The sequence below is a fragment of the Rhodamnia argentea genome, chromosome 4 (assembly GCF_020921035.1).
Source record: "Rhodamnia argentea isolate NSW1041297 chromosome 4, ASM2092103v1, whole genome shotgun sequence".
NCBI lineage: Eukaryota > Viridiplantae > Streptophyta > Magnoliopsida > Myrtales > Myrtaceae > Rhodamnia > Rhodamnia argentea.
Genome location: NC_063153.1, coordinates 23956052 through 24028140, shown reverse-complemented (window position 1 = coordinate 24028140; position 72089 = coordinate 23956052). Strand labels below are relative to the sequence as shown.

The 72089-nt window shown below is 39.1% G+C and overlaps 3 protein-coding genes and 1 pseudogene across 7 annotated transcripts; 1 reads left to right on the top strand and 3 right to left on the bottom strand.

Annotated features, from left to right (window-relative positions):
• Window positions 1–12809: 12809 nt before the first annotated feature.
• On the bottom strand, window positions 12810–41968 carry LOC115728148 (VIN3-like protein 1). 3 transcript variants are annotated; one of them, XM_048277314.1, is made up of 7 exons: window positions 41808–41968; window positions 40659–40757; window positions 36563–37208; window positions 35070–35380; window positions 34147–34953; window positions 13311–13680; window positions 12810–13195 (listed from the first exon to the last, which is right to left on the bottom strand). In XM_048277314.1, the coding sequence occupies exons 2-7, from the start codon at window positions 40687–40689 to the stop codon at window positions 13000–13002; spliced, it is 2361 nt and encodes a 786-aa protein (XP_048133271.1). In that variant the 5' UTR covers window positions 40690–40757; window positions 41808–41968; the 3' UTR covers window positions 12810–12999. The 3 variants fall into 3 exon arrangements, with proteins under 3 accessions (XP_048133271.1, XP_048133273.1, XP_048133272.1); XM_048277316.1 differs by lacking the exon at window positions 41808–41968 and adding an exon at window positions 38839–38948; XM_048277315.1 differs by lacking the exons at window positions 12810–13195; window positions 13311–13680 and adding an exon at window positions 33306–33661 and having other exon boundaries at window positions 33777–34953.
• Window positions 18090–20765, bottom strand: LOC115732881 (strigolactone esterase D14-like). Its single transcript, XM_048277317.1, has 2 exons — window positions 20294–20765; window positions 18090–18886 (listed from the first exon to the last, which is right to left on the bottom strand). Exons 1-2 carry the CDS (start codon window positions 20677–20679, stop codon window positions 18448–18450), a joined length of 825 nt encoding a protein of 274 aa, XP_048133274.1. The 5' UTR covers window positions 20680–20765; the 3' UTR covers window positions 18090–18447.
• An 8513-nt stretch (window positions 41969–50481) lies between the features above and the next one.
• Window positions 50482–53338, bottom strand: LOC115728147. 3 transcript variants are annotated; one of them, XM_030658481.2, is made up of 2 exons: window positions 52794–53338; window positions 50482–50771 (listed from the first exon to the last, which is right to left on the bottom strand). In XM_030658481.2, the coding sequence occupies exon 1, from the start codon at window positions 53263–53265 to the stop codon at window positions 52795–52797; it is 471 nt and encodes a 156-aa protein (XP_030514341.1). In that variant the 5' UTR covers window positions 53266–53338; the 3' UTR covers window positions 50482–50771; window position 52794. The 3 variants fall into 3 exon arrangements, with proteins under 3 accessions (XP_030514341.1, XP_030514343.1, XP_030514342.1); XM_030658483.2 differs by lacking the exon at window positions 50482–50771 and adding an exon at window positions 51401–51432; XM_030658482.2 differs by lacking the exon at window positions 50482–50771 and adding an exon at window positions 51992–52375 and having other exon boundaries at window positions 52788–53338.
• A 12680-nt stretch (window positions 53339–66018) lies between these two features.
• Window positions 66019–70778, top strand: LOC115728146 (annotated as a pseudogene).
• The last annotated feature ends 1311 nt before the right edge of the window (window positions 70779–72089 follow it).

Below are 72089 nucleotides of genomic sequence, written 5' to 3'. Positions count from 1 at the left end.
AAATCTACATTCTCTTCTTTTTTCCAAGTACCATTGGACGATATTCTAAATCGGATGAAATTTTTCAGGCCCACTTTTCATTTATGGTCATGTGTAATCAGAAGCACCTTTTTAATGGTGATAATTACGTGAAGATACCAATTGGAAATGGGCCCTTTTCAATTGCTTAAAGCCGAGGGATAATCATTTTTCACAAAAAATAAAATAAAAAAGGATAATCATTGCTTGGATAAAATTAAAGACGTAAAAAAGGAGAAAATCTCGCAGCCAAGCATGCGTGCGAGTGATTAGCGTGCGCTAAACGATGCTAAAAGGAAGACAACCACAATCTGTTGCCTTCGGTTGGGAACATTTATTGAGGTTGACTGTGAGGTTGACTCCAGTGCGCACATTGAGGTCCACAAATTAGTATGCTGAATATCATCCACATAAAGATAATCGAGTTGAATCATCTAGAACTCAATTGCAAACAAAAGTGAATTAAGTAATGCTTATGACATCATAAGCACCGTTGGATTATCATCAGACGAACCCATTATCGTTTTATTTCCATTATTCCATGTGCACATAAGGACAATATCATACTAATGTTATGTCGAATGAATCTGCATTAACCCGTGCTCTAAGAGTGCTTGTTAAATATGTCCCCATCAAGATAAACCTCAAATGTTAAGTCTTTGTTATTTGACTACTCGATTAAGTGTCATAATTGTACGCGCAGCAAAATTTTTTAACGAGTAAGTTACTCCGTCGAGGATTGCCAAGCTCTTGTATTGAGAACCCCGTTTATTTACATGTTGAATAATAAGTAAAACCTGGTACTCATGAGATTTCCCTAACAAGCTCTTGCATTAGATGAGATGCGATGACAAAGCAAAGACCCGGTGGGTAGTCCGAACACGAACCAGTTGCTTTTTCCGGATACAATTGTACTTATGCCTTTTGCATTGCACAAACAAAGATGTTCATTACTTAAGTCACTAAGCCAACTTCATGGAATTTAGCGTTTTTTCTCGCTCACTGTTATATTAGTATCTCGATCTCTTAAGGAAGGTGATTAGAGATGCTAATAATATCTTTTGTAGGGAGATATGTCAAAGGAACAAGTCAGGTCGGCTCAAAAATTGTCCTTACTCATTTTCATGTAACACAAATCGTGAGGGTGGAGACTATATGAATATAAAGAGCTTGTCGGATTACAAGCGGCACGTGGAAATTGACTAATGGGGAGTGGAGCCCATATACAAAGAAAGGAATAACACTTGCTTGACTAATGGGGAGTGGAGCCCATATACAAAGAAAGGAATAACACTTGCTCTGATACCATATTAAAAAATCCAACCCAAACACATAAGCTGATAGATAGAGGGAAATTATATGAATATAAAGAGCATACAAGACCCATTCATAATCAATGTGGGACAACAACAACTTCAATAAATATAATCAATCCATATAGCAACCGAACTTATCAAACACGAATTAAAAAATGGCTTCATAACCCATTTCGATAGGTCTACCTATGGGTACAAAAGTAAAATTTTAGTCTAGGATTAATCTAAGACCACCGACAATCATTCACCGAACCAGACATGCATGATACCTTAGGTGTGTCCGTTACGTATGCTATTGGATTCGGGTCGGACATTATGCTTAAAAGATTGTTGGATTTGGAATCGCCTCAATGCCTTGTCTTGTGCGATTATTATTTTTATTTAATTTTAAGAAAAAACAAAGAAGGCAAGATTGATATCTGGCTCAACAATAATTGCTAAGTTTTTGTCGATAACTTTTCATGTCTTGCCGAAGGTAGGCAGTGTTGGGCAGACCCAGATGCCATTGTCGGCAACTAGAACTTGAGAGAAAGAGAGAAAAACAGAAACAAAAAGAAAGAAATCTTGCCAACATATCATCCTCATTTGACATTTGTACAGTAATCACTTCCATTTGTCATATTGTCAGGGCATCTGATACCTACGAAATTTGGGACCACTCACTCATCCTTATGAAACGGCCCGAGTGGTGCCTAGCTATTCGTATGGTTAATCACTTACTCATGCACAACGAACGGAACATTACTAAGAGATCTAAAATAAGCCCGCACAAGATAATCCGACGTCGTGCATGGAAACCGCATTTCATGGTCTGAAACAGCATAAAGCAAAGACATCCATTAAAACCCAATTAGCAGAACATTCTATTAAGCCTGAGTAGCAATTACCTGATCTCCTGGCATTGATTAATTTGCCGATTTTAGTAGATTAATGTAAGACACCTAGCTAGCACTAATCTAGAAATTAAATTTTTAAAAAGAAAAAGTCATGGGGGTCATGTGGACATAAAAAGGACCACTTTGTCCTTTTGCAAAGCGCATGACATTTAAGGCCCCCCCAAGATACGTCCAAGATCTGCCTTTTTCCGCTCTACATTTAATAGATCAAATTGGGTAGGCCCGAGAGGTAGTTAGGCCGGGGCCCACCACGTTCGTCCCCCACCATAAAGTCGTAATTATAAAAAGAAGGTAGAGAATCACGTCAGCCCATACGCAACTACCGGAGAAAAGAGCATGTATTAATTGCATAAATAGATAATGATGCACGTACGTACCTACTACCAGACACGACCGGTTCGGTGGAACCGCCGGTTCCGGTTCAGGAACCGGCGGTTCCGGTTCCACGAAAAGGTGGAACCGGAACTGGCCGTGTATAATTCCGGTTCCGGGCCGGTTCCGGTTTCGCTTCGGAACCGCCGGTTCATTCCGATTCCTTTTTAATAATAATTTTTAAAATAATAAATAATAAAATAAATTATAAATTATAAAATACAATTAAATTGTACATTGTAATAAAATATGGGCAAAAAAAAAAAAAAAGAAGGAATGGGCTTGAACTTAATGAATTATCATTAAGCGCCTACATATCTTCTTGGGGGATAGAAGAATCAAAGTCCATGTAGTTCTTTTACCTTTGAGAACCCCAACTTACCTCATCGTCAATTGTCGCTACCCGTTGTGGTACCCGTGGCGGTGGTATCTCCAACATCATCGCTAAAAAATTCGTGTTCACGATCTAACTCTTGGTGTCGATATTTCGCCCTCGTCCAATCACCGACACAAGCTTGAGCTTCCACAGAGTCTGGGCTTAATCTTGAACGGCGAGCGTCCAAAATTAATCCTCCAGCACCAAATGCTTGTTCAACCGCAACCGTTGAAGAAGGGGTTGCTAATATTTGACGAGCGATGAGGACGAGAACTGGATACTCGATTTGGTGACTCTTCCACCACTTCAGGATTTCGAAATCCGTACTATGTTACGCATCACGAAACTCAAATTGAGTGGTTAAATATTTTTCTAATTCGGAAAATACTACCCGTTGCCCCTTTTTGTTTTTTTTTTTGCCTACTCTTAAGCATATTATACCCTCTACTAAGTGAACTACCACCTTCGCTACGTGAGGCAGTAGATTGTAAAGATCCAGAATCACTTAAATCATATCTACTACAAAATTCTCCATATAATGTTACTATAGATTCTTTAACATGTCCTAATATATTTGAAATATCTATTGAATCTTCCAAATGTAAACAATCATGATAATACACATTCAAATAATCTTGTAAACCTTCTAATTTAATACGTGGATAAAAAACAATACCAACTAAATAGACAAGAGGAATTTGCAAATAATAATGCAACCATTTTTCTCGCATTACTAAAATAGTTCGACCTAATTCGGTATCATTTTCATATTCACTAAAAACACTACCAATATTAACACACTCTATTAAAAATAAATGCGTTGTAGGATAATAAATACCAGATAAAGTCTTAGTAGCATCATTAAAAATTTTCAAAATATCTAAAATTTTCTTGCAAACGTCCCAATGTTGAGGAAGTAAAGTAATTTCGGGAATATTTTGTGAAATAAACATACATAATAAATCTTTATATTCAAAAGTTTGCTGCAGCAACTCGTGCGTAGAATTCCAACGAGTCGGAATATCTTTTGGAAATCTTGTTGCCCTTCTCCCATTTTGTTTACAAAATTTTCCCCATGATTTCATACATTGGGGACGACTCCATAAAAATTTAATTGCACTTTTTATTGGGGCGGTAGAAGTGTCAAGAGTTTGTAAACCATCTTGTACACATAAATTTAAAACATGACAAGCACATCTAATGTGAAAAAATTGTCCGCCAAAAGTGGGTTTGCAAATATTTTCTAATTCGGGAATAGAAGCGGTATTTGCGGCGGCATTATCAAAACCAATTGAAAATACTTTATTTATTAAATTATATTCTTCTAAAACTTGCCTAATTATTCTATAAATATTATGAGCCGAATGGCTTTCATCAAAAACTCGGAATGCAATAAGTCTTTTTTGAATCATCCAATTGTCATCTATCCAATGACACGTGACACCCATATAAGAATGAATTTGCCAAGGATCACTCCAAATATCGCTACCTATATGCACACGTCCATTGAATTCCGCAAAAAATTTTGCTAAAGATTTTTTTCCTTTTTTATAAAGATGAAAAACTTCGCGTTTAAGAGTATTTTTTGGAATAGTTGGCGCTTGCGGAACCAACGCAGTATTTATCAAATATTTCATATTAAAATTTTCACCAGTATTAAACGGAGCATGATCAAGGGCAACATATTCACCTAATGTTTGTTTATAAAGTGCTTCAGTGAAACGAAATAAAGGATGATGATTAGAAGTGGCGTATCCGGAAATTTGTTGTTGCGTATTGTCGATCCCCGCTTGCGTTGGATGTTTTTTCGTCAAATGCCGACGGAATGTTCCGTAGCCGTCTCCTTTCGTAAATTTATATGTTTGCGAACAATATTTACATTTTACATTATACTTACCTTCGACTTCATCACATACCTTGTCGAAGTGTAGCCACAAGTCCGATGTATTATCTCGGCCCTTCCGTTCCGGCTCATTTGCTGTTGACGTTTCTTTGACACCGGTGGGAGGATGAAGACTTTCTTGTGTTGGGATGTGCTCGACGTTCGGAATCGGGACATAGTTGATATTATCGTCGTCGTCTTCCCAACTTGCATACTCACGAGGATCATATTCAGGAATGGGATACTCGGAATCTCCCATAGTCATCTTGCCATTGTCGGCATTTCTGCTTCCACTTGCCATTTTTGAGAGAATTGATCGGAAATCCGATTGAGAGAATTGAGTCGGGATTGAGAGAATTGGGAGAATTTGTGCGATTTGAGAGGATTTCAGAGAGAATTCGAGAGATTGTTCGGAGAATTTGTGACAAAAATGAAAGGGGAAGCATATGTATTTATAGGCAAGAATTATTTTTAATTCTTTTTTTTAATTATAAAGCAACGGCCCAAAGAAGGGGGGAGGGGGAGGGGGGGTAGTGCGGGCTCAGGGGCGAAGAGCCCAACGGCTCTCCGCCCCTGGGCCCTCTCTTTTTTTTTTTATATTTTTATTTTTGCGGTTCCGAACCGGCCCAGAACCGCCGGTTCCGGGCCGGTTCCCACGATTTCGGAACCGTGGGCACGGTCAACGGGCCGGTTCCGGGCCCACGAGCTCAAATGGCCCCCTCTACCTACTACCAACTAAATTGAAAAAAAAAAATACACCAAGTTAGCTTTAATCTTGCAAATAATCAAATAATGCGGAAATTAGGAATATTCATGCTAGGCAAGGGACGCTATCGAAATCAGCACGGACCTTGTCTCCTAAAAAGGGGATATTCGGGCCACCAACGCCGTCTTTCATGGGAACATGTATTACAGAATGTTTCGAACTTATCCATCCGAATATCGAAATTTTCAATTTTACGAAATGATATTATTGCCGCTGTCCTCTTTCTCAAAAGCAAAATTTCCCATCCATCGGATTAAAGAAAATCAGAAATTTGGCGACGGAATGGAAAGATAAAACGAGCCAAAATTGAAACCTACCACAAAAGAGCCAAATATGGGAGAGCTCGATTTAGATTTATTATGTTGTTTGGCACTTACGAATTAATGTGGTACTCGTATTTATCCCTATCAAACGTCCGACTAACTGAGTGACGCAACTTGAATAATTTTAGATCTATGGTTGGCAACTATCTTGATATTGGGTGTATATTTATAATCGTCGGTGCTTACAAATCAAGCACATGTGCTTTTATTTTTTTTTTTTTATGACGGGGTATATACTGTTAATATTCTTATGTGTGTACGTCACCAAGCAAAAGTTCGCTACACAAACAAAAATTCAAGGTGCCCTAAGCTATGACCTTATTGGTGCAACTAAAAGGGTCTACGAACAAGGGGATAGTATTTTATGGAACGGTCATGCCACGCCACCTAATGGTTGGTGATGTAGTGTAACCGGCAAATCATCTTTGTCCGCATACTATAGATCACATCCTACTTGGCTTCATGAGTCATGAGTTTTGTATATCACTTTTTACTGACCTGGCACCGAGTTGAAGTATCAATTAAAACGTATACTCCATCGATTAAAGGCTTTGCGGAGCAAATTTCCTTCAATTTGGAATGGAGAAAAACATGATTTCTTATGGAAAGGAAGGGATTACATCGATTTCTGGCCAAAAGATCGATGACCAAATAAGAGGGCAACGCTTCTTGGAATTTGGGTAAGCCCCATTCGATGCATCTACAGTGAATGGTGATTAGAATGTTTTTGAAATCATAATTTGGCCCCAACCATTTCTTTTCTTTGCCTTTGTTGCCTTCAATATCTCCGATGAGGCTTTGTTAAGCTAAGCCATTCATTTAGGGTAAAGAGAGAGAGAGAGGCACCATGCGGTGATAAAATGGTACACTTAACCCGCACTCTTAACAAAGGTCAAAAGTGGAGGTACAAATAGTATTAAATCATTCGACAGGTTTTTATGTGCTCCCAATTACAACGATCCTATCAACTAAAGTTGCGAAATTCAATTCCGGAGCAGGGATGCCGTGTTTCACAATTCGAAAATAATTTACGTGAAAACTAGTCATGGGCTGAACACTGAAACACGCCTAAATCTGTTCATCAAGAACCATAGTCATCTACCAAACTTGAATTCTTGCTCTTCGTAACACATGAAAAGAGAGAAATATTGATGATTCGATCCAGTAATAATTAACTTCGCATCTTTTCAGGAATTCCGTATATATTCCCATGCCCTTGTGACGTACTCAATGTCCCCATCCATATAACACTATAAAATTCCCAATCATCAAAATTATCAACTTTACTAATTAAAGTAGTCGTTGTGACAAGCTTAGTCAAACGCAAATCTCATCATCCAAGCAACATACGAATCTTCACCAGCAACAACAATGTCACGTGACATCAACGACCGGAGAAAAAGTTGTAATTTGGAACTTTGCGACTTTGTCCACTCGTGGAAAGCAAGGATGCCCAACACTGCCTAGTTTGATTAATATTTGTAATTTAAAATAAGAAAAACAAAAATTAATCAAGTCGTTCTTAGACAAGTCAGCCGGCGGGCCCCACTGAATATACAGAGGGACGGCGGCGTAAACTATCACTGGTGTCCTTCGTAGAAGTCACAGGGGTCACGCATTAATATGAAGTGGAAAATCCAAAACGGAAGGCGAATATTAATCGTACCTCCGTTTTGCGAAAAATAAATAATTTTAAATAATATTTTCCTGTCCAGGATCGGCATTATGTTAAATCCATCTTTGGACAATAAGGAAAGAAGAAATTTAGCCTCCAATCATAGGCACATGGGTAAGGATGCTAACATTACGGATGTGGAATTTGACTCTTACGCGCTACATCGGACCTAATTATTAATTTTGGTCGGGGTTAGATTTTCCCTTTTAATCCAGAGTTGAGAGTAAACGGATCATCTCGGATCCTGCATAGTGCATGGTATTTCCGATCGACACGACACAAACGACACTTGATACATAGTTGGGACAAAGAGGTGAAATCTAGTTCGGTATGAAGGACCAATCCGCCCCCGAAAGGGGTCGAGAAGCTGATTAAGGCATGCAAAGCAATGAACGTGCCCATCGTGACTTGTGGACCTAAACCACGACGAGGTTACTTTGATGTCACACCGACCTTAGCAATTATGTCACCTGTTGTATAATGTTGTCATCCCCATTGATTTTGGTTGGAATTTGTTCCATGATCGCAGCACAAAGCAGGCTATTATACTTTTCGCGTGCTTGGCAACGGATCCAATTTTGTGCTCGAAATTACATATTGCATTCCATAAAGTAATTTGCTCATTTAAAAAGAAATTATAAATGTTTTTGAAATTACAAATTAGATACATAAATTCATATTGAATCGGATCGGGTACAAATAGTGATACCTTAGTAGTTATTTTCCTATGTGGGAACTTATTTTCACATGGATAACTCGATAAAAATCAATTCTAACTAGTTACTCTCGCAGGTTCAACTTACTATTTTATGGATGTCCCTATCTATGTGGGGGAGTTGCTAACTACTACTCACATTAAAAAAATTTATAGGTCAAAAGTCACATCTCTTAAATCAGAATTACAAAACAAAATGGAAAAGTCTTTTGTCAAGAAAATTGCTCTAAAGATGGAGGTTAAGGGATTTCCAATTCAAAAACTGGATGTCCATCTATTCAAATCCAATCAACCGCGAGCAAATTGCTCTAGATCATCATCATCGACACGGTTCAAAAAGGTCTGGAATTACCGATTCATATATCTCATTCCTTGTTGTATCGAATTAGTATTGAGGTGTGGTTCATACTCCCAATCAATAAGAAGGTATGAGGGTTTGAGTTTGGATACATGAATAGCTATTGTGCTGCTTATATATGATCAATTTCTCTTGTAATTGATAGTTATAACATAATAGTGGGAGGTACTAAGTATAGTGGAATCTCTGCTAGATATAGCCCTACTTTAAGGGCGAGCTAGAATAAAATCTCGTGTCTTGATTTCTTTTTCTCTTCTATACTCTTTATTTCGTTTTGTTTGTGCGCGTAATCCTAACAATTCAACCATTACCTTAACCACACTACATGAGGGTACTAGCTGAGAAAGTTCGATTAGAGAGGTTATAGGAATGGTATGATCTTCGAACACATCAATGAAACTTTTTCAAGATGGTATTTGTCAAACTGTTTACGGCAAGCGATAAACATTGAGTCAAGGTGCAGATTGCCTCACTTGTTTTCTAGATGGGTTGAAAGAATGGAGATAGGTAATGCGAAGATTATCTCACCTACGCCTTGAATATTTATCGTTCATTTTTCCAACAAAACTTGGCCTAATTCTCTATTAAACAAAAACCACAAGGACTATTCCGAACTTTTTTTTTTGTCTAAAAAAATCCCAAAACTTGAGGTACAATCCCAAATTTGAAAAAATCCCAAACTTTTGTCTTAAAAATTCACCAAATTTCAGTATATTCTCAAATCTACCCCCATGATCCAGTTCCAACTTGACGTGGCACTTCCATGCCGATAAAAAATCAACATCAGCGAAGTAATGGGGCGACATGGCACTTGATTGAATTTCTTATTGACGTGGATGTCAAGTTGGACTGGATCACGAGAGTAGATTTTATAATATATTGCAATTTGGTGATTTTTTTTTTTTAGATAAAATTTGGAGTAGATTTGGACCCGAACTTAAAGTTTGAGATTTTTTTCTGAGCCAAAAAGAAGTTTATGGCAGATTTGGGATTGGACCTAAAATTTATGATTTTTTCTAAGACAAAAAAATGTGAGACATATTTGGGACTGGAGTTTGAGGTTTTTCCCAAGATATAAAAAGAAAAAAAAAACAGTTCGGGAGAGATTTGGGACTGGACCTAAAGTTTGGGGCTTTTTAGGGAATTAGGTCGACAAAACTTGGACAAAAGACTTGATTTTCAAATTTTTTTTATCAATTATTTGTGAAGTTTTCGAGGAATTTGTTTTATTGTGTAATCTAAAGATGGCGTTTTGGCCCATTTGGGTCTTGGAAGGTAATCCAAATTTCTCCTTTCCTTAAGCAAGAACCAAAAAAATCTAATTCAAGTAGCCATATATAAAAATTATCAAAATTATGTAAGTAATCTGTCATAATCGGTAGAAAACAATAATAGCGGAGTTATACTATGTATACACTTACTTTGTAATAGAGGATCCATCAGTTGAAAATTTTTAACATGACAAAAATGTACAAAATGGATCGAGCTATTGTGCGTATCATCGGACGAGCCATCGTTTTGTGTCATTTTAGCTTCGAACGGAGTCTCAAAGTACATCAAGCTTTTTTATGCTCGAACTTGGACTACGATCGGCAATTCCAAATCCGTCCCGATTCTGTCTCGAGCGAAAGGAGGACGATCACCAAAGACCCGGCCGGATCCGATGAATCTAGTTAAGAGTCAAATGGAGGGATTTGCTTCGTTTTTGTAAACGTGTTTGTTGTGCATCTCTTTATGGGGGCGAGCTAGCAACTTTGCTGGGACGGGTGATCTTTCCTTTTCTCTTCATAACGATGTAGGTCATATCGAATGAATTGTGCTGGATTTATATTTCATGTGGTCGTCGCCGTCGAATAATAAATTTTTTTAGCAATTTAAATGCCAAAAGAGGGGGGAATGTATTGTCGTCCTTGGTGGGTCGCAGTACAGAAATTCCATAAAGGTCTGGGGTCCAGCATGTCTGCTCATTTAAACGACGGTTCCTACCTTTCTCGATAAGTACATGAATAAACAATGGGAAATACTTCCGTGATAGTATTGTTAGGAATGATACAATCTCAGCCATAGATCCACATACAATCACGCGTGTTTTGCATAAAACACTCATTGATTGGGAAATCGTGTGGTTAAAAATAACCGACGGTCTTGTCGGTATGTCATGCTAGCAATTTTTTATAAATATGCGTATGGAGCGATATCTTACAACAATAGAATTCTGGAAGATTCATTTCACTTTCTGGAAGTAGATGCATTCTTCTCTTTTCATTTATCGCTCCAATTTTTTTTTTAAGCTCATACAATTCAAGCGCATGTGAACGTAGAGATTAGGCTACCTTTTACCGCTCTAAACCTTAAATTCTCATACGTTCTTCATTCAAGTAGGGCTGGTGATTTGCACAACCTTGAACGCAACACATGACAAGAAAAGAACCGAACCACGAGGAAGAAAACAATCAATATGACAAAACATGATGCGGATAATTGGTAAGTCGACACGAGTTTTCATCGCCAAGTTAATTGTTTAGCTCATTTGAATCATGGCACGATGATGCGAATCCTCGGTCCTATAGTATGGCTACTTCCATGGACAAGGACATTACTTGTATGATGGAGCATCATTCCGTTTCTCGATTTGTTTTTCTCAATAGAAAAAGAGATTACTGATCGGAACCCAACGAGTCCCATTCATATCAACTCATCGGCTGATTTTCATTTCTTATCATCTTTTGCTCAAGGTTCTAATTTTTGTGGTTTCGTTATTTACCAAAATGCCCCTCGTGCCACGATTGGCGATTTTTGCTGTCATTTAGATAGCAATAGATAAGTGATAGTCACTAAAAAAGACATTTAAGCTCTGTTTGTTTCGCCAAAAGAGAAAGATTTGAAAAACTATATTCCTAAAAATGATCATTTGTATTGCTTGTAAAAATGAATGCACGAAAATAGTTTTTGTCATTCACGAAAAATATTTGGATATAAATTGGTGTCGATAATGAAAATTTTTTTCAAGCCATTAATTTCAAGAAAATATTTGTTTAAATTCATTTATTTTTCGCAGAACAAATGGAGTCATAATTGCAACTTCGACAAGACTAAAAATCGTAAAATGTCTTTGGACTTTTACGACTCATGCGATATCGTATTTCCGGGATTTTCTTTTTAATGCAATCGAGTCTTTGAAATTATATGTTTGTCTATTCATGTTGTTCCTTCTTTTATTAAAAAAAAAAAAAGGAGAAAAAACCAACGAAAATGGCGACATCCCCGTTAAGTGCCGCCCCGTCTCTTGGTGTGACTTTGATGTCATGTGTGTCGAATAAGAAGAGGTTGTGTGTAAATCATAGTTTATATTTCTAAAAGGAAACTTGACTAAATTTTTCGTTGAAATATTAGATATTGGTCATTTTCGATTTGGATTCATGTGTCCTGCTATGAAGGACCATTTTACTGTGTTACCCGCTAGATAGATATCGTGTTCACGGAATAATATTCACTTTCAAGATATCTTGTGGTAAATTGGTAAACGCGCGAGACTCAAAATCTCTCTCGTGCTCAAGAGCGCCGAGGTTTCAAAACATAATATTGAGAATAATCATTGAATTGAATAAGTTACGGCAGTGGATCACGAAATACCCTGCACCCACCTTCTCAATATATGCTTCAACAGGGAATTGTTTATCTTGGTTGTCATAAAGACAACTGGGTGAGATATTTTATGTCCTTTTTCATCTTCATAGCAAGGTTGTCCAAGAAAATTGATTTGCGGGCTCGTCAAGCAGATGATGTCGAAAATCAGCGCATGCAGATCGGAGAACAACCGTGATCGCTCCGCAACATGCCTTCAACAAAATCTCGTCATTGTAAAATAAAAGCTTCCACCTACCATCTTCGATTTGCAATGTTGGAAACACGTATCATGAAGTTTCTGAAGATTTGAAGCGAATAAAGATTGAAATTCCTACGAGTCGATGAATGAGTACTCTGCATCATGAGTGCCGTTCTATACTCTTGTCATAGTTTGCATCATCAGATAGCTGGTTAGTGCTCATCATTCCTCATCTCCTCAGCTTCTCGAACACCAAATGAATTCACCCCACAAGCTAAAATTTTGGAACAACTTTTAAAGACAGTCATTAATCATTAAAGGAAGAAGGAGAATGAGATCACATCCTCAATTAAAAAGGGGGAAAAAAATAGGAGAAGGAGATAAGAGCCTAATCAACTGAATTCTTGAGCCATTCATGTCACCTTTTCCATATGAAAAGGCAACCAATAACTGTACCCCTAACAATTTCCCTAAAGCTAACTTTTAGGGCTTCGAATGCAAATGAACCGAATGTACGAAAATGCCTTCTCCAGTGCAAGCAGCCACTTCCCGGCAAGAATGGTCAGAAATATCTGCAGAATCAGCCACCACAATCTTGTTGGCAGCATGCTTCTCCTAGAATACGGATGAATTTGCTTCAAACTGAGGTTTAGAGGGGCGGAAAAAAAATGCCTGTACGAAGTATGTGAGACGGATAAGACAATTTATTATCGGTAATAAAAGATTAAAGGGCACGACCGAGAGCGAGCCTGCCTTCAAACGTCGCACCAAATTTTAATGCCATAACCTATTGCAGAACCCGTTCCTCGGCCTTTCGCTAGATACCGCGTCTGAGAAGGTGTCAACCAACTGTCCTGCTAAGCTACTTCGGTCATCACTCAGAGCCTGAACAAAGGTGTTAACCACTCTCCGTTCCTGCTCCGTGGATCTTAGGCTGAACCACGTTAAAAATTTCAGCCTGAATTCTTGATTAATGTGACCCCGGCATTCAAGTTCCCTGATGGTCTTGACGCAATCCTCAAAGTTATCGTCCACGCTTCCCGAAGCACTAGAGATATTGCTAGGAGACCCATTTATCAGAGTACTATCGCAATCGTGCAACTCTTCTTTCATGCTCAAAGCTCTTTTTCTGCACAGCTCGACCTGAGAATCTGCACCTGGTGCTTCAAACACCCATTTTGTTGAAATAGAAAGTTTCAAACACCCATTCTCCATCAAGAGTTTTGCCAAAATGAAAATTTTCCCTAGGGATATGCCATGAAGCGTGGACCGATTGGCCACCACCACTCTCGCTGCCGTTGCCAACCCTTGTCACCATAGTGGTTGTAGCTTGTAAGGACCTTTCGCACCCATAACATCTAGAGATTTTCGTACATAGGCGCATGAGCACTATATCTTCCTTGCATAATTCTTGTTCATAGTGAAGCCAAAGTTTCCATCATATGCATATGACGAAGTATTGTCTGTTTGGCCAGGGGTATGACCTCGTTTCCCAGTCGCAAATTCTCTCTTTCAATCATAGGTTTTGCACTACGTTTTTCAGCTGGGATTAGGAAGGACGAGAAAGGGTTTTAAAAATTTAAACATGGTTGAATGGTTGAATGGAGGGAAACAGATGGAGCGAAAGTATTGAGAAGAATTAGAAGAGATTAAGAGAGATAGGCCCGATCAATTCTATGTACAATTTAAACCCATTCGAAAATTTTGAAGGTGTAAGATTTTGTAAGATCATTACTAATTGGTCTAAAAATTTAATTGGGACCACTCCCCCTCACACTTGATTGGTCCTTTTTGCCTGGTACTAGGCATGGAAATATTTAATTGGAAGGCAATGAGATCCGAAAAGATTTGAACTCAAGAACCTCCAACTTTTATATCATGTTAGATTTTGTCGGGCCACTAGCAACCGTTTTAAAAAATTAACTTGTTAGATGAAGGCGTAATTTACTATTTAATTATTAGATCGGGATTTTATTTGTTACTAAAAGATTTATTCTTCTTAATGCGTTTTTTCCCTTTTATTCCTGACTTCCCAAGAACCTTAGACTCAGTCCCTTCAAATGCTCTCTCCTCTTTTACCTCATAATTTATCTCTTATTTTCTTTACTAGTTTCTCCATCCAAACTGAGTGTTAGCTACTAAATTCACGTCATTCTAATAACTTGTCAACCACGGTCAACTTAGTCTTAAAATTCGAGTCATTCTAATAACTTGTCAACCACGGTCAATTTAGTCTTAAACCTCTTAACGATTTTTAATATAATCCATCTTAACAATTTTGGCTGAGTTCTGATAGTCTTACGTGGCACATTCGATGTTAACATTAATGACTTTTCTTATTTATGTTTTTCAAATTTTCTTGGTCGCCAAATTTGCAAGAGGACATCGCCGACCTTGCCCAGCTATGACACACTCGCGTATGGCTGGTGACCCTCGTTGAGACTTGGGGACCTTGTGGGCCTGGAATTAGATGAAGGAAAATAAAAGAAAAAGGAAAGAAAAAAATTAATTCAGAATTACTTTTAAAAATTTACAAAAATCATCCACATCATCATTGACTGTCCTCTGGCTGTGTGTTTGATCATACAATAAGTGGTTCATCCCATCTTCTAATGATTGGTTATAGTTAGCCTAATCACGACCTTATATATTTTCCTAGATCAGTTATAAGACGTGTGTTTGCACAAACTTCAATGTTGATTGCATAAGAATGAGCATTGGTCATGTGCAACTTTATGTGATTATTTGATAATGTGATTTTCTCGGTGGGGCGTGCATAATTGAAAAACCAACTGGACAAGAATCGGTGGACTCGTATTGACCCAATCCGATGAAGTGGAGAGTGATTGTTGAGGCCAAAGAGAGAGACCTTGGACAAGGAACTATTGCAGACAAACATTTATGATGTTAATTGATGGCACGACTGACATAAGCTTAATATGACCAAAAGTGCAGCCGATATGTCGGTTTGAGCGTTCTGCTTGCTATGGCGCGAAAATGGGCATTTGTGATGTTTAAGAGATAGATTGTGTGAATTAGTCTAAATGTATAGTCACTTCGTATCATGTTACTCATACACACATCATTTATTTACATGTCATGATTCATAGTGCGTGTACATGTTATCACATGACTAATTGTTAGTTAAGGTCATGGATTGTTTCAAGCTAAGTAAATTATTAGATCGATCATTAGACTTGATCATGACCTTGGCTCGCCTAGGCTGTGCCACAAGGTCCTAAAGAATCTTTGGGCAATGACTAATAGTTATAGGGCGAGCCCAGTTGGACCCATGATAGGCCAGCGCCATCACAAAATGTACTATACAATTGTTTTTTTTTAATGGATGAGCCTAGGCTTAAATTTTAGTTAGGTCAGGGGATTCATTGATAACCTCTATTGATCTTCCTGCCTTGTCTGGAGGTTTATTGGGAACGAGAAAGATCTAAGTAGCATCAATATCGACACGTGATACGCGACATGACACGACACGATACACTAACACGTCATTTATAAAAAAAATAGAGAATTCCGACACATTATATTTTAAATATATATTTTTACACATACATGGTCACTTGTCATTTTTATGGTTATTTCGATCAAATTAATTTGATTTGAATTCATAAATAAATAAACTAAATAAAATTCCTAGAATGAAATTACACTAAAAACATTAATCAACCATTGGTTAATATCATTCATTGCTTCGAATTGGCAAATTCAATTGCATTCTATTCCAATAATCGATAAAACTTGGAGAGATTAAAAAAAACAATCAACATTCCACCATTAAATTTAACATTTAACAATAAATTGAAAATAAAAAATAATCCACAAGATAGATAACGCAAGGTGAGTAGGGTCGTTATGCGATAGCCAGAGGGTGAGAGAGGCCAAGAGATGAGAGACGGCGATTAGGGTTTGGGCAATTAGGGCCAAGCTGATTAGGGTGGAGGATTTTAAAATGTTAGGTTTGGATAAATTTACATTTTAACCTTAAAATGTAGGGGTGAACAAATAGGATCACACAAACTAAAAATCGCCTAGACCGGATCAGACCGGTGGTCCCGTTCCCCGTTCTAGATGGGTCCAGTCCGATTTTCGATTCTTAATATTGGAACCAGTGGTCGGGCAGTCCGGTTTCCGGTTCCAGGGACATAGGACCGGACCGGTCAAATTTTAAAACAAGAGGCTTGCAACTTGGCACAGGATATGTCTTGAGCACTCAAAAGAAAACACAGTACTTAAAAAATTAGGGTTTCGTCTTCTAATTGATGACGATCGACCCCTTTCGCTTGCCTCCATTTTCATATTGTTTCCTTCGTATCTTTGTGCGTTAGAGCTTTCCCGTCTTATATATTACTGTATTGCTCCGTTTCCCGCATTTTGGGGGAGGGTTGTTCTTTGATTTCGGTTCTACCCGATCGATATGAAAGGGGAAAACACGGTGCTAGTTCCGCGTCGCTTCTTCAACCTCGCTTTGAGACCGCTCGCCATGGATCCGGAAACTAGAGCTTATCAGAATGAGGCCAAGGTACAAGGGGGAATGTGCAATTGCCATCGCGGTTTCAATTTCAATCCTGTAATGTTTAATCTAGAGCTATTATTATTATTATTATTATTATTATTATTATTATTATTGTTGTTGTTGTTGTTGTTGTTGTTGTTGTTGTTGTTGCTGCTCTCTATTCTGGGCACGTGCAGAAATTTGTTGTGTTATTGATTCATTGAAACCGACCGGTCCAATCATCGGTTCCGAAAAATGAGAATCGGGACCACTGGTCGGTTCCCGATTCTTGAGGGGAACCGGATTAAACCTGGAATTGATCATCCCTATTAAAATATTTTAATTTTTTAATATTAACCCCTTGCCTATTGGAATGGCGTATTGAAATTTTTTAAAATAGTGTCCGTGCTTCCTAGAGAGAGATGACAAATTCCCACGAACATCATGGTAGCATTATGGAAGCATACTGACTTTTGTTATTATTGATACTCTACCCTAAAATATTTTATGCATAACATTTGCTTTTTTTTCTTGCCATTATTAAGTATGTTAAAAAATTTGGTCGTGACAACACATTCTCTCTCCACGTCACCATATACACAAGAATCGAAGCAATTTAGACTTTGCTTATTTTGTAAAAAATAAATAATTTAAAAATTATTTCTTTACAATGGTTGCTTGTAATGGTAAAAATAATTAATCAATAAGAAATATTTTTATTATCAATAATAATTTATATCTCAATATTTTCTTTGACGGTAGATTTGTTTTCGTAAACGACCCAAGCAATGTTTTTAAGTAATTTTTTTTTCAAAACATTCATTCTTTGTAAAACAAAAGGCCTTAACTTTTTTTGGTGAAGTTTTAGTTTTATTTTATTTTATTTTTTTGGTGGTCGGGGTGAGGTTTTAGTTTGAGAGAGTACAAAATGCGAAAGATTCTTCGAAACAAAGGGTGCAAAACAGAATTAGCGTGGAACACGAGGAGTTGATTGGTGAAAATTTTCCGAGATTTTCCCGAGTTTGACCGGCGTGTAAAGCAGACGTTGTCGCTTTTGTTAGTCCTGTCTAAATACTTTTCATTCGGACAAGACGACGAAGACTTTTAAGGTGAATCGGGTCCCGCAGCAGCTCCGTCCGTCTGCGGTGGAAAGTGTTTCGCGACCTTTTTGCAACCACCCTTTTTCGAAAATTCTCTGCTCGAATCAAATGAAAAATCCAGTCAAACATCTCAAGCCCAGACGATTTTAATGCAACCCTAACCCGAAATCAAAATACAACCATAATGCCTAATCTAATGAGACAAACCACATGCGAAGCAAAAAAAAAAAAAAAAGGTCTAAACACAAGACGGTTGTTCTAGTCCAGCCTAGGGCATAATCATATGATTAAACATCTAAGATCTTAATCACCTTCTAATCGTACTCGAACCCTAGGACTCCACCCAACACATCGATGAACTGCTGATGCGCGGTGAGCTGAGGGACATGACTGTCCGCCACGATCATCTCGACGGTCGATTCCCCCTGGATCTTGTCGTGCATGTATTGGGCAACCGAGCTCGGCACGACGGCGTCATTCGTGGTTTGGATTATGGTGCACGGAGTCGTCACTCTCCCGAGGACCTCCCTGTGGTCACACAGGAAGACCGTTCTAGCTAAGGGAAGCGCGACTTCGGGCCTCATCCCTCCTAGGCACTTCGCGAATGCCTCGACTGAGGGGGGATCACACGGACCCACCACCAGAGAAGCAAAGTTGGGTGCCCAACCGTGGTAGTCGGACTCTACGCTGGATAGGATCCGATCGATCTGCGCAGCCTCAAACCCACCCTCGTAGCCGTTCGTGTTTAAATACCTACGGAGGTAACCACAATAAGAAACCGCAAGAAAATGCTCTTCATAATCCAATTTGTTTAGGATAATTACAAATTGAAGAGGGCAAAAAAAAACATTATTAAAGTAAATAAAACAGATAAACAAGACGGAAAATCGAGGATCATCGAAGGATTCTTTTGTGTCCTGCTCATCTCGCTCGTGATGGATCCTCAACATTTAAGCACACCGAACAACAGCTTTTTGAATCAAGTACGAAAAGCCTTTATGGCAGATGGCTATCCACTTCCGTCTAGTTAAAAGTTGGTTCACGCCATTCAAAGATCAATATTAAATGTTTAGGGTGTGTTCGAGAAATCAAAAAGTAAAAATAAAAATTCGATCATATCTCACGACCCAAACGGAACCGAGCCAAAATGATATGAATTATTTACCATGAAATTAAATATCATGACAATTCACTAGTCTCTCAATCAACAATAATATTTTGGCTACATGTCGTTCAAGTGTCAGATCAGAACAAAACTTCAAAGATCCCTTTATCCAAGTCTCGCAAAATATCTAAGAAACACGATGAAATATTTTCCCAAGAGATTCAAAAGAATAGGAGTAGAATTAGACACCATAACCGCGAGAGAAACTGATTTTCATATACATCAAAGCCTACTATCGCAAATTCAGCGAACCACAGATGTTCTTAAAGAAGCATGTAATGAATCAACAAGTACTTCACTTTTTTTTTTTTTTGTGTCAGAAAACAAGTGCTTAATTAACAAGCTCTTGTTTTTGTTCCTTCTAGCGGCGGTGAGGTGATGTTACTCCGCCATATGTTATCTAAGAGCAAAGGTCGGATGTTATTTGAAACAAATCCAAGTGATGGAATCGGTATCAAAACGAGCCTGATCGAACTGCATACGCACTGTATTTAACACTCCCTTATTAGTCAGGAGGGCGACAAAAATTTTTCGATCTAGCAATAAGCACAGAACACTTGAGGATGGAGAAATACCATTGATTTGTCTATCAATATCCATCCTATAGTCCTAACCAAGATTATCTTTCGCTTAATTCCTGCTTTTTAGCGGGTAAGCCATTGCTAGAACTTTGTCATGGTGAAGAGAGTACTTTGAAACCATTACGCTTCCTCCTCCACATGCTTATTATAAACAAATTTAGGAAATCAAACTTCACTCCTGAGAATTAACAAGTAAAGGGGACCAAAGTGGCGAGTCATTTCAGAGTTTAGTCAGCTTCTCCTAGCATTCAACATGGATTCATTAATCAATAGAGAACCAAAACAATATTTGTAATGGGCGGGGAAAGTCTTTCTTACTTCAAATTTCTTTTAGCACATATTAGAGATGCCGTTTTGATTATTTAACATTAATAAAACACACCGAGCAAGAACAATTGCTAGCTCCTAACTTACCTAGGGGAAGCACCAACGAGTATGAGCCGCTTGAAGAGGTCGGGCCTCTTCACAGAGGCAATGCAACCGATCATGCCGGACATGGAGTGGCCGACGAAGACTGTGGACTCGAGGCCAACCTCGTCCAGGAGGGCGATCAGATCATCGGCGAAAGCATCGTAGGAGGAGTGCTTCGCAGGGTCGAACAGACCTTCTTGTTCCTTGACAGCTCCCGAGAAACCCCAGTCGAAGACGAGGACCCTGAAATACCGGGACAAGGGAGGGAGGATCTTGTTCCACACGGTCTGGTCTCCTCCGAAGCCGTGAGCGAGAACCACCATCTCGGCGCCTGAGCCGGTGAGCTTCGCGTTCAGGGAGGTCGAGAGGCCCTTCTCTAGCATCACCATTTTTCGCAGGAGGAAGATGAACAAGAAGAACAAGGACAAGAAACTAGAGAGAGGTGGGGACGAGTTATGCTGTGCAGGGGAAATGGCGTGGTTAGGGCACTATTTATAGGGGAAAAAAGGAGAAAAAAATTTGCAATAATTGAGTATGACTAGTTAATGTTCAAATCATAAAATTTAGATTCGAGTCCGTCGCTCCATGAGAAGAGCCTTACCCAATGAAACCATGTGGTTCGATATGGGAAAGGCTAAAATGGACAATACCTCAATGAGTTAATTCAGGATGTCACATCCGATTAAAAAAAAATTAAGAATGTCACAATATGGCGTTAGAGTGGTACCTAACAAATCGGGCGAAAGTTGATAGGCCTATAACATCCCAGTCCAACGAGAGCAAAGAGTGGTTGCTGTGATTAGAGTGCCTGGATAAGGAGCGGCTTTTGGTAGGTTTATAGATGGCAAATGGGTAAAAAATGAACCGAATTGTGCACTGAATATGGATAGAGCGATTCTTGAATATATTTGTGAAAACTGAAATTAATTCACAGAAACGTTTTTTGAGTAATGGCATTGTTAAGCGTGCTTAGGTAGGAGAGTACTTCGAAGATGGGTGACATCCTGGGAATGTATCCACGTTTACACCAAAGGACAAAACCGCGATGCTCGGCATGGGACGAGCCAAAGCGGGCAATATCTCGGCGAGCCATTAGCGATTTTTGGAAGGTTCAGTTGTCTCGAAAAGTGTGCAAATCTCGTTTAAAGAGAGAAAAAAAAATGAAAAATTTGTTCAACCGGTAATCGAGTTGGCCGTCAATTTCTATATAATGGTATAAAAATACAGGGTCATTTTTTTTTCTCCAACTTCTTTCCTTATAGAGCTACTTTTTTTTTTTTTTTGAGAAAAAAACATCATTTGTTGCTTCACCAACAGAGAATACTTGAGAGTACACTCAAGGTGGAAACAGCAACAACAGAGAATGCTAGACGCCCAATTCAAAAGGACGAACTTTTTTTTCCCCTCCATAGGTTGCAATCCAATCATATGAGTGAAGTTCACAACCCGCAACTTACACCAATCAAGTACATGACGAGGAGAAAACAGCCCTTAAAAAATATGAAGACTGAATCATGAAGTAACTTCGACAAGCTTGAAATCGAATAGCTCGCTTCTTTAACTATTTATTTAAAGTTCGTATTCTTACTTGATAAACGAATGTAATGAGATTTATACTTTTGTCATTACTCTCCTCACAATTGTGACTATCCTATTTTTATATGTCTACATTATGAATATGTAATGAATTTGTGAAGTTCTTGAGAAAGGGAAAGGAATGAAAGCTACATCCATTTGAGTGGAGACTTCCAAGGGATATCTGTTCGACTGTTTCTACATGTCCTTTTTGACGGTTAAAGAAAGCACAATCGAGCGCTTTCTAATGGTATTCGGTCCAATGTATCTACTTTTTGCATTAAAGACAAGCCAATAAAGTTGGTCTCTCTTACAACGCTTTCAAAATCAATAATTTGAACGACTAGGGCCCCAGTGCTCACTTTGCTTCCAGTCTTTCATCAACTCATTAAAAGAAGTATTCTTCATGAGATATCTTTCGGAGGATATAAGATTGTAATTTAAACAAATTAATAAAATGCTCGCCCAACAGAACAACTCCACTCCACCGGTAGCTTCCCCCGATCAAAATGGTCTAGACTCCTAACTTTCGATTTTTTCTTCTATTTTATTTTTTTGAAAGTATATAATACTATTTGCAGACACTTTAAATTTTTTAATAACTTAAGGCTCCGTCTGTTTCACGAAAAATAAATAATTTAGAATGTTTTTTTTTAAATTGATCGCTTGTATCGCTATAAATTAATAGTCAATAGATAATATTTTTATCGTCCGCAACAAATTATGTCTAAACATTTTCGTGGTCAATGAAAACATTTTTCGTTCGTTTTATTTTTTTAGGCAATATAAACGATCATTTTTAAGAAAATATTTTCGAAATCGTTTATTTTTTGCGAAACAAACGGAGCCAAAATAAAAAAAAATCTACATTCTCTTCTTTTTTCCAAGTACCATTGGACGATATTCTAAATCGGATGAAATTTTGCAGGCCCACTTTTCGTTTAAGGTCATGTGTAATCAGAAGCACCTTTTTAATGGTGATAATTACGTGAAGATACCGATTGGAAATGGGCCCTTTTCAATTGCTTAAAGCCAAGGGATAATCATTTTTCACAAAAAATAAAATAAAAGAGGATAATCATTGCGTGGATAAAATAAAAGACGTAAAAAAGGAGACAATCTCGCAGCCAAGCTTGCGTGCGAGTGATTAGGGTGCGCTAAACGATGCTAAAAGGAAGACAACCACAATTTGTTGCCTCCGGTTGGGAACATTTAGTGAGGTTGACTCTAGCGCGCACATTGAGGTCCACAAATTAGTATGCTGAATATCATCCACATAAAGATAATCGAGTTGAATCATCTAGAACTCAATTGCAAACAAAAGTGAATTAAGTAATGCTTATGACATCATAAGCACCCTTGGATTATCATCAGACGGACCCATTATTGTTTTATTTCCATTATTCAATGTGCACATAAGGACAAAATCATACTAATGTCATGTCGAATGAGCCAGCATTAACCCGTGCTATATGAGTGCTTGTTAAATATGTCCCCATCAAGATAAAACTCAAATGTTAAGTCTTTGTTATTTGACTACTTGATCAAGTGTCATAATTGCACATGCAGCAAAATTTTTAACGAGTAAGTTATTCCGTCGAGGATTGCCATGCTCTTGCGTTGAGAACCCCGTTTATTTACATGTTGAATAATAAGCAAACAAGCCATAAATTAGTAAAACCCATTACTCATGAGATTTCCCTAACAAGCTCTTGCATTAGATGAGATGCGATGACAAAGCAAAGACCTGGTGGGTAGTCCGAACACGAACCGGTTGCGTTTTCCGGATGCAATTGTACTTATGCCTTACGCATTGCACAAACAACGATATTCATTACTTAAGTCACTAAGCCAACTTCATGGAATTTAGCGTGCCGTTTATTAGGCAAGAAGCAGAACATACTTCCATACATATGCAACAAGTTTAGTCTTGTCCTTCAATATTTGTTATTTTTCTCTCTCGCCGTTATATTAGTATCTCGATCTCTTAAGGAAGGTGATTAGAGATGCTAATAATATCATTTGTAGGGAGATATGTCAAACGGACGAGTGAGGTCGGCTTGAAAATTGTCCTTACTTATTTTCATGTAAGGCAACGGCACATGGAAATTGACTAATGGGAGGTGGAGCCCACATACTAGGAAAGGAATAACACTTGCTCTAATATCATGTTAGAAAATCTAACTCAAAAGTTTAAACTAATAAGTGGAGAGAAACCACATAAATATAAAGAGCATATAAGACCCATTCACAATCAATGTGGGATAACAACAACAACTTCAATAAATATAATCAATCCATGCAGCAACTAAACTCATCAAACATGAATTAAAAAATGGCATCATAACCCATTTTGACAGGTTTACCTATGGCTACAAAAGTAAAATTTTAGTCCGGGATTAATCTAAGACCACTGACAATTATTTGCCAAACAACACATGCATGATATTCAGCTCCTGTTGCGACTACTACTGCTGTTTTCTTGATCTACCCTTTTTGACAGGTCTACTTGTGGCTACAAAACTAAAATTTTAGTCTCGGATTAATCTAAGACCACCGACAATCATTCATCGAACCAGACATGCATGATACCTTAGTTGTGTCCGTTACGTACGCTATTGGGTTCGGGTCGGACATTATGCTTAAAAGATTGTTGGATTTGGAATCGCCTCAATGCCTTGTCTTGTGCGATTATTATTTTTATTTAATTAAAAAAAAAAACACAAAGAAGGCAAGATCGATATCTGGCTCAACAATAATTGCTAAGTTTTTGTCAATAACTTTTCTTGTCTTGCCGAAGGTAGGCTGTGTTGGGCAGACCCAGATGCCATTGTCGGCAACTAGAACTTGAGAGAAAGAGAGAAAAACAAAAACAAAAAGACAGAAATCTTGCCAACATATCATCGTCATTTGACATTTGTACAGTAACCACTTCTATTCATCATATTGTCAGGGCATCTGATACCTACAAAATTTGAGACCACTCACTTGTCAATTTATGAAACAGCCCGAACGGCGCCTAGCTATTCGTATGGTTAATCACTTACTCATGCACAACGAATGGAATATTACTTAGAGATCTAAAATGAACCCGCATAAGATAATCCGACGCCGTGCATGAGAATCGCATTTCGCCGTCAGAAACAGCATAAAGCAAAGATATCCATCAAAACCCAATTAGCAAAACGTTCCATTAAGCCTGAGTAGTAATTACCTGATCTCCTAGCATTGATTAATTTTCCGATTTTAGTAGATTAATATAAGACACCTAGCTAGCACTAATCTAGAAATTAAATTTTTAAAAAGAAAAAGTCATGGGGATCATGTGGACATGAAAAGGACCACTTTGTCCTTTTGCAAAGCGCCATGACATTAAGGCCCCCGCCAAGATACGTCCAAGATCTACCTTTTTCCGCTCTACATTTAATAGATCAAATTGGGTAGGCCCGAGAGGTAGTTGGGCTGGGGCCCACCACGTTCGTCCCCCACCATAAAGTCGTAATTATAAAAAGAAGGTAGAAAATCACGTCAGCCATACGCAACTGCCAGAGCAAAGAGCATGCATCAATTGCATAAGTAGATAATGATGTACATACGTACCTACTACGAACTAAATTAAAAAAAAAAATGCACCAAGTTAGCTTTAATCTTGCAAATAATCAAATAATGCGAAAATTAGGAATATTCATGCTTGGAAAGGGACGCTATCGAAATCAGCACGGACCTTGTCTCCTAAAAAGGAGATATTCAGGCCACCGCCACCGTCTTTCGTAGGAACATGTATTACGGAATATTTCGAACTTATCCATTTGAATATTGAAATTTTTGATTTTACGAAAAGATATTATTGCCACTGTCCTCTTTCTCAAAAGCAAATCTTCTGCCTTATCAGCAAATTTTCCCGTCCAACAGATTAAAGAAAATCAGAAATTCGGCGACGGAATGGAAAGAAAAAACGAGCCAAAATTGAAACCCACCACAAAAGAGCCAAATACGGGATAGCTCGATTTAGATTTATTATGTTGTTTAGCAATTACGAATTAATGTCGTACTCGTATTTAGCCCTATCAAATGTCCAACTAACCGAGTGACGTGACTTGAATAATTTTAGATCTATGGATGGCAACTATCATGATATTGGGTGTATATTTATAATCGCCAGTGCTTGCAAATCAAGCACACATGCTTTTATTAATTTTTTTTTCATGACAGGTATATACCATTAATATTCTTATGTGTGTAAATCACCAACCAAAATTTCGCTACACAAACAAAAATTCAAGTGCCCTAAGCTATGACCTTATCGGTGCAACTAAAAGGGTCCACGAACAGGGGGAAAGTATTTTATGGGATGGTCACGCCATGCCACCTAATGGTTGGTGATGTAGTGTAATCAGCAAATTGTCTTTATTCGCATACTATAGATCACATCCTACTCGGCTTCATGAGTCATGAGTTTTGTATCTCACTTTTGACTGGCCCGATATCGAGTTGAAGTATCAATTAAAATGTATACTCCATCGATTAAAGGCTTTGCGGACTTCAATTTGGAATGGAGAAAAACACGAATTCTTATTGAAAGGAAGGGATTACATCGATTTCCAGCCAAAAGATCGACGTCCAAATATAAGGGCAACACTTCTTGGTATTTGGGTAAGCCCCATTCGATGCATCTACCGTGAATGGTGATTAGAATGTTTTTGAAATCATAATTTGGCCCCAACCATTTCTTTTCTTTGCCTTTGTCGCCTTCAATATCTCCGATGAGGCTTTGTTAAGCTAAGCCATTCATTTAGGGTAGAGAGAGAGAGAGAGAGGCGCCATGCAGTGATAAAATGGTACACTTAACCCGCACTCTCAACAAAGGTTGAAAGCGGAGGTACAAACAGTATTAAATCATCCAATAGGTTTTTATGTGCTCCCAATTACAACGATCCTATCAACTAAAGTTGCGAAATTCAATTCCAGAGCAAGGATGCTGTGTTTCGCAATTCAAAAATAATTTACGTGAAAACTAGTCATGGGTTGAACTCCAAAACAAGCCTAAATATGTTCATCAAGAACCATAGTTATCTACCAAGTTTGAATTCTTACTCTTCGTAACACATGAAAAGAGAGAAAAATTGATGATTCAATCTAGTAATAATTAACGTCACATCTTTTCAGAAATTCCAAATATATTCCCATACCCTTGTGAGTACTCAATGTCCCCATCAATATAACGCTATAAAATTCCCAAGCATCAAAATTATCAACTTTACTAATTAAAGTAATTGTTGTGACAAGCTTAGTCAAAAGAAAATCTCATCATCCAAGGAACATACGAATCTTCACCAGCAACAACAATGTCACGTGACATCAACGACCGGAGAAAAAGCTGTAATTTGGAACTTTGCGACTTTGTCCACTCGTGGAAAGCAAGGATGCCCAACACTGCCTAGTTTGATTAATATTTGTAATTTAAAATAAGAAAAACAAAAATTAATCAAGTCGTTCTTAGACAAATTAGCCGGCGGGCCCCACTGAATATAATATATATAGAGGGACGGCGGCGTAAACTATCGCTAGTGTCCTTCGTGGAAGTCACAGGGGTCACGCATCAATATGAAGTGGAAAGTCCAAAATGGAAGGCGAATATTAACCGCACCTCCGTTTTGCAAAAAATAAATAATTTTAAATAATATTTTCCTGTCTGGGATCGGCATTATGTTAAATCCATCTTTGGACAATAAGGAAAGAAGAAATTTAGCTACCAATCATAGGCACATGGGTAAGGACGCTAACATTACGGATGCGGGATTCAACTCTTGCGTACTGCAACAGATCGAGTCATGAATTTTGATCGGGGTTAGATTTGCCCTTTTAATCCCGAGTTGAGAATAAACAGATCATCTCGGATCCTGCATAGTGCATAGTATTTCCGATTGACACGACACGAACGACACTTGATACATAGTTGGAACAAAAAGGTTAAATCTAGCCCGGTATGAAGAACCAATCCGCCCGAAAGGGGTCGAGAAGATGATTAAGGCATGCAAAGCAATGAACGTGCCCACCATGACGTGCAGACCTAAACCACGACGAGGTCACTTTGACGTCACGCTGACCTCAGCAATTACATCACCTGTTGTCTAATGTTGTCATCCACATTGATTTTGGTTGGAATTTGTTCCATGATCGTAGCACAAAGCAGGCTATTATACTTTTCGCGTGCTTGGCAACGGATCCAATTTTGTGCTCGAAATTACATATTGCAGTCCATAAAGTAATTTGCTCATTTAAAAAGAAATTATTAGAAATGTTTTCGAAATTACAAATTAGATACGTAAATACATATTGAATCGGATCGAGTACAAATAGCGATACCTTAGTAGTTATTTTCCTACGTGAGAACTTATTTTCACATGGATAACTCGATAAAAATCAATTCTAACTAGTTACTCTCGTAGGTTCAACTTACTATTTTTTGGATGTCCCTATCTATGTGGGGAAGTTGCTAACTACTAGTCACATTAAAAAATTTATAGGTCAAAAGTCACATCTCTTAAATGAGAATTACAAAACAAAATGGAAAAGTCTTTTGTCAAGAAAATGTCGACCGGTACCATTCTAACAAGGACATTTTACTAACCGTAGCGACAAATTGCTCTAAATATGGAGGTTAGGGGATTTCCAATTCAAAAACAGGATGTCCATTGTTCAAATCCAATCAACCGCGAGCAAATTGTTCTAGATCATCATCATCGACATGGTTCAAAAATGTCTGGAATTACCGATTCATATATCTCATTCCTTGTTGTATCGAATTAGTATTGAGGTGTGGTCCATACTCCCTATCAATAAGAAGGTATGAGGGTGTGTGTTTGGATCTATGAATAACTATTGTGCTGCTTATATATGATCAATTTCTCTTGTAATTGAGAGTTATAACATAGTAGTGGGAGGTACTAATTATAGTGGAATCTCTGCTGGATATAGCCCTAATTTAAGGGTGAGCTAAAATAAAATCTCGTGTCTTGATTTCTCTTTCTCTTACGTACTCTTTATTTCGTTTTGTTTGTGCGCCTAATCCTAACAATTGAACCATTACCTTAACCACACACTACATGACGGTACTAGCTGAGAAAGTTCGATTAGAGAGGTTATAGGAATGGTATGATCTTCGAACGCATCAATGAAACTTTTTCAAGATGGTATTTGTCAAACTGTTGACGGCAAGCAATAAACATTGAGTCGAGGAGGAGATTGTCTCACTTGTTTTCTAGATGGGTTGAAAGAATGGAGATAGGTAATGCAAAGGTTATCTCACTTATGCCTTGAATATTTATCGTTCATTTTTCCAACAAAATTTGGCCTAATTCTCGGCTAAAGAACACTAGAAGTGTCAAAACTTGTGTACGGCGCTCACTTTAGTGCCAAAACTTTCAAACAATCACTTAAGTGCCAACATTTTTAAAAAACGATCACTTAAGTGCCAACTTCTTTTAAAAGCGATCATTTTAGTGCCGACTCCAATTTCGGTTGACGTGGCTTATCGGAAATCCGACATGTGTTTTTTTATTATTAATATTTGAGCCGACGTGGCTCTGTGGAGTTGACACTAAAATGATCATTTTTTTAAAAAAAAATTGGCACTTAAGTGATCGTTTTGAAAGTTTTGGCACTGAAGTAATTGTTTTTCAAAAAATTTGGCACTTAAGTGATCATTTTGAAAGTTTTGACACTAAAATGAGCGTCGTACACAAGTTTTGACACTTCTAGTGTACTTAAGCCCCTAATTCTCTATTAAACCAAAACCACAAGGATCATTCCGAACTTTTTTTTTGTCTAAAAAAATCCCAAAACTTGAGGTACAATCCCAAATCTGCCATGAACTTTTTTTTGTCTAAGAAAAAATCCCAAACTTTTATCTAAAAAATTCACCAAATTTTAGTATATTCTCAAATCTACCCCCATGATCCAGTTCCAACTTGACGTGGCACTTCCATGCGGATAAAAAATCCACATTAGCAAAGTAATGGGACGACATGGCACTCAATTGAATTTGTTATCGACGTGGATGTCAAGTTGGACTGGATCACGAGAGTAGATTTTAGAATATATTGCAATTTGGTGATTTTTTTTTTAGATAAAATTTGGAGCAGATTTGGAACCGAACTTAAAGTTTGAGATTTTTTTCCGAGCCAAAAAGAAGTTTATGGCAGATTTGGGACCAGACCTAAAATTTATGGTTTTTTCTAAGACAAAAAAATGTGAGACATATTTGGGACTGGAGTTTGAAGTTTTTCCCAAGATTAAAAAAAAAAAAAAAATTTGGAAGAGATTTGGGGCTGGATCTAAAGTTCGGGATTTTTTCCAAGATAGAAAAAATAGTTTGGTAAAGATTTGGAATTGGACCTAAAGTTTGGGATAGATTTGGGACTTAACCTAGAGTTTGGGGCTTTTTAGGGAATTAGACCAACAAAACTTGGACAAAAGACTTGATTTTCAAAATTTTTTTTATCAATTATTTGCGAAGTTTTTGAGGAGTTTGTTTTGTTGTGTAATCTAAAGATGGCGTTTTGGCCCATTTGGGTCTTGGAAGGTAATCCAAATTTCTCCTTTCCTTAAGCAAGAACCAAAAAAATCTAATTCGAGTAGCCATATATAAAAATTATCAAAATTATGTAAGTAATTTGTCATAATCGGTAGAAAACAATAATACTTGAGTTATACTATGTATACACTTACTTTGTAATAGAGGATCCGTCAATTGAAAATTTTTAACAGGACAAAAACGTACAAAATGGATTGAGATCTTGTATGTATCATCGGACGAGCCAATGTTCTGTGTCATTTTAGCTTCGAATGTAGTCGAAAAGTACATCAAGCTTTTTGATGCTCGAACTTGGAATAGGATTGGCAATTCCAAATCCGTCTCGATTCTGTCTCGATCGAAAGGAGGACGATCACTGAAGACCCGGCCAGATCCGATGAATCTAGTTAAGAGTCAAATGTGGGGGTTTTCTTCGTTTTTGCAAACGTGTTTGTTGTGCATCTCTTTATGGGGGCGAGCTAGCAACTTTGCTGGGACGGGTGATCTTTCCTTTTCTCTTCATAACGATGTAGGTCATATCGAATGAATTGTGCTGGATTTATGATTTCATGTGGGCGTCGCCGTCGAATAATAAATTTTTTTAGCAATTTAAATGCCAAATGAGGGGGGAATGTATTGTCGTCCTTGGTGGGTCGCAGCATAGAAATTCCATAAAGGTCTAGGGTCCAGCATGTCTGCTCATTTAAACGACGGTTCCTACCTTTCTCGATAAGTACATGAATAAATATAGGAAAATACTTCATTGACAGTACTATCGGGAACGATACAATCTCAACCATAGATCTACACACTATCATCACGTGTTTTACATAAATCACTCATTGATTGGGAAATCGTGTGGTCGAAAATAACCGACGGTACTGTCGGACTGTCGTCTTAGCGACTTCTTATAAATATGCGTATGGAGCAATATCTTACAACAATAGAATTCTGGACGATTTATTCCACTTCCTGGAAGTAGATGCATTCTTCTCTTTTCATTTATCGCTCCATTTTTTTTTTTAAGTTCATACAATTCAAGCGCATGAACGTAGAGATTAGGCTACCTTTTACCGCTCAAGACCTTAAATTCTCATACGTTCTTCTTTCAAGTAGGGCTGGTAATTTGCACAACCTTGAACGCAACACATGACAAGAAAAGAACCGAATCACGAGGAAGAAAACAATCAATATTACAAAACATGATGCGGATAATTCGTAAATCGACACGAGTTTTCATCGCCAAGTTAATTGTTTAGCTCATTTGAATCATGACAAGATGATGGGAATCCTCGGTCCTATAACTGGTTCCATGGACAAGGACATTACTTGTATGATGGAGCATCATTCCGTTTCTCGATTTCTTTTTCTCAAGAGAAAAAGAGGACATTGATAGACTGATTTTCATTTCTTATTATCTTTTGCTTAGGGTTCTAATTTTTGTGGTTTCGTTAACCTTCTCTAATTTACCAAATTGCCCCTCGTGCCACGATTGGCCATTTTTGCTATCATTTAGATAGCAATAGATAAGTGATAGTCACTAAAAAAGACATTTAAGCTCTGTTTGTTTCGCCAAAAGAGAAAGATTTGAAAAACTATATTCCTAAAAATGATCATTTGTATTGCTTGTAAAAATGAATGCACAAAAATAGTTTTTGTCATTCACGAAAAATATTTGGATATAAATTGGTGTCGATAATGAAAACTTTTTTCAAGCCATTAATTTCAAGAAAATATTTGTTTAAATTCAATTATTTTTCGCAGAACAAATGGAGTCATAATTGCAACTTCGACAAGACTAAAAATCGTAAAATGTCTTTGGACTTTTACGACTCATGCGATATCGTATTTCTGGGATTTTCTTTTTAATGCAATCGAGTCTTTGAAATTATATGTTTGTCTATTCATATTGTTCCTTCTTTTATTAAAAAAAAAAAAAAGGAGAAAAAACCAACGAAAATGGCGACATCCCCGTTAAGTGCCGCCCCGTCTCTTGGTGTGACTTTGATGTCATGTGTGTCGAATAAGAAGAGGTTGTGTGTAAATCATGGTTTATATTTCTAAAAGGAAACTTGACTAAATCTTTCGTTGGAATATTAGATATCGGTCATTTTCGATGTGGATTCACGAGTCCTGCGACGAAGGACCACTTTACTGTGTTACCAGCTAGATAGATATCGTATTCACGGAATAATATTCACTTCCAAGATATCTTGTGGTAAAATGGTAGACACGCGATACTCAAAATCTCTCTCGTGCTCAAGAGCGCCGAGGTTTCAAAACATAATATTGAGAATAATCATTGAATTGAATAAGTTCGGCAGCGGATCACGAAACACCCTGCACCCACCTCTCAGTATATGCTTCAACATGAAATTGTTTATCTTGGTCGTCATAAAGACAACTGGTGAGATATTTTATGTCCCTTTTCATCTTCACCGCAAGGTTGTCCAAGAAAATCGATTTGCGGGCTTGTCAAGGAGATGATGTCGAAAATCGACGCGCCAAGGTGAGCTGTGCTTTAGCAGATCGGAGAACAACCGTGATCGCTTTGCGACATGCCTCCAACAAAATCTCGTCATCGTAAAATAAAAGTTTCCACCGACCATCTTCGATTTACATTGTTCGAAACACGTATCATGAAGTTTCTGGAGATTTGAAGCGAATAAAGATTTGAAATTCCTACGAGTCGATGAATGAATACTCTGCATCATGAGTGCCGTTCTATACTCTTGTCATAGTTTGCATCATCAGATAGCTGGTTAGTGCTCATCATTCCTCATCTCCTTAGCTTCTCGAACACCAAATGAATTCACCCCACAAGCTAAAATTTTGGAACAACTTTTAAAGACAGTCATTAATCATTAAAGGAAGAAGGAGAATGAGATCACATCCTCAATTGAAAAGGGGGGAAAAAATAGGAGAAGGAGATAAGAACCTAATCAACTGAATTCTTGAGCCATTCATGTCACCTTTTCCATATGAAAAGGCAACCAATAACTGTACCCCTAACAATATCCCTAAAGCTAACTTTTAGGGCTTCGAATGCAAATGAACCGAATGTACGAAAATGCCTTCTCCAGTGCAAGCAGCCACTTCCTGGCAAGAATGGTCAGAAATATCTGCAGAATCAGCCACCACAATCTTGTTGGCAGCATGCTTCTCCTAGAATACGGATGAATTTCCTTCAGACTGAGGTTTAGGGGGGCGGAAAAAAATGCCTGTACGAAGTATGTGAGACGGATAAGACAATTTATTATCGGTAATAAAAGATTAAAGGGCACGACCGAGAGCGAGCCTGCCTTCAAACTTCGCACTAAATTTTAATGCCATAACCTATTGCAGAACCCGTTCCTCGGCCTTTTGCTAGATACCACGTCTGAGAAGGTGTCAACCAACTGTCCTGCTAAGCTACTTCGGTCATCACTCAGAGCCTGAACAAAGGTGTTAACCACTCTCCGTTCCTGCTCCGTGGATCTTAGGCTGAACCACGTTAAAAATTTCAGCCTGAATTCTTGATTAATGTGACCCCGGCATTCAAGTTCCCTGATGGTCTTGACGCAATCCTCAAAGTTATCGTCCAAGCTTCCCGAACCACTAGAGATATTGCTAGGAGACCCATTTATCAGAGTACTATCGCAATCGTGCAACTCTTCTTTCATGCTCAAAGCTCTTTTTCTGCACAGCTCGACCTGAGAATCTGCACCTGGTGCTTCTCCAGCAGCAGCCCCACACGTCCAAGCCCGTGAGTCGATCATCAGGGGTCCAGCTTCATTGTGCTTCCTGAGTTCATGGGAAGCAGCATCATCATCCACCTCAACGACCTGATTGAATAAGCAGCCGTTATCTTCATCCCTGGAGAACTCATAAGGAGGAGCTGCCTCATTTAAATCAGGGACAGAAGCAACATTTAAGTCAAGTTCACGCGGAACGGATGGCACATAATCTTCTACAACTTTCTTGGGCTCCATCCTTTTTCTTATTCCGCAACATCTCTCCATGTCAGCACTGCAGAATCCATCGAAGCATCCTCGCTCTTGAGCTGAAGCCAGGTGCAAGATCTTTCCGAGATCACGGACCTTGAAACCAGCAAAAGCAACTGCATCTGTAGACTCAGGCTTGATATTGGAACCAGAGGAACTTCCTTCAACAAGGGCTCTCTCTTTGTTGCCACCAATAGCAGCTAATGGGTTGTGGTTCTTTAGGATGATCTCCACACTTTTTGTGAAACACTTTGCCTCGGAATGACCCAAATCACCCGTTCCTGTATAAGAAATCATGTGAAAGGAATATTCGGTGCATGGCTGCAGATTGGATATCAGAATTCTTCTCTTGTCTCTAGGAAAGACACAAGCGGGTTCTTCTCTCGTTTCTGCTCCACTCTCATGATACCACAGTTTGTAACCCTTGATGTCGTCAGATGATGGAGAAGACAATTCAATCAGAACAATAATGACAGAGGACGAAGTTACTTCCTCAAATAGGAACTTGCAAGCAGCAGGACGTGACTCCTCTGTAACGTAGACAGAAAAATTGTTAAAGAATATTATTATGTTAAAGTACTTCAGATCCGACCCCCAAAAAAAAAGTACTTCAGAAAAGATAAGGGCCTAGTACAATGGATCTAACCTCTACTGGTTATATTGCCATTAGAAGCACTGACCAACAATCCCTCTGCTCTTTCCACTGCAAGAGAGCAGAGTCTCTGCACATCACCTGCAACTGATAGCCTGCTGACAATTCCCCGTGCCATCTTGGCAGGAACGCCATTGATGGGACCCACCTCTGTTTCTAATTTGGCCTTTGCATCTTTGACATATTCGTGCAAATCTTTGAACCGGGACGTACCTTCCAGAAGCCTGTAACTCAAGCATATCCTATGGCAGAGGACGTCAACACGACGAGCATCCTTAGCTATAGCTAGTTGCTTCTTCCAACTTCTGCATGTATCCACATTAGAAAGACATCAGCATAAGTCGGAAAACTATTGCAGGAAAACCAGCAACTTTTCCCCACTTGTACTCATGTTTAACATACATTAGTGTTTTCATGTATTTACTTGGGTCTTATTATCATCAATACATATAGCATTTGATATTCAGATATCTCGAGATGGATTTCTCCTTCCCCTTAAACAGGCTTTCGAGTTTCAACCCAGACCATCAAGTTTCCCAACACCTTTTTGGTTCTATTTCCAAGGCTGAAACCTGACTAACCACATAAATGCACACCACAAATTGTCCAAAACGTCTTGTTCTTGGCCAAATCTTACAAAACAATATGCTTAAAAGCTTTATCATAAAATTTATATAGAGACATGTCATCTTATCTGGCCATAGCAACTTTAATACTCAGAATGGATAGTTAATAGCTACTCTGCCTAGATTTAAGTAGAGAAAAAGAGAGGATCCAGAAGGAACATAACTCTGTTGAAAGTTACTCGTGAAAAAATCACTCACTGCAGAAGTAAATTACACTCTTTAACACATGAATTTTGTGGCTACTACAGAATATAAACCTCTTTCACTGTTTTAAACATCAGTTAAGTAGGAATCTAATAAATTCAGAAATAGGCACATGATAGTTTTGACGAGAAAAATGTTGGGACTAGAACTCTGGTAGTCATAAATGTAAGGCAAACAGTTGTTTCACAAAAAACATTGTTTGTGTAAAACTCAGAGCAGACGTTAACTCTTTAAGCAATGTCCAGATGACTGAAAACGTGAAACATGGAAAATACTAATACAAAGAATACCACAAAAGGCAGGATGAGAAAAGCATACTCACACAACTTTTTTTGCTAAACGCATAATCATACAATACACAAGACGATCAGAAATACCAATAATGGAGAACAAATCCAAATAAGGCGCAGGTAGAGTACTTAACAAAATGAAATAATTATCTGGCACATGCTATAAAATAAGAAGTTTTGACAATAACACAAATTCGTGGGCAAAGAAAATCAAGGTGCATGTCCAATCAATGAATGAGCAGAACAAACATTCATCAGATAAGAAATATTCCACAGCCACGTGCCTGAGGGGCAAGGATAGCCACGGTATATAAAAAAAAAAGGGATTGCTGCATCAGAACAGAAGAGTGAAAAGACGAACACTTACCCTAAAATTCCAGAAACTTTACCACAAGAAGCACAGCAGTAACTGCCATCAAGCTGCATCAGTTGTCCAAGATCGACAACTCCAGCCTTTTCACGTTGAAGAGCACACTCAATGTGGCATGACAACCCACAGGAGCCCAATACCCCATTATCAGACTCTGATGAGCACACCAACCAAAGGCTGGGATCCTTATTGTCATCAAATACATGGCAAATACAGCAAGAGCACCTCTTGCAAAATGTATCATCGGTTGAAAGGACAGCTCTACAAGCTGAATTTTTGCATATCCATGACTTTGAATGCCCAAAATCTGAAACCTGTTCAATGGCTGGAGGAAGTCGCATTGGGTTATCTCCCTTTCTCGTTTGCTTCTTGGAAGAGGGTTGATTGCTTGGACTATTAGAGGCTTTCCTGTGATCCTGCTTCTTAAATGTTTTATTGTTCGGTTTCAGAGGTTCTCTCATTTTGCTTTTTGATGAGGCTGAGTTTTTCTTGTCCTTGTCGAAGCAAGTTCGAAGAAGTTCCTTCTTCAGACCAGATTTTAAGAACTCCTGCAGCAGATCTGGACTTTTTGAAGCATCATCCGAATTCCCATTTTTTTCAGGAGTGCTCTGAACACTTGAAGAAAGACTCTGGATACCGGAAACTGGATGGAGAATATAGTTCATTTTAATGATAGGAGAAACCATTGAAAAAACTAACATAATAAAAAACAGATTTACGAAAAGAAACAAGAAGTTCCCATGCTTACACAACGTGGAAAGAAACCACCATTGCACATATAAAATCCAGCACTCCTAAAGGAAGAAGCCTATGAAACACATAAACTCGTTCAACAGCTCAGCAATGATCCAGCTTATTAGGACATCCTGTAGCTAGCCGCACCCCCCCACCAAAAAAAAAAATTACAAAAAACTCTAAAAAAAGAGTGCTAAGGTTTGTCAAAAGGATGGAGAAATCGATGATCTCACTCAGAGTAGAACCAAGATGGATTAAGTGGAGAAATGCGCCTAGTGTTTTGTCCAAGTGTTGATCCCTCCTGATGTTTTTATATCAGAATTCGATCCATGATCTTGCAAAAATGCACATCAATGAATTCCACCTTTTTAAAACATGTCTTTTGTAAGCATAAGTTGAGACAACAGCGAGTTCCAAACAACCCATCGCAAAAGGGTCATCGGAAAAATCATAAAGCACAACTAAGTGCCACAAGGGTTTGAACAAGAACATGAAGGCTGTGGTGTGGAGAAATGCACCTAGTGTTTTGTCTGAGTGTAGATTCCTCCTGATGCTTTTCTATCAGAATTCGATCCATGATCTTGCAAAAATACACATCAACGAATTCCACCCTTTTAAAACATGTCTTTTGTAAGCATAAGTTGAGACCAAAGGGAGTTCCAAACAACCCATCGCAAAAGGGTCATCGGAAAAATCATAAAGCACAACTAATTCCCACTAGGTTTGAACAAGAACATGAAGGCTGTGGTGTGGAGAAATGCACCTAGTGTTTTGTCTGAGTGTAGATTCCTCCTGATGCTTTTCTATCAGAATTCGATCCATGATCTTGCAAAAATACACATCAACGAATTCCACCCTTTTAAAACATGTCTTTTGTAAGCATAAGTTGAGACCAAAGGGAGTTCCAAACAACCCATCGCAAAAGGGTCATCGGAAAAATCATAAAGCACAACTAATTCCCACTAGGTTTGAACAAGAACATGAAGGCTGTGGTGTGGAAGTGAAGTTTACAGGTTAAAAAGAGATATAGTCAGAATTCCTGAAGCTTTGATCATCTAGACTAGATTGACCACAAAACACAAAGCGGAATTACAAATCAGTTAAATATCATTAAACTTATGAATGGTGAGGTATTCTCACACAACCCTGCATGCTATACATCCTAATTCCATGAAAAGAATCCATTGTTGGGGAAACCTTTTAATTTATGTAGCAGGATATTAAAGGAACCGATTCAAGCTATGAGCCCGGCCAGATCTTGCATAGATCCATTTGATCTATGGCGAAGTCTCTCTACACAGGGAGGGTCAGAACTCTATCTAACAACACAGTGAACACAATAGGAATAAAGAAGGCAAGAAGCATGAAAAAATATCACAGAATAGCTTTGAAAAAACATGCCCTTTTAATATTAGATCAACAGGATTATGACAGAAAATGAACAATTTTGACCAGGATCCAGCAGATCTATTTTGTTTAAATGCAAGGACAAAACACCAAGGTTAAGAAAAAACTCAAGCAAAAGCTTTCAAACTTACACAGATCCTCGAGAAATCCTACCGATTTATTCAGCCTCCATCAAAGCAAAGTTCTCAGATCTAACGAATGTAATGAACTCAATGGCCATTCATGTAGATAAGTTCTGAATCTCAACGAGCAAGGAGAGGACTACTGAGAGATATATGCAATTGAACCTACGGAGGAATGTGCGCATATTATAAACGCATCCCGTCAATATATGGTCACAAATCTACAATTGCACTTTAAAAGATGCAACATATTAAATTGGCTGCCCAAATGCCACTCCTTACGTACTCTGGAATCCGAAGAGTTTCATGTGAGCCATTTTGCGACTTCTTGGATTAGTCTAATCAAGCAAGATATCTTTCCTAATAAAAAGAATCCTAAACATCGGTGCTCATTTCTCACATGAATACCATTTCTGAGTGCCACCCGTTGGACATGCATACATTCATAACCAGGCATTGAAAGTATACCACATATCCTAGTTGGATACTAATTCTGACAACTTTTAAACCGGAAAAGAAATTTAAATCTGGCGTAATTGATAACGGACAAATGATCCTTCACAATACACGTGAACTGCACTCCACTTTAGAGTGCCACAAGTAAGTCATGCGTATGTTTGGATATCCACGTACTGCAATAACCATAAAATCTTCTGACAATTTCAATTTTTTCACAACAATAAGAGGAGGCATAACCAATAATATAAAATATCCATTAGATAAGAGAGGCACTGATAAAACTATTAACCTCTGCCTGACTGCCAAGCTAGATCATGTTGCGGATGCAAACAAAGAGAACATGCTTTAGACAGAAGAAAAGTACCAAAAAGTAGAGAGGAAACACACACAAAATGCAGCACTAGTTCCACCACATATATGACATGAGCATCAGACTCACAATTGTTTCAGTAGTTTGTGATCCCAACACTCATATTATTTTCATAACCACACCCCTCACAAGCTCCATTGATCAATTCCAGATAAGGAATTCTAAAGCATATCCAAATAATTTAAAATATTCAGAGAAATGTGAACTCGCTCTTGTTCTTCACATTGATCTCAGCATTTGTTTGAAAAGTTCAGCATGCAATTGATAAGAACACTGTGTAAAACATAAACTATGGCTCATAACATGCAAAGTTCAGCAAAGGCTTGGACTCAATTCAATATCATGTATCATCACCTCTCTTGATGTATTTGTCTTCTACCAAGGAACCGACTTTTTGATACGCCCAGAAGGTACTCAGTGATGACACAAACATAGGCCTATCTGTGCAGATGCATAAAAGCACATAAATGTTCATGTATGCATACATGCATGCCTCTGTATGACAGAACAGCCATGACAGGACAAGAGGTTCGCCTAAACATCATGTTGCAGGTTTTTCATAATCTGTTAGTGCAGACAAGCCTGGAGTCCCAACATTTTGTCAATAAAATATTAAGCCTAAAAGGCACTCATGCATGAGCAGACATCTTTCTGCATATACATACATGCACACACATGCGTGCATTCTGAGAGAGAACATATGATAAGAAGAAATATATGAGCCTAATCAGCTTATCCACTCATCGAACGTTGCATTGACTCAGATAGTAAAGCATCTCCTCATCAATTCTATAGAAATTCATTGAATGCAAAGCAATATACTCAAGTCATTATCCATAATACAATAGATGAAGGTAAATACTAAAATAATTTACTCATCACAAAAGTGCAATGTATCTTGATCATCTTTCTTACAGTTGCAACTCTTACGAAAAGCAAGTAAACAACCTGAAAGGCAACGCTAAGAAGAGGAAATGGATGGTTACGTCCAAATACAAACCTTTAGCTAAAAACTTGTCTTCTAGATCCATATTCTGGTCAACTAAGTAAATAGAATCAATTTGACTCTCCCTGCAACAGAAGATCAGCAACAGAGCATCTGCATAATAGCACAAATGACATAGAAGCAACTCAGATTACCAAATCAAGCTACGTAATTCACGAAGAGAGCTGTCTCCAAGGCACAAACTAAGGACCTACATACTTTGCTCTTCTAGCTTTTTTGGATTATGACTTAAACAGACAGAAGAAAAGAGTCCAACTCATTTGATCACAATATCAAGAAAGCACATTTGTAAGCAACAACTTTCTCTAGAGAGCAATTCAAATAGTTTTGACCTGATTCATGTAATTGTAAGGTGAATAAAAGCAAGTTCAAATGTAGAGTTTCTTTCTATTTGTGCAATTGAGCTGCTTCAAACCACCCCCAACAAAAAAAAAAAAAGCGCAAACTTTTGACTTTTATATTTTTGCAATGCATCTGGCAGAATCAATGGGATGACAAAGTACTGAAACTACAATGCAAACCAATAAATGTATTCGAACAAACCAAGATATAGCCTCGGCATCATAACATTGTTTCTAAAAATAGATCAAAAACAAGTGTAATCCTTAATGCACACCACATTCGATACAACCGTCTTCCACAGCATGCAGCATTCACAAAGACACAAGTAATAGAGAAAAGTAGAATAATTCCACCTTTCTAGGCTCCATCTCAAATGCCACAAAAAATAGCAGCAAAAGCAAGGATCTTTGACTGCCAGACTAAAGCAACAACACGTAAAACAAAACTAACCCAGACATGTTCAGCAAAATGTCGCGCCTTTGACTCACAAATGCACAACAATGTCCATGCATTCTCTCAATTCAATCGTGCACAGAACCACACGACAGACACCGAACCAGATCAAAGCCAATCAAGTACACAACTTTCCACCGAATTCGCGCGCCGGAGGACGTACAAAGAACGAAGAAAGCCTCGACAATCCGAACGAGCGGAAGCGAAACGCATCAAAACGCATAACGAACCGGATCTGAGCGAAGAGACCAATCAAAAACACACCGCTCCAAAAACCGAAAACCAAAAAAAAAAAAAGAGAGAGCAAAAGAAAAAGCGAACACGGTGACGAATTTCGCCGAAACGCACCTGAGCAGGCGAGGCAACAAGAAAAATTCTAGGGTTTTTTCCGTTTCGTGGGAATCAAACCCGAACGAGGGTCTCGTTCGCAGCTAATTTTGAGAGAGAGAGAGAGGGGGGGGTCTCCGACTCCGAGTCCTCCTGAAGGAGAGAGAAAACTTGTTCGTTTGGTGTTCACGTTTAGGAGGAGTTAAAAAAAAATAAATAAAAATTAAACAAATAAAAATCAAATCAAATAAATAAATAAAAAAAGACTTTGGGGGGAGGGAGAGGCACGCGCCGTCTGGGCGCGTCCCAGCAGTTGGTCCCCTCCGAAAAGCGCAGTTGGTTCTGCTGCGCAGGAAAAAGTACGTCAAGCACTGTCCTTCGATCCCATTGGCGCGTGCGCTTTAACGCCGCGAGCCGTCGCGTCGATAAATTGCCATCTTTTTCTGGGGGCGTTTCCCCGATTATATTTTCCTTTATCGGGTTCTTCCCGAAAAGAAAAGGAAAAAAAAAAAAAAACCCACGAAGGAAAATTCGAAAATTTGTGAAAAATAATGAAAAAGGAAAAAGAAAAACTCGTCCAGTCAAATCCCTGTCATTCAGCAATCTTACTTACCACGAGAAATATGGACCCTCCGATCAACCACCCCACACCTCCCCCCCGCGATACTCGAATTTAAGGTTTCACGTTGTTGTTTTATTGGTCATGCGCTTCAAATAAAGTGCTGTTTTTTTTTTTTTGCCCCCTCTTCAGTCATGTTAGTAGATACCCATTGACGCTTTGCGCAGTACCTTTGAAATCAGGATACATCATCGATAAAGTCAGTTTAAAAATATTGTGCAAAGCACGGGTCGACGACACGGGAACCGAAGCTTCGATTATTCACCCCAGCGCAGGACGCTACTATATGACTCTGCTCGACGATCGTCACCCGAAGATGACGTGGGGTCTACCTCATCTATCATCTCCTATTAAGTTGAGAAAAAATATTTTTCTTCCTTTCATATCAGAGAATGCTCCCGAAATTTATGTCCCGGAGTTCGGACGAACTAGTTTAAGGACTTTATTTAGATCCAATTGGCGTTTGTTAATCATAGTAAAAGAATAGTTCATATTTTTACAATAACAATAATAATAATTAAATGCTATACAAAGAAAGGCCTCGTTTTCGAAGATTAGCTACGCGCTAATCTAACTTCAATTATGTGTTGATCGACGAATCGAAACGATGGTCGAAGAATTCTCGTGGAGATGATCATTGCATGGTATGCCCCCCTTTTTCGGTCGAATCGCGCATTGGAGCTCCACCCATGAGGAATCCTATTTGGGTTCCACCCCGCTTATTGGCCGCTACCCAGAAAAAAAAAAAAAAAAGACAGACAAAGTTATAAAATGATGTTTGGTCCATCATTAACGCGGAATGAAGGGAACTAAGCATTTGAGGACGCGTGGTCTGGTGAGGAGTCGACACGTGTCGATAGAATCTCCGAACCGGAGCAGATTAGAGAGGGGGGTCTTTTGCCATTGTGCCATGTCAAAAAGATTGGGTCGGGGTTGAATTGGAGGTCACTTTTTCACGGTGCACTTTTTCTGTTGTTCTCTCTTTTTTCCTCTCTCTCTCTCTCCTTTTGGCGAGAGAAATTTACAGCTGGGAAATTAGCAACCAGACACGTGGCATTTTCCGTGGAGAGTGTGGCGGGTAAGACATGCCGCCCCTCCAAAAAAAAAAAAGAATAAGTCTCCCCCTAAGATTCAAGCAGCACGTGTGAAGTCGGCGTAGGGGGAGTTAGGCAGTTGAAAGGGAGAGGTTTGGGACGTTGACTCCGTCCAAAGTTGCGTTCAATCTTATTTTGATTCGATTGACCAATGAACAATTACGAGTAGAATATAATCTATGGGCAGCTGATAGATGTGGGAATACACGAATTGAGTTGCTTTACAACTTGGGTTCTATAGGGTTGACTTTCTTGAATTCGATGTCAGCGGGTTTCGCCGATGAGCCCGTTATCCATTTGTTTTGCTCGCGAGTCGGGTCTTTGATTATCTTTAGTTAAACCGATGTGGTGATCTTCGTGAGTGCTTCGCAGTTATGGGTTTGCACGATTGAGCACCAACGGATAAATCTGTCACGACACTATAGTTCTCTCGTTATGAATATTAAGGTGTAGTTTATGTTTTACACAATCTATATTGGCTGCAAAAGTGGATTGTGTGAAGATGGGCTACACAAGGGGCCACAACCCCTCGCCAGCCAAAGTAAGGGTGGCGAGGGCCCCGACGCCCTCATGGTGGCCCTCAAGGGCTCACAAGCACTCCCCCATGGCTATCGAGGGCTTCGTGGCCCTTGCCTAGGGGTTGGCGGGGGCCGTTAGCCCTCGGTCGGTGGTCGGCGGAGGTCGTCGGCTCGCAGCCCTTGGCTCTTTAAACAAAAAACCACAAAATAGAAAGGGAAAATAAAAATGTAAAAATATTTAACATAATATTAAAATACTATCTAAAATTATTCACGTCGGTGCTGGTTGTGCTACGCAAGACAATCAAGATCCACCTCGGTAATTTTCAGCCAAAAGTGGCGGGACGGACTAAGTTGACAAAACAGATAAAGGTTTGGAACTCACTCGGCAAAATAAAAGCTTATGACTGAATTTGACAAATGTGCAATAGGTTTAGGCCTTTTTTTTTTCTTTTTTTGACAAATTTCCCCTCTTAGTATGGATAGAGAAAAATTCGTTGGAAGAACCGATTACCGAACTAACTAACGTCATCGGCAGAATCGATTACCTAAAACACCATGTAAGAAAGGTAACCAAAATCAACCATTGGGTCCAGTCCAAATACTGTCGTGTATAGGTTACTCATTGAGTTATAATAGCCAGCTAGATACTCAAAACGGTGAAGAGAACTCCCCAATTGCTAGGAGAACTCAAAATCGATAGATAGAGGGGACCCCGCCACAGAAAGTCTAGAAGTCGCTTGCTTCTCTTCTTAGGAGAATGTATCTTTCTTTCCCAATCTAGTGGATTCTCCTTTTACTGCAGCTGACAACAGAAGGGGCTGGGGATTAACGAGCTCAAAGGTCGATGGAATGGCACCTTCTTTCTCGAAATTGGCTAAGGAAAAGAACTCCCGCTCTTGCTCAAAGGCTGACAAAAGCAGATGGTGGTCTCCAAAAGAGTTGATGGGCTCTTGAATGGTAATCACCACCATCTGTTTAAGTTGGTAAGGTTTTAGATGGGACGATGACTTCGATGAATTCTTGAATTATGACTGTCATGATTCATTTCTAGAAAAGGAATGAATTATTTATCTTATCCATGGTATTTTTTGCTTTATGAAATGCATGGCTCACTAGAGGCATTGGCTGGCCACCTGCAATGCAGAAGAAGGAAGCAGAAGATGGAAAGGAAAAAAGAACGAAAAAAAAAGGGAAAAAAAGAAAAAAGAAAAAATTATTAAAATTATTAAAAATTTAAAAATATGTAAAAATGCCCATGTTAGCGCCGGTCTTGCTACGTGGGATGGCTAGCCTCCACGTCAATGATTTCCTGCTAAAATTTATCGGATTGACTTAATTGGCACAAATGTGAAATGTTTAAGACTAAATTGACTCCAATAAAAACTTCAGGACTGAATTGACACAAATGTAATAGGTTTAGGGCTTTTTTGACACTTTTTTGTATATGTGTGGTTTAACACATAGTTTTCGACGAAAAAAAAATTAATACCCAGTTAAATGAAAATTTATTCATGTAATATAATTGCACTATAATGATAGAAAAATCGTGATCATAATTTAGAATGGATAACTTTTAATAGCATGATTCTATTGATAATTTACGTCGTAATATACTATTTGTAAGTGTAAAATTATTTACGGTCATAAAAGGAAAACAAAAAGCCTTTAACCAAAATAGACGTTTGAAAAATTAGCTATTACTCCCATGCTTCTTCTGACTATTTTCGATCTACTTCCTTCTTCCCAGTGAGATCGAAGAAAAGTTTTCTAGAGCAATTAAAGACAACATCATGAGTGAGAGGAGCAGAGAGATTGAACAGTGGCTTTTATTTGAAACTCTGGTTCATGCATGTCGCTCAAGAAGCAAACATAATAATTTCGAGGTGGACTTACGAGGATGTTGGACGAAGGAAGTCTCATTTTCTAATCAACTCATATTCCATTGCTTAAATTTTCGAGTCAACGTGGATTAAATGAAATATGTTGACGGCTCTTACTTGGGCTCTTTTTGGCGATCTCATCAGATGAATGTACTGAGTTTCCATTGTGTCGTCTTCAGCAAGCTAGTGTCAAAATCGGTTGTTGATTGGTGAGCCACCATCAATGTGCTTTTGGTAAAATGTCTCAAAGAAGGAACCTTGATTGACTCTCTAATCGTCATAGCAGATGGTGCCCATGGCTTCTCGCTGAGCTTGGCTAGGTCGGGACGTTTGAGTTAGATTCACGGGGCAAATGTTGTACTTGCCGACACAAAGCAGTTTGGCCAGGCCAAAGTGGAAATTCTAGTTGGGATAATGCTGGGTAGGAAATAATACACGGATTAAGAGGACGGGCCTAATGCTAGAGGCTCACATGTGAGGAGGGAGGGAGATCTTTTGAGGGGCACAAGTGAGAGTGTTGGGTGAAAAGAGTCCCACATCAAGGATTGACTTACATAGTTTAAACTTTTCAGTGAAGACTGTTGAGCTTAAAGTTGGGCTCTCCTTGCTAATATTCAAGTATGACGGGATTCGATCGCACATTCTCGACGAATGACTTTTGCAAACTTGGTTCAATTCAATGACCAAGGAGCGGACAATTCAATACTGACAAATACAGTATAGGATCCCACCCATTAGAGCCACATTTGCATACAATTCCCTCTTTTGTAAAGGCTATCCCGTGCAAAAGTCACCCAACATAAATGTCTATGTGAAGAAGGTGGCGATAGTGGTCCTGCGTTCCCTGTCTCAAGTGTGAAGTTGCTGTCTTTGCCTCTCTTTTTACACAACGCAAGGTACATAGTAACTTTAAGGACTCCTCCCACATAATGACTCGGTATTGAGATCGCGGTCGAGGGCTTTTCGTTTAAGCAATTTGATCGTCTCGCTTGTATCGTAATAAACAGCAAAGGATCCTATAAAAAAGATCACATGCCGTGTTCCCAAGTCATGGAGTTGTTATCGACTCATTGGCTTACGGAAAGGATCGACGCGCGCGCGCAACACATGTTCGATCTCGACCGCGACCTGATTTGAACCATGTCGCCTTTCCGGCTACGCCTTTGCTTCGATCCGAGGCAAATGGTGGGTCTAAGCGGCTACTTTTACCACAGTTCTCGAGTGCCCCATGAGAAACAGCCACCTCAAGATGAAGCAAATTGAGGGGACAAGAAAGATGAAAAAGGGAGAGATTTTCGAACGACGCGAGATGTGACCAGTTACAGCAACAGATACGAGGGAGCAAAGATCGCTGCACCTTTGTTACGCATCAAGTCCGGGGTTTGTCATGCCCATGAGCAAACATCCGCAATTCCACCTCAGTCCACGATGTTCCATTTTCGACGACAGGACTCTTCCCTATGTTGGCCAATACGTGCCTTTCTCATTATCCCGGTAGGGTACGAAACCCTAGAACAACATTTCGTCGAATTTAACGAGAAAATATCTAAGTACTTCTATATTTGGGGTAATTTATTTAATGGGTCATTCCAGGATGAGCGCAGAAGATAGTTATTTGAAAGATTTGAAATCTAATTTCCCGGGCACAATTGCTCGAGGATTGAGGTCGGATTACGAGAAAGTAATTTCTTATCGGTCTCTTAAATTGGATGTAGATGATTTGCTTTTGACCAAACTGTAGAGGCGATCTTGTTAAATCCACAGCAAGCTAGTTATATAAGATTCTTACAATTCTCATAGTTTTGATAATCTAAAGCATGGCAGGCAGCCCCATATATATATAAAAGCAGCCCAGAACTTGTAGATTTGTAGTCAAATATTGATTTTGTAAACGTCGCCACTATGGGAGCGACGGCGCTCTTGTCCAAGAATATTATGTAAATTCATTAGCTAATATGAGCCTATACTATAGGAACTTTCTTGGACAATGGTTCCCATGTAATGTGCAATCGCATCTATTGATTTTTGTGAGACCCACGTGATTATCGGCTCCAGGCAACGAAGAGGTGTGAAATCCTTTGTGTGAAGTTATGGGGGAAAAGTACAAAATAAATCCTAAATCTATTGCATTGATACCAATTTAGTCCTAAATCTTTTTTACATTGATATGAATTGAGTCAACCCGGTCAATTTAAGCTAAAAATTATTGACCTGGACACTGCCATCCTATGTGGTACGGCTGGCCTTGACGTTTCATAGCCTTCACTTTTTTGCTAGGTCTACTTTAGAGTTGATAGCTTATTTAGATGCTGTCTGAGTTGGTGACCCTCGATATCGTCACTCCACTACAAGTTTTTTTTTTTTTTTTTTGGCACCTCACTTATCTCATGGCGTAGCAAGAAACAGACCACTATCATTCACTCTAGTACGTAAGGAGAATCTTGAGCAAGAGCTCGATACCGTATTATAGTTACTATGGTTACGATATCTACCAAAAAACATGGGAGTGTGTCAACATAGCGGAGCAATAATTCATTGCTACAATCAATTACTATTCAAATAACACATAATTTATATTTTTCACGAACGAACCAAGCATATTGACATAACTTGTCATTTCCTTGGAGCTGTTTTACTTGTCTTTACTTTATCCGTTGAACAAGCTGCTAATATCTTCACCAAGACACATCCACCTAGCTTTTCTGGATCTTTTCCCCAAATTCAGCTCTTTCAAATCACCTTGAGTTTAAGGGGATGTTACGGATATACATATATTTAGAAAAATTTGTATATTTATCTTAATTGATTTTGATTGATATTTTGCTATTTATCATTGTCATTCTATAAAGTCTATAAAAAAGCTCATGTACTCTTAACATTACATTTTTATGTTATCACAATTCTCAACTAGTCAGACGAAGGTAGATGCTTCTACAAGTTTTTAGTCATAAATTTCTTTATTTTTTTCAAATTTATCCAAAATTGTTTTAAGATCGGTTGCACGGAGCAATTTTTACTTTATGGACCGTAACTTACCTAGGATCTTTTCTAATATACCCGGTATTTTATCTATATTTCTCTTGGCATTCATATTCTTACATTCAGTAATTCATCCATAGTATGTGAAAACACCTTGCATATTCGCATGCGATGGTAGCTATGCTTGGTAATTGTCGTTGTAATTTTCGTATATCACTTTTTAAATGACAAATCAACAATCATCCTTGGACGAGAAATCAAAATTAGAGTACAAAATTAAGAGTACTGAGTAGAAACGCAATGTGCCACTGTTTGAAATTTTGAATTTTGCGTAGTAACATATCACACATAATATTAAAAATTTGCATGTGAATCTTATGCTCCGTTTATTTCATAAAAAATGAATAATTTGAAAAATATTTATCACAAAATAATTGCTTGCTAAACTTAAAATAGTTAACTAATAAAAAGTATTTTCATTCTCCATAACAATTTATGGCTAAATAATTTCGTAGATGACGAAAATATTTTCTCGTCCGTTCATTTTTATAAATGATTCAAGCAATCATTTATAAATATTTTTTAAATCATTCATTTTAGGCAAAATAATTGCACCCTTTGTACTAGTTTGATATTACTGTAAGTGTGCTATACATATTTAAGCTGCAACCCATCAAAGCCCGAGTGAGAAACCGTAACTCCATCCCCTATTTCACATTACATCATCAATTGAAGGGAGTAGGGGTAATCAATTTTCGAATCGTTTCGATTTTCGGGCAGTCCAAACATGGGACCGGTTGCATGAAATCAAGAGCCAGAAAAGGCAACACATATCATTCTATCCTCCATTACCTCAACACATCAAAAAACAACACAATGTACGGAACTGAACGAAAAGGAGCAGGGGACACGCCGAAGAATCGACCCAAGCCAACGCACAAGGAACATAAAAACGATCTCAATCCCGATGAAGCACAAGGAACATAAAAACGATCTCAATCCCGATGCCACGAGACCAAAACAAAAAAAGAGCTCAATTGCGAAGAAGACAACTGCGTGCGAGGCCCGAGACGAGGAGGAGTTGAACGAGATTCTAGGGTAGGAGTGAGTCAAGCACCAACGCTGCTCATATCAATCGATTAGCGGAGATTGCAATTGCAAGGGCGAACCGCCACTCTCTCTCTCTTCTCCATCACCAGTCGATCGCCGTTCGGAACTTTGTGAGAGGCGAGGCGTCGTGAGAGGTAAAGAAGAGTGAACGTGGGAGACGAGACATCGTGAGAGGGAAAGTTCGTGAGTAGAGGGAACATGGAAAGAGCAATGAGGTTTACTGCTATTCTTTAAATAATTTTTTTTTTAAATAACAATTGGTCCGGTCCGGGCGGACCGGGGAGAGAGAGAGACCGGCTTGTTAATAAAAGGGACAAAAGAAAAATCAGAAATCATCAAAACTACATATCGACATGGAATTAGATCCACCATATAAAGCTAAGTGAATTATGAAGAGCCATAGACTCATAAATAATTGGGTTTTGTAAGGTAAAGTGCACAGCCAGTACATACTTCACGGCCCATATTGACGCAAAGTACTCTTCTACAACGTACAGAATAGTCATTATCTTATTATCTCTACTACTAAACAAGTTCACTTGCCATGGCCCAAATACATATACCAGCAATTTTTTTCTCTTTAACCTGCATCAACTAGGAAACGACACTGGAAATTATCAAAACTATCAGCAAGCGGCCCCAGATTAGAGGAAATACATTAACATGAACCTAATGATACAGACGTTGACTACTCAAATCTTGTCGGCCAATTCTGCCCAATCTCCTACTGGCTTCTTGACAACATATACTACCAGAACCGCAGAGATTAGAGAACCACACAGCTGCAAAATATAGAAGCAAGAAAGGTCACGGTCCAGCATGTCACACCTCACACAGTACAAGGAATAGAATAATTGCCGTCCTATGCATTACTCAGCCATAGCAAAAAGAAGGCCCAAGGGAATTATGAACGGAGTTTTTAGTGAGTAAAAGCAGATACAGAATGCTAGTAAGGACCTTCAGCAATAAGGTGAAAAAACATTAATGGGTATCTTTCCAACGATGCACCTCTTCTTAATAAGATAGCCCAGGATGGAGCAGACCTACGTTCTGATGTCAAAAAATGAAGTGGAAGGAAGTGAAAGGATGCGATATGACGGAACTACAGAAAAATAAAATCAATCATGAGCAAGACTTTGTGTTGCTAAAGGCCACAAGTAGAGAGGCACACACGCTCAAAACATAAGGGAGACTTATGCTAAGGCTGCAACAGATAACAGCTGATTCTTTCGAAAAAAACGCGTGCGTGCGCGCTCACACAAGCCAATGGTCGCATATCGCATTTAGCAAAAGCCATCCAAGATCAGACCATATGAAATCCGAATGACATTCCTAGCCATAAGATTGTTCTCACTCCAAATGTCATATTGATGTTAACTGTGAAGTATATTTTCCTTACATCAGCTTTTTCTCAGCGGCAGGTTTTCAGCAAGAGATTCATCTCTATAGATAGCCCATGTAACTAAGTTAAAAATAGAGTTTCTGTTAAGTTAGTCCATTTACCACACAATTTACCTCCACCTAACAAACTTTGTAAGGCCGTGATCTTTCTACGACGAGCATTCACAAAGTCTTGCCCCTGGACAGAGTTATTTTCTTGTTCCCGGCCTGCATTACTAATACTCGTATGTCCTTTTTCAAGAAAAAGAACATCACAGAATGGCTTGAGAACAAAGTCTAAAGCCACAGTCAAAGCTGTACTATACAGAATCTGATGGTTGCTACTGTTAGAATGAATTTGGCAGAGATGATATTTGACAGAATGACATCTATCAACACAAAGTCCAAGATGAATAAAAGAAAATGAAACACGCATCAGAGCAAAATAGAACGGACAATACCAACATATAACACTTGAAAAAGACACAGCAGGATGACCGGCCTTTGGCCAAAGCTACCCTAAAATATTGTTAAACAGGCAGAAAATATCTATATTACATGTGGGTCCAGACTTTCATAATACAGGTTGGTCAATTTAAAAGATAAGTAACATATGTCACACTCTCCATAAAGCTCATCAAAACTAACATGGGCTACAAAGGTAGACAGCTGTTATTCTTAATATTCTATAAATATGACAACACAATGCAGTAAAGAAATTTCCAAAAGTTGACAATAAAAAATTATAAAGAATCATATATCATCTCTATCAAGCATATACTGGAAGCAATAAAGGCTAATCCCCCCCCCCCCCCAACAGCAATAAGACAACACTATAACTAAAATTCGCACTGGGTATCAGGTTTGACCGTAGGGTGTAATGGTCAAAGTCAGCTCAATGAAGGCCAATACAACTCGCCCGACAACAAACCCCAGAAGATATTCAGAGCTCGTCACGCATGAACTCTCCCCGTTGATGTGGTGCATGATAGCCAACGCCAACATGCTGCCCCTGAACACGGTGGAATCCATGTCCAGAGTCACAATATTAGTCAGGAAAGATCGCTATTTTATACTAGTCAAAAACAAAGAAACTTACTTCTCATCCTACTGACACAAATAAATCCACGACGGTCAGTAGAAGTCACTGACAGTCTGATGGTAAGAATTCGAACCCATTCCTATCGTCATCTCGCAAAGTACAATTTACTCACAAAATCCCATTTATGAGTATCTCTGTCTTTTCTTCATTACTAATGAATTAGCCAGCTTCACTAATATCAAGTCACCAATCACTTAAAACAATCGGAGCAATCAAGTCGCAGCGAAGAATTTCTAACCCATCCAATCGAACCAACAAACGAAGGCACGCATCATCAATCCACAAAAATTGCCAGATTAAAAACAAGAATTGAAACCCTACCCTCAAGAAGAAGCTCGCTTTCCTCCTTTGCAGACAGGGGCCTCGTCGAAATTCTTGGAGGGATACTTGGCGCTGACGCCGCCGACCTCGAAGACCAAGTTCTCGCCGCTCGACTTAATGCCAGTGATGGACCACCACCTGAAGAGGGCCCTGACCCGGATCCCCTCCAGCCCGGCGATCCGGCCCCTCACGATCCTTCCGGTGATCTTCTCCGAGTAGGCGGCCAGGTAGTTGTCGGGGGGAAGCGTGAGCCTGCACGGGCCGTGGAGGTCGACGTAGAAGTCGCCGGACGTGGCGTTGATGGAGTAGGCACGGACGGCGGCGGGCAGGAGGCCGATCGGGAAGCCGTAGGTGGTCAGCTCGGCGTGGGCCCTGGAGACGGGTCGGGTCGTGTTCGTAAGGTCGGAAGATTGGGACGAGGGAGGGACGAGGAGGAGGACAGAGAGGAGGAGGACAGGGAGAGAGGTTCTCATCGTGGGTTCTTGTTTGCAAAGGTGGTGGCTTGAGCAGCTTCCTCCTAGTCCTGCTCCTCTTCCGGGTCGTCTTCTTCTGCTGGTTTTTTTTTTTGGTCAGATCTTCTTCTGCTGGTTAAGAGATGGGCATAAGAGGAGAAGTTCCCCCGTTTTATGCCTGAGAATGTAGTGACGTGGCTACGTGCAAAACGGCCGCGTAGCACACTGATTGCTACTTGCCTGTAGACGATCATCGGACCCGACACAAGACAATAACGATATCTACTATGGCTAAGATAAAAATTGCAAAAAAAAAAGAATAAAAAAATCATCTATGTCAACATTAGATGAATGCTATAAGATGGCCAGCATCAACATAAGTGATTTTAGATTAAAATTAACAAGATAAACTATATTGACAAATAATAAAATGATTTACCATTCAATATATCAAATTAAAAGATTTAGAAGTGGATTTACACAAATGTAATAAATTTACAACTTTTTTGATAATTTTTCGATTCTTTAATTTGTAAATAAATTGATGTTTTGATCCAAACTGTTAATAACATGATGCCACGTTACAACTTTACCGAAAAGATGAAATTTTTAATACCAAAAAGAAGAAAAAAGAAAAATAGGATGGGGCCATGAAGCATTGTTCCAATGCTTGGACCACTCCTCAAAAGATTCCAATGAAAAGCTCCAAAATTCTAAGGGTATCCCGGGGGATAAACTGCAAAGATTCGCTTGAGAGAGCAAGAGGGAACAAAACTTGACGATTCCGGGCGGAATCTTCAGTTCCAGCAAAATTTTATAGATACTCACGTAGCGAAAGTCATCGAATTCATAGCTTCCATGAAGAAAAGTAAATTCATTTTCGTGGATTATGAAAGTGGGATCATTGTAATTTTTGTGAGTACATTATTTTCACTATCTCTAAAGGTAAAAAGTTGACCGCAGGGTTAATATAATATAATGGGTTAATATAACAGAAAATCCTAAACTGATACATTGTGGCAAATTTATCCCAAGTTTTTTTTTTACCACAAAAAAATCTTAAACTGATATACTTGTGACAAATTTACTCCAAACCGGTACACATATGACAAATTTACCCTAATTTAGTTTTCGTTAAATTTAACCGTTAAATTGCTGAGTTAGATGGCATGTTACGGTTCATGGGTGTACCGGTTTAGGATTTTTACCCTATGTTTGTCACAGATGTATCAATTTGAATTTTTCGTGATATTAACCCAATTTAACGAAGGGTAAATTTATCACAGATGTACAAATTTGGGATTTTTTGTGGTAAAAAAAATTAGGTTAGAGCAAGTTTGTCACAGATGTAATAATTTAGGGTTTTTGATGGTCAAAAAAATAGTTTAGGGTAAATTTATCATAGGTATACCAGTTTAGAATTTTTAATGGTCAAAAAATAGTTTGAGGTAAATTTATCACGGGTGTATCGGTTTGGGGTTTTTCGTGTTATTAACCATAATATAATTGATCGGGACATCGAGAATCTTTCAATCAAGAAAAATAATTTCGCTTACTCAAATTCCATGGATCGCATGTCAACTATTTTGGATCATGAAATGTGTTATTCGGCTTTTATTACGAGTAGACGGTACTTGTGGCGATTTCGAACAAGAGTTGTACCAATGAAACACAATGAACAGATGTACTGTAATGGAATTGGATCAACGATGGCACTCAATGACATAAAAAACTTTGCTCGAATTTAATCGACGAATATGTACCTAGAAATTACAACTAGGATAGAGGAATTGAAGGTGATAATAGGTTTTATGTTGATCGATTGTGATGTTTATACAAAGAATACGATGTGATTATTTAAAGCCTACAATTGATGATTACAAATGGATGATACAACAAACGATCTGTTTGAATGATTATCTCTCAGCTCTTAATTACTGTAATACCAGTTGAGAATTCACAAGTTGATGAACTTGCCCTTTATGCTCCCTAGATTCAGGCTAGTTAGGTCGATTGACTTGTTCTTTCAACCCCTGAGGATCGGTACTCAAATTTCGATTACCGACGTTATAAATTAGCTCGCAAGTTAGGCGTATAGGGTTTATCTCCTGCGATTGGAGGTGGAAGAACACCGAATGGGCTTTACATTATCCACACTTGTAAGGGGTCCTGGAGGCGAAAAATTTTCATTATTTGGTGAAGGTCCCACTCGTGGAACATTTTGATTTGACATGTTATTATGGTAGATGGCTTGATTATTCCCATTAACTGGATTAACTTGATTGGAATTTTCAAGCCTTTGTAAAATCCTTGCCGGTGGTAGGATTACTTGACCTAAATTATTTCCACGATTTAATTGACCATAGGTTGGAGGAATATTCCCAAAAACCGCCGTATTCGGATGGATCGGTGTGGACTGATTCGATGCGCCGGGTTTCGAGATGACATCATTGATCGCATTGATGGTCATCGACCTAATCACATAGGAGATGTGTTTCACCATCTCATTTTGTTGTTCCTCCAACAGCTTCTTCACGGTAACCCCCAAAATGGGGTTTGGTGTTAATTCCTTCGCCTACTCCTCCTTAAGGTGCCGTGGGATTTCAGCGTTGCCCCCCCTTGGCTTGGCTGCTATATTGCTGGAGCTACTGAGATTTTGGACTGGGTAACCCTATCACCGAACTGTCACCCGTAATATGATCATTCTCTAGATGATTCCTCATTTTCGGCTTTGTTAATACTCAAATCGAACCACATATCGTGCCATGGGTATGCCAAATTCATCGGAATTTGATCGACAACAAAATATTATTCAGCGAAATTCATTCTTTGGTTTTGACTAACAGGAGGCGGGCTCTGTGGCGGTTTAAGATATGAGTTGTATGAATGGAAATACAAGAAACAGATACACTTCAACAGAATTGAATCAATGATGGACCCCTATGACATAAAAGGCTTTGCTGGATGTTATCAACCACAAAGTGCCATGACATAAAGATACAACGCTGGTTAATTGACGACGATGTTTCTGAAAATTATGACTAGGATGCATGAATTGAAAAAGATATTTGATGATAACATTTATAAAAGATAGCAGTTTCTTGTTAATTGATTGGTTGAGAGATTTACAAAGAGTATGATGTGACTATTTTAAAGCCTATGATAGACGGTTACAAACCGATATTACATAATTCAAATAAGCATATAACTTGGCGGTCTCCTATTATCTAGCGGCACTTCTCTAAAAGAGCAAGCGAGGGTAGCTATGATCGGTAATTGTCCTTTATAATTGTAATTTTTGTAAATGACAAATCAATAACCATCCTTCATGTGAATATAACTTACTTTCAAATCCATAAGGTTCAATATCTGATCGTCTAACTTTCCATGAGAAATCATAATCAACCCGAATCTATCGTGAATTTATTTCTCGTTCATAGTAATTGATCTTCATAATGATAAGGTAGTCCGCAAACCCAAGGGCCCCATCAGTGAATAATTGTGCTCGGATGTGGTAATTTTCCTTAATCGGTAGCAACGTTGGCAATCTCGTAGTCAATAATATTTCCTAAATGCTCGTAAGTGACTCTCTCACAAATTATCTAACTACTGAAATTGTTTTCCCTTTGATCTCAAAGTTCAAATTGCATACAAGACCAATCCAATAAGTTGTGTACGACATAATTTCTTCGGACGAGAAATCAAAATTAGAGTACAAAATTAAAAGTACCACATACCTAAATAGTATGCAGCATGTCCAGAGTCATTAGATTAGTTCGGAAAGATCGCTATTTTCGATCGCAAGGCGTCATTGACTATATCGCACACCATGTGCAGCTGACAACATGTTGCGTGACAACCACCGAATATTTTTCTCCAGTAGTCAATCATGAACTCCGTTCAAAGAAACTCAACAAGCCTCAACGTGCCATTGGTGATCCACAAAAAAAAAAAAAAATTATGCAATTTAAGATGGATATTCATGTGAATATATTGAAACCATCGTCGCGTTATACTGGAAAAGAGAGAAAATAGATAGATCTATGCTAACCCTGATGATTCAAAACATCAATGAGCTCTTCCACATGAAGTCTCCGCAGATCAAAACAAGGAGACTTACATCTCGTCCTACCGACACAAATAAATCCTTTGCAGACACTAGAATCGTTTAGCTGGCATGTGGTTACGGCTTTGGCTTTGGGGGAGTTATTTTGGGTTTTTCTGCTGAAAAAATGAAATGGCTGGAATGATTTGCATTGAGCATTCTGTCACTGAACCACACAGCTGCAAAATATGGAAGCAAGAAAGGTCACGGTCCAGCACGTCACACCTCACACGATACGAGGAATAGAATAATTGCCATCCTATGCATTACTCGGTCGTAGAACAGTGAAGGCCTAAGTGAAATATGAACGAAGTTCTCAACGAGTAAAAGCAGATATAGGATGTTAACATGTCGACAGAAGGCCAATAACGACCTTCAGCAAATAAGGTAAAAGAACATCAATGGGCATCTGTCCGACGATGCTCTCATTTTTATGTAAAATGAATGATTTAAGGAAAAATCAAAATTTATGTGTCAATAATGTACACTGACAAATAGTTTTGAAATATAATTTTGAGTAGTCCCTCCATTATATAGAAGATATTTAACTAATTTGCCTCTCCTAGCTAAATTACATGCAGTCGCTTGGTAAAATATAGGCAAAATGACACAAATGATCTCTAAACTTTGACCCAATATGCAGTGTAATCCTTGAAGTTTTAATTTAACCAATATGATTCTTGAATTTTAACCCAATGTGTAATGTGGTCACTGAACTTTTGAAATACGTTCAACTTAATCCCCGAACTTAAATCAATGAAAGGACTATATTGAACATCTTCCTATAGTTCGGGGACTAAGTTGAACATGTTCCAAAAGTTCGGGGCTAAGTTGAACGTGTTTCAAAAGTTCGGGGACTATATTACACATTGGGTTCCATATTGCACAATGGGTTAAAGTTCAAGAACCACATTGATAAAATTAAAAATTTAGGGACTACATTGCATATTTAGTCAAAGTTCAGGAATCATTTGTGTCATTATCTCCAAAATGTATGACCAAAAATTAGCTGGAGTCAATGCTAGGGGAACATCGTCACCAATTGCAAAAAGTTAGGGGGCAAATCGTAAAAATTGAGAACTTGACAATGGAATCCTCCCTCGTTGATGATGATGGAGAAGGTTGCCCGGGAAGAATTTTTGTGCATGACCTAAGCATGTGAACATCCATCTTTGCCCTTTCCACACCTTGGGCCCAATGTTAATGTCAATGGGAGATAAATAGAAGAAAAAAAATCGAAAACGAAAGGCAAAAAGAGGGTGGAAGGTAACAAATTAATATTCTTTTGTCCAACAGCGTCCCCTCATAACACCTTGCTGGAGCTGGATAATGAGAGGAGGGAAAATTATCTTCGCTTGATGCGCTCGGGAGATTCCTCTCTAAAAATTATGTGAAATGAAAAACAAGATCGCCAGTGAAAGATGTTTGATAGATGAGATATTTTCTTCCGAAGGTTTGCTCTCTCAAAGTTCTTGCAACACGATAAGTAAGAGGAATTGTGCTCTAATAGCTTGATTCCATGTGTATCTCTCATTATCTGCTATGGCATGAGCCTCAACACAGGTTTCAACGCCACATCTCCATCGACCACCACCATCAATCACCTCTATGGTGGATTTTCTTTGATGTGTCTTGTTAGGAGCAAATGCGATTTGATTAATTTTTAATGGAAGGCGTATGTAAAATGCTATGTTAATCATCTAACTCTTTGCCTAATGCATGAGGGAATCATGTGAAAAAGAAAGGGCACGGGAGGAATTTCACTTGGGATAAAAATATGTCATGCATGCATGTGACAAGGGCCGAGGTTTTCGTGCCCCAACTGGTTGAGCAGATAGCAGAGATGATCTCCAAAATTTGTTGTGTCTTGGTCCCCTAGGGTTTGTCTAGGGTTTTCTACTATATTCTAGAAGATTCTCGGGGACGGGCGAGACGGTAATTTGCCTAGAGTTCTGGAACCTTCCTACTGAATGTCAATAGTTGGGAAAACGAAAGGTGCGATCTAGACTGTTAGATGAGAGTTAGATGTACGGTTGTAATCTAAGGCCTCGTACTATATAAACGGTGTACTCCTTCTCATTTGATATCCACAAATCAATATCACAAAGCATTCCTTCCAAAATCTCTCTCTACGAAGACAAAAAGCTTAGCTCGGGCACTCCAACAATACAAAGAAGTTCGAGTCGCCGCACGGGTTGATCATAAACTCCCGGCCCGTGAGACATGCACTTAGCTGAGAGATTGAAGCCAACCTTCCCCAATAACAATGAAAGGAACATTAGGAGTCAAGAGAAGGTTATATGTAGGAGTTGCAGAAGTTTTTCTTTTTTTTTTGCTACTTTTGGAACCCTATCATCTTTAGGGAACCATCTGAGAAGAAATCCCTTCCAGACGTTGGCGCAAAAAAAAAAAAAAAAAAAAGCTAGAAAGAAATACAGGGACCTTGATCCTCTAGTTTCTGCAAGGGCACACGTAACATCATGATCAACTTCAACCCATTTGCCAAGACAACCTTGATTGAGAATAGGCACAATGTGGCAATCATAATTTCGCTAGCCACGGCGACAAGCATGCTTCTGGACAAGCAAATCCTCTCGGGCAAGAGCATCCGCATTTGCCGGGCAGAAACCTAGCAGCTATGCAGGTGTCCTTCCGAGCCAGCATGGTCACTGAATTGAATCTGAACAACGTTACCGACTTGGACGTCGACCTACTATCGACGACAAGCAGGGAGTGTTTGTTGTCAAAACCAGCAGGGCAAATCGGTTTAACAGGATGCAGGACATTAATTTTGGATTAAAGTTAGGTCTTTGTGATCATTTGTGATTTCTGATTTTTCTGATTTCTCTATGTGGGGCAATAGTGGAGGTTAAGGAAGCGGTGAGAAGGCTAGGCGACAAGTTTCGTGGCATGCACATTCAACCGCACGAAGATGAGTGAAAGGTTCTGCGATCGCGATTCCATTCAATGTGTGCATGTAAAAATGTTAGGCTTTTCCTTCCGTTGAGTTTCTAGAATGAAATAAGCGTGAAAATTCATCGGCATCGTCGAAACTTGCGTCAAGCTTTCACGGGCGTAACAATGGTGATTTCCATGCACAATCCAAAAGACGTGATCTGTTTTGATCTCGCAATCTCTTCTCCTTCGCAGTTTTCTTCAGCGCTTGATTGTTTTGGTCTACCTCGAATCAATTCCTTCTTCATTCCATTGTTTTGATGTGTTTTATTATGGAACTTTGCATTGTAGTAGGATGATATTGAGTTGTTGTGCGTGCTCAGTTGTTTCACCGATCTTTTTTTTCCCCTATTGTTGATTTGGTTTAGGACCATAGACAACCTCCTTCATTTTTTCCAGCATTTTGAAGTTTTAGATGTTTCCCATGTTCGTCGACGGGTGTACAGATGATGAGTTGCAGTTCCGAATTTGTCTGAACGCAAGTATTTTGTGTTACTTTAGCAAACAATGAAAGAGTTGATCTCGGTTAGTTCGCATACGATGAAATATCATGATTTCTGATCCCTTCCAAATTTCTATGGTGAATGAGGCGTATCGTTTTTTCGGGTGAAGATTGACATAGCCCCAGTCCTTGAGATGAGTTTTCCCATCATTCCGGCTTTCTTCTCGTTCCCTCGCTAATCATTTTGACATAGCCCCAGTCCTTAAGGAGCTGGAAGAGAGAGTTGTCGCGGTCAAACATCCTGAGATAGGTGTGGGTCACGAAGCGTTATTCCAATGCCCGCCTCACGCCTCAAAAGTACTATGAAAGAAAGACTCCAAATTCTAAGAAGCTATATGGTAACGCAAGAGCGGGACAAAAGTCGACCACCCCAAGGGCTGATGCCATGTGGAGGACGACCGACGCTGATTGAGATTGGTGCGGACTGAGCAGTTTTCTGGAGAAAGATTGAACCTCGAGTTATCTAATTGAACCTCGAGTTATCTTGGAAATATGCTTCCCATTGATGTGACTTACTTTCTTATGCCAAAGAAAGTATATGCGTGTATTGTTAACTCCTTTTTTTAATGAAATCACAAAAATTTCTCTCTCATCTCTTCATTTTTCAATTTCACCTTCATTTAAAAAAATTAAACAATCAATAATGCTATAATTTCCTTACTATTTGTCTCGCGTTCCTCTTCCTTTTCTCATTCTTTTCCCAGGACAAAAGCTTCGTGCCATTTCCACTACAAACAAACGATGGCGAAGGAACTTCTCATTAGAGGCTAACCTTGGTGGTAGAAAACTTCATCTTTCTTCCCCTCATCCATTCGAGCATATGCATGTAGCTTAAGTTTAACCTGACGGAGAATCGAATCAAACTTCCTTTGTCTCCGTTCACCAAAAGCGCTAGATTCAATGTATTTAAAAACAGATCCGACTGTACGAAATTTCAAAACAGTTTGATGGTCCGCAATTTTTTTTTTTCTAATAAACAATTAGTCCTTTGGGGAAAATTCTAACTTATCTTATCCCTTGTTTCTTTTTCTGGTCTATTGATGAGAAATTTATAAAGAGGCCGATAGCCAATTTTGTCAATTCAGTCATAAACCTTTTAAGGTTTTTCAGTGTACTCCTTCCATACAATTGTTGCTAAAAATTCCCGAATTGGTGGTTCAGTTAGCATAGCCATCTACGTGGCACAGTGGCGTTGATGTGAACAATTTTATTAAATTTTTGCAAGTTTCTAAATTATTATGTTTTTTCTTTTCTTGCTTTTCATTTCCTTTTCTCCCTTTTCTTTTCCCTTTCGCTTGTGGTCAGTCGCCCATTTCGCCTATGTTCGGCGACTAGGCATAGGTGAGGATTGCCCTCGCCCGGGTGAGGGCGTCGCGGCACTCGCCGACCACCCCTTACCCTTCCCATGATCAGCTAGGATTGACCACAAGCGAAAAGAAAACTAAAGGAAAAAATATTCAAAAAATTACAAAAATCGTTCATCGCAGTGTCGACCGTGCCACATAAGACGACTAGTGTTCACGTGTGATTTTCGACTAAAATTAGCCAGAGAAACTGTATTGGAGAATCCATAAGAGGTTTAAAATTAAATTGGCCAAATTAAAATGCTTATGAATGAATTGGCCGCCGTATAAAAGGTTTGGGACTTTTAGAACAATTTCCTAGGAAGCGGCCATGAATGGAAGAAAAGGAAACTTTAGTTCTCGAGGGGAATTGAATAAACCAAAACTGTCAGCTTAAAGTTAACTACATGCCATTACTTTATTAAAGACAAAAAATGGAAATGCGTGAAGTAGTTGAAGCCTTAAAGTGGCTATTATTTTGTTTGGCTCATCAATTATCCTAACATCAATCCATCGCTTCAACGGAACCGAAGTTTTTATTGCCAGATATGTCCATCCGAAGTAATTTATTTCACTTCTCAAAGACCCTTTTGGACTTGCATGTCGCTGCTGCTACAGTAGCTTTTTATCGCCAAATCAACGAGCAGGACCATACAAAATCTCTCTAGAAGCCTATCCGCATGAGAGCTATGCTACCATAATAATTTTAGGGCCACAGTGAATAGTGATATCAATTTTCATTTCAGTTGCAGCTTCAAGGATGTTAGAACTCAGAGGGGAGTCAATGGGCCAGATTGGGCCGGTATCATAAAGACCTGCCCGACCCAAAACTAAACGACACCGAGCTGGACCCGGCCCTATACCCGAATGATATATGTTCAAGGTCTTTGGGTCGTTTCAGGTCAAGCCGGTACAGATTGTGGTTGGTTTTTTCTTTTTAGTTGAATCTGAATGTCAGTGTTGACTTGCAATGACGTAAGAAAGTAGGAAAAGTTCGAAATGCCAATTGCCATTCTTCATCCAACAGAAGCACCAAATCTTGGATCTCCCCAGGACATGACAACACTAAATGAAAGCAGCTTGTGCCCATCTTATGAAGTTGGGTGATTCCTACAACGATTTCACCATAGATCTATGGGAAATAACATGGTGAAATATCGTTGCAATATTTGGACATCGCGGAACTCCTTTGTAATGTTGGTTTTCCTTTGTTTTCATACGGCTAGCCTTTTTTTCCCTATGTAGTAAACTTTGTCATGCGTCTATTAAATACTATTTCTACTGTGTCGTGAGTTATGGCCTAGCATGTCTATTAGTGATGGTGGACCAGATGAAACATGTGTAGTACTACTGAAAATCTGTTCCATAGCGATAACATAGATCGACTCTCCTCTGATAGATCATGTATGATCTTATAGTGGTGCTTTGAGCTTTATCTGAAAGATGTGAAGAAAATGTAATCTAAATTTCTTGCTTCTTCTTTGTATGGCAATCATATAATTTTATTTATTGTGGCGTTTGAGCTCCAAAGCCACTGGTTGGGCATCCTAGCTCTGTTCACCGCGATGGTTATTGCACAAGTATAATTGTGCTGAACAAATCAAGATTAAGGCTATTTAAATCTCATTCTTTTCAAACCACAAAGCCCCTAGAAAATAAAAAAAAAATTCAAGAATATATAATATTTTGACTGAATGTTCTATCTTTACTTTTCCAATCTTTATATTTCCTATACTTCCCACTAATTTGACTGAATTTCATATTTTGAGCTCATTGACGTGATTTACCGGATCTTCAATATCCAATTTAAGATTGGACTGTAACCGTAACTACATTTGGCCGTCCGGATTCGAGTCAGAAAATAATTGGATATGATTGAATAAGAAATTCAAGGATTTTATCATATCCTACTGTTTGGTGAACTGCGGATTTAAGACATCTTGGGAATCAACAAGTGGAGGTTACTTTTTTCAGTTTTTCTCCATACCATATGTGGAGGATGCATTGCCAATCAATCACAGCCGAACCCGATCAGACCTCTGCTTTCATACTTGTACAACTACCATCCAATTCCAGTATTCATTTTCAATGAAAACTGATCTTGATCTTTAATCTTTGTTCTGTTTTCCGAAAAAGGACATGCCAAACTATCCTGGTATATTCTCTTTTGTGGAAAATTAAAAATCTCGAAAGTTGGTTCTGTTCTTTTCATTTAATGGACACATATTTTGTTATTCCCTGATCTCCATCAGCACACTGTTCACACTCACCTCAGGGCTTTTCTTACCCATCTCTCTTTCTCACATTATATCTAGATGGTGACGGCAAATTCACTGATGAATTTCATCGAAAGGGCTCCGCACTGCTCGATCACTGCGTCGAAGCCTCGCCGGAAAAAAGGGGTGAAGAAGGTTTAAAGTGGACCATCGCGAACTTGGTCTCTCTCTATTTCTGAGCGGCGGATCTGTGTGACCATCCTCGACTCACCATTTGTGATTGTGAATGTGCTTCTTGCCTGCCATGCCTCACCGTGGGAGAGCAACAAACATGGCACGCGGGGTATCGATTGTGTGCAAGTAATTGCCACGAGAATTACACGACAAAGGCGGCCTTTCTGACGTATTATATTCACAATCAGAAAAATATTTTCCTTGTACTTTCACATTAAGAAAAGATTTTGCGTTGAAAACCCATTGACCTGGGCTACGCAGCCCAGAAATTACAGTTCATTCTTCCTAGATAACGCGCATTAGAGTTCAGCTATAAGAGGGAAGGACAGAGAGGAAGTCGAAAGAGAATACGAACAGGTTTCGCTAGTTCATCGCGCAGTCGCGTTTTTTATATTCGGATACTAGAAGTGGATTTATCTGTGCGGTCGAAAGCTCCCGGGGCAATGCCGGCGATGCTGGCAGTCACCTTGGAACATGTCCCGGATGAATATTTCGGCCAGGTATGTTCGCTCGCTCTTCCTCCTGTTTTTTTTTTTTTTTTCTTTTGCGGTTGATCCTTTGTTGTTTTGGATTGTTCTATGATCAACATACGCCTGCATGTGCTTTTGGATCTAGATTTTAGCCCTTTTTTTTTTATCCTCTTGCTGCCGCTGCTGTCTGATGTTCATCTCGATAAGTCCTCTTCCCAAGGCTTGTGCTTGCAGTGAATTTCATGTCCAAATGTTTGTCGCTCCAACTTCGTCGCCTGTTTCCTAAGTGATTCTTCTGATATTGCTTCCCCTGGATAGCTGCCTCGTTCCAATGCGATCTCGCCAATTTCATGGGTTTTATTATTTGAGTCACTGCCCTGTTCACGGGAGTCTGTTTTTGAGTCTGCTCCCTCCAATGTGTTCAGCTTAGCATTATATTTAGCACATGATTGGTTGAAATGTTTGCGCAATGTTCCTCTCAAAATATTTGAATTGGATAGTCTTATTTGTCTATTTTTCACATCAGAAAAATTACACCTTTCGTTAAAATATATATTAATCTTTTTCATTGCAAGCGTCAGACGTGAATCCATCCTAAGCAAGGATTACTCCTTGAAGAGTTCAGTTACGAAATGAAACGACTCTGGTTAAAGGGATGATAGATCTGAACAGTGCAATTTCTTGGATACTGTTTATATTCTTGTTCCCAGGAGCACGTACCAGTTGATGTAGTTTTCAAACTACTGCAATCTTCAAGAGAGGGTCTGTCGACTGAAGAAGCACGGAGGAGGTTCCAAATTTTAGGGCCAACCAAGCTATTTGAGGACGAGGTATCTCTTCTTACATGAAGCACATCTTCTCCCTTTTGGAAAAATTATGACTTCTTTTGCCAGAAAACGACTGACTCTTATTCGTTGCTCTTCACCTGAAACAGGAAAGTAAGGTGCTGAAATTCTTAGGATTCATGTGGAATCCAATTTCTTGGGTCATTGAAATGGCTGCCATCATGGCTGTTGTTTTGACCAGTGGAGAGGTAACTTCTATCCCTGCTAACTTCTACTGGCAAAACACGCACAAACACACGTGTGCACATCATCCATAAACAATGACTGAAAACAAAGAAAAGATGCACATGACTGAAATCTATGTCATGCAGGGTCAACTACCAGATTGGCAGGATTTTACAGGCATAATAGCCTTGCTTATCATCAATTCCACTATCAGCTTCATTGAGGAAAATAATGCAGGCAATGCTATAGCAGCACTAACGGCAAGCCTAACACCCAAAACAAAGGTCACTCACTACCTATAAGTTGCTCAGTCCAATGTTTAGTGAGCTTAAATGTATAGGGAGCATATCGAAACTGAATCTTTTTGTTTGCTTAACTAAATTTTGAAGGTTCTTAGAGATGGAAAATGGAGCGTGCAAGAAGCAGAAATTCTGCTTCCTGGAGATGTAATCAGTATCAAGCTTGGAGATATCATCCCAGCAGATGCCTGCTCTTGGAGGGCGACCCTCTTAAAATTGACGAATCTGCTCTAACGGGTGAACTACTGCCGGTAACCAAGATGCCTGGAGATAAAGTTTTCTCTGGGTCGACCTGCGTGCAAGGGGAACTAGAGGCTGTCGTCCTTGCTACCGGGGTTTATAACTTCTTCAGCGAGACTGATCGCCATGATGATCGCACCGACCAAGTGAGGCGTCACCAGGTTGATAGCACCAACCAAGTGGGGCACGTCCGAGAGGTACTTGTCTGAGAGTTAGTAATATCTTGACTGAGTGAGCCACGATGTAAACATGACAAACATTAAAATATAACGATCATGCCATAATGAGTGATAAAAAGTGCTAGTTGTGAAGGGATTGCACAGAATGTTGCATGATCTTTTAAAATTAAAGTGCTCTTTGCTCATTGTCTTTGTTTTTTAGATTGTATGAAATTGGGATGATGACTCCCATAATACTAGATTCTGGAGGCAAAGTCATGACTACAATGTTATCATAGGCCATGACCAATTAAGAAGCACATCATGTTTCAAATTTTCCATTTCTGACGTGTGACCAATGGTGACAATTTAAATCAGGTACTGATGGCCATCGGGAACTTTTGCATATGTTCAATTGCTTTGGGAATAATTGTAGAGATATTCGTCATGTACCCAATTCAGGGCCGCAAGTACAGGGATGGCATTGACAACCTGTTGGTTCTCCTTATTGGAGGAATTCCGATTGCCATGCCAACAGTCTTGTCAGTGACAATGGCTATTGGATCACGCCGGCTGTCTGAACAAGGTGCCATTACCAAGAGGACGACAGCCATCGAAGAGATGGCTGGGATGGATGTCCTCTGCAGTGCCAAGACTGGGACTCTAACACTCAACAAGCTTACGGTGGACAAGAACCTGATTGAGGTTAGTACTGGAAACAGAAGCTATGATAATTGAACAGACTGCAAATATCCGATATTCAGCACCGATCCTTGAGTTACAAATGTGAGGTTCGAGATACTGAGTGATTCTCAAGCTCTTGTTATTTTACATTTGTTATGAAAATCAACCATCAGGTGTTTGCAGAGGATGTAGACAAGGACGGGTTAATATTGCTCGCCGCTAGAGCTTCGCGGGTTGAGAATCAGGATGCAATTGATGCCTGTATTGTTGGAATGTTAGCTGATCCCAAGAAGGTATTTAACTTTACGGATATAAGCTTATCAAACTTTGCTTTGCATTGCCAGAGCTCATCAGACATGTCGGTGTCCTGTCATCATTTCAATGATCTTCTGCCACATGGTCTAGATCTGCTTTTCCCGGAGCATCGTGTGATCTTTTGCATCATGAGAATTCCCAAAAGCCAAAGAAGAGCAAAAAGGAAATCGAAAAAATTCATAGATTTGGCTTATTTTATTGAAAATAGCAAGGGAAACGAAAAATTTCAGCTACGTGCCTGATTATATTGGTATTGAGCGATTGAACCAACATACTGTTTTGGACAAAAGGATCAACTGCATATAGTAGTATCCCATCTTGGAAAGGATTCATCTCAGTTTGAAAAAATTGGTAGCAAATCTTACTTTCGTTGTTCCAGATTACTGAAGGGCGTCTTAGTGTCTATTCTAGTTTTGACATGAGATAAGTGCTCTTGTTGGTCATGAATGCTTGTGCTTGACACAGGCTAGAGCTGATATCACTGAGGTCCATTTCTTACCTTTTAATCCTGTGGACAAGCGTACTGCTATAACATACGTGGACTCCGATGGTAACTGGCATCGAATCAGCAAAGGTGCACCTGAGAAGGTATAACATTTTGCTAGCTAGGCTTCTTTATTGTTCTGAGCCAAAATTCTACTTAAGCTTTTTATTGTATCTGCTCTTCCCACTATAAATCGCCTTTTCTGGCGACTTTTTTTTGGATATTCATGATTTAAACCTGTTTTCAAACTTTTACCAGATCATAGACCTCTGCAAGGTTGGCAAAGATGTAAAGAAGAAAGTCCATGATATCATTGATAATTTTGCGGATCGTGGTCTTCGCTCCCTAGCAGTCGCTGAACAAGTGAGATTCAAGTTTACCCAAGGGATTGCTTTTAATACTATAACTATCAGTGCATGTACTTCATGGTAATAATTCTTTTTGTACGCAGACTGTTCCAGAGAAAAGCAAGGATAGCACTGGAGGACCGTGGCAATTTTTAGGCCTGTTACCTCTTTTTGATCCCATAAGGCACGATAGTGCAGAGACCATCAGGCAAGCACTTAATCTTGGAGTCAATGTGAAGATGATTACTGGAGATCAGTTAGCTATAGGCAAGGAGACAGGTCGCCGCCTAGGAATGGGGCCTAACATGTACCCCTCCTCCTCACTGCTACGCCAGCACAAGGATGAATCAATTGCTGCCCTCCCTATTGATGAGCTAATTGAGAAGGCTGATGGCTTTGCTGGCGTCTTTCCTGGTTTGAACTTGTCATATAGCACTTACTTTTGCCTGACTGACTCACATATAGAATATAATGATATAGCCGTAGGCTCCAACTTGCAAGCGACTTTATATGGAAGCTCTTATCTCATTTGATGTAACTTTCTTATCGAAGTGGCTTGAAGATACTAACTGCGCTGTGCCAAATGGACAGAGCACAAGTACGAGATTGTGAATAGGCTACAAGAAAGGAAGCACATATGCGGGATGACTGGTGATGGCGTGAATGATGCACGAGCATTAAAGAAGGCAGACATTGGAATTGCTGTAGCTGGTGCAACTGATGCTGCCCAGGATGCGTCTGACATAGTACTCACCAAGCCAGGGCTGAGTGTGATTGTCAATGCTATCTTAACAAGCAGAGCAATCTTCCAGAGAATGAAAAGCTACACCATTTATGCAGTCTCAATTACAATCCGCATTGTGCTAGGTTTTCTGTTGCTTGCTCTTATATGGAAGTATGATTTTTCTCCTTTCATGGTGTTAATCATTGCCATATTGAATGATGGAACTATCATGACCATTTCTAAAGATAGGGTGAAGCCATCTCCCGTACCTGACTCCTGGAAGCTCCGGGAGATTTTGGCTACCGGCATTGTCCTTGGAACCTACTTAGCTGTCACGACTGTCGTTTTCTTCTGGGCTGCACATAAAACGAACTTCTTCTCGGTAAGCTTATATGCCAAATTGGAAATATAATTGCCAAAGGAGTCCGGGGGGACAGATGCTTCCTTTTAGACTGCGTATGTAAATTACTTGCAGCTTGGCATTTCTGCTTTGGATCGATGTTTTAACTCGTTACTTGACTTCACAGGACAAATTTGGCGTGAGGTCAATTAATGACAATCCCCACGAGCTTACAGCAGCTGTCTACCTCCAAGTGAGTATTGTGAGCCAGGCACTCATCTTTGTTACTCGATCTCACGGCTGGTCATATGTTGAACGCCCAGGTCTCCTGCTTATGTCAGTCTTCATTGCTGCACAGCTGGTAAGGAATGAAAATGTGATGGTGATAACTGATATATTATCATTGAAGAGTAACAAGTTCATGACTCATCAATCTGGTTTATGCTTATCAGATTGCGACTCTCCTAGCTGTTTATGCAAATTGGGGTTTTGCGAGGATACAGGGCATCGGCTGGGGATGGGCTGGTGTTATCTGGCTCTACAGCATAATCTCTTATATCCCTTTAGATATTCTTAAGTTCATGATCCGGAATGCATTGAGTGGGCTAGGGATAATTTCCCTCAGAATAAGGTACTCTCTTCATCCGGCTTTTGATTTATAAGAAGTAAGTTGGCAAAAATGAACTGGTTTGCACAGAGCCGCATACAGTTTGCCTCTCTTGCAGTCTGCTATTCGTATCGTGCTCATCACTGCATACTGTTTGCCTTCCCATGCAGACGGCTTTCACAACAAAGAAAGACCGCGGAGGAGGAGAGAGACAGGCTCAACAGGCAAGGGAACAGCGCACGCTGCCCGAACTCCAGCCACCTGAAATATCCAGGGCTTTCGAAAATTGCAGAATATAAGGAAATGGGCTGGCGTTGCAAGGTAGGGACCGGAAAAACCAAATTGCATTCAACATTTTGTTTATCAGCAAATCCTGATTCCTTTTCTTTTCTGTACTTGCGCAGATTTAAAGAGCTTCAAACCCTCAAGGGGCATGTTGAATCAATGGTCTAACTTAAGGGGCTCGATATGATGACAATTCAACAACACTACACTGTTTGATTGAGGCTGGCGAAGTTTTAGCAGATGACTGAATTTTTGTAATAGGAATTGACCATAGAGATGGAAAAGGGAACTATATGGATTGTGCTATTTCCATTCTGTTTTTTTACACTAGATGCCATTAAGGTACAGGACATCAAGAAATTGCGTCAGGGTAGATCAAGGGAGAGAATTATGATGTTCTGCCAGAATGGAGTGCTGATATATTCTTCTTCTAATTTCCTCTCGTTCCCTCGCCTTTAAATATCAATTTCTCTCCAGAATCGAGCAGAGATATTCACCTCTCATCTGTGCATGATTTTTTGCTCCGTGTTTATACCATATCTGTCAATCGGTATCCAGATTTTTCCTAACCAGCAGGAGCTACTGATTTTGTAGTGTTTTCTTACATGTGATAGAATCTAAAACAATCTATTAGAGCATCCTTCAATAACGCCAACCCACCTTGAGGACATGGTACCTAACTAATTAATCACATACGGTATTTTCTGGGATTTTAAATGCGTGATAGGTAAAGTCGGATGTTATCAATCTGTGGATTCTGCATTTCTTGAAACATGAGTATGTATAGCTCGTTATCAAACTAGTTTAGAACCATTCTAATCTTCTAATCAAAAGTAGAGGCGAAGCAGGGTTGGGGTTCCGTACCTTGCCGCAGAATATCCGACATCTAGTCATATTTTGGAGAATGATTTTTTCGATTTTTTAAAGTGGTCATTCTCCTAAATTTAAGCATAAGATTTCCATTGACCAATTTTTTTAAGCGATTCAAATGCCAAAATAAGACAAATGTTTTCTCGGGATGAATCTTGGCTCGCGCTATTTCGAACTCTGGCTTCTAACAGTCTTGGCTCACACTATTTCCAACTCTAGCTCCTAACACCCCCTATCACATTGAATTGACTACATTACGGGTTGCACTCTCGATTCAAAATTATTTCTTTCATTTTTTTTAAATTTTACTGGCAGACAAAACTTCTCACAATCCTTTCAAATAACTTTTTTCACCCTAGACGCTTCTGCTACATTCATTGCATTTCTCCATTTCCTTCATGTTTGTCTTCTTTTGAACTTATTCCCATTATTGTAATCTAAGCAAGTGTTAGGATCGGCGCACAATAACACGAAGTAAAGATTAAAAGCAAAGAAAGAGAAATCGAGACATAAGATTTTATCTTGGTTCATCCTTAAACTAGGGCTATATCTAGTAGAAAATTTCACTATAATTAGCACCTCTCATCTCTGTTTACATTACTCAATTACAAGTGTAAAAGAGTATATTTAGCATTAGTTATTTATGAGCCAAGCCCA

Bases quoted from the DNA above. Each gene is read 5' to 3' on its own strand.
- LOC115732881 (XM_048277317.1), bottom strand. From the start codon at position 20,679: ATGGTGATGCTAGAGAAGGGCCTCTCGACCTCCCTGAACGCGAAGCTC. The intron at 18,887-20,293 runs GTAAGTTAGGAG...TTACCTCCGTAG, and splicing joins CTCGTTGGTGCTTCCCCTAG to GTATTTAAACACGAACGGCT.
- LOC115728148 (XM_048277314.1), bottom strand. From the start codon at position 40,689: ATGGATCTAGAAGACAAGTTTTTAGCTAAAG. The intron at 37,209-40,658 runs GTTTGTATTTGG...TTCTCCATCCAG, and splicing joins AGACAAGTTTTTAGCTAAAG to TTTCCGGTATCCAGAGTCTT. The intron at 13,681-34,146 runs GTGCAGATTCTC...TTGAAGCACCAG, and splicing joins TGCTGCTGGAGAAGCACCAG to GTGCAGATTCTCAGGTCGAG.
- LOC115728147 (XM_030658481.2), bottom strand. From the start codon at position 53,265: ATGAGAACCTCTCTCCCTGTCCTCCTCCTCTCTGTCCTCCTCCTCGTC.